At 47.8% G+C, this 65,896-nt stretch overlaps 4 protein-coding genes and 2 pseudogenes across 19 annotated transcripts in view; 5 read left to right on the top strand and 1 right to left on the bottom strand.

Annotated features, from left to right (window-relative positions):
• Positions 1 to 5,384: 5,384 nt before the first annotated feature.
• On the top strand, positions 5,385 to 21,573 carry LOC144119619 (uncharacterized). The gene is made up of 5 exons (XM_077652193.1): positions 5,385 to 5,621; positions 12,328 to 12,601; positions 13,997 to 14,392; positions 19,705 to 19,998; positions 21,117 to 21,573. Exons 2-5 carry the CDS (start codon positions 12,336 to 12,338, stop codon positions 21,556 to 21,558), a joined length of 1,398 nt encoding a protein of 465 aa, XP_077508319.1. The 5' UTR covers positions 5,385 to 5,621; positions 12,328 to 12,335; the 3' UTR covers positions 21,559 to 21,573.
• Positions 21,574 to 28,693: 7,120 nt separating this feature from the next.
• Positions 28,694 to 38,349, top strand: LOC144119618 (uncharacterized). Its single transcript, XM_077652192.1, has 4 exons — positions 28,694 to 28,968; positions 30,797 to 31,205; positions 36,488 to 36,750; positions 37,888 to 38,349. Exons 1-4 carry the CDS (start codon positions 28,703 to 28,705, stop codon positions 38,300 to 38,302), a joined length of 1,353 nt encoding a protein of 450 aa, XP_077508318.1. The 5' UTR covers positions 28,694 to 28,702; the 3' UTR covers positions 38,303 to 38,349.
• On the top strand, positions 37,155 to 37,275 carry LOC144122239 (U2 spliceosomal RNA; annotated as a pseudogene).
• Positions 38,350 to 42,361: 4,012 nt separating the features above from the next.
• Positions 42,362 to 48,985, top strand: LOC144120997 (glutathione S-transferase Mu 1-like). Of its 3 annotated transcripts, none has more exons than XM_077653882.1 (3): positions 42,362 to 42,514; positions 44,048 to 44,310; positions 48,536 to 48,985. In XM_077653882.1, the coding sequence occupies exons 2-3, from the start codon at positions 44,048 to 44,050 to the stop codon at positions 48,948 to 48,950; spliced, it is 678 nt and encodes a 225-aa protein (XP_077510008.1). In that variant the 5' UTR covers positions 42,362 to 42,514; the 3' UTR covers positions 48,951 to 48,985. The 3 variants fall into 3 exon arrangements, with proteins under 3 accessions (XP_077510008.1, XP_077510009.1, XP_077510010.1); XM_077653883.1 differs by lacking the exon at positions 42,362 to 42,514 and adding an exon at positions 43,481 to 43,626; XM_077653884.1 differs by lacking the exon at positions 42,362 to 42,514 and adding an exon at positions 43,770 to 43,909.
• Positions 48,986 to 49,131: 146 nt separating this feature from the next.
• Positions 49,132 to 52,799, top strand: LOC144120996 (glutathione S-transferase Mu 1-like; annotated as a pseudogene).
• A 5,680-nt stretch (positions 52,800 to 58,479) lies between these two features.
• LOC144120994 (uncharacterized) overlaps positions 58,480 to 65,896 on the bottom strand; it is a 12,740-nt gene continuing 5,323 nt past the window's right edge. The window contains exons 5-15 of one of the 14 annotated variants that reach the window (XM_077653866.1): positions 63,462 to 63,507; positions 63,264 to 63,302; positions 63,057 to 63,092; positions 62,842 to 62,886; positions 62,553 to 62,597; positions 61,975 to 62,019; positions 61,688 to 61,730; positions 61,087 to 61,131; positions 60,798 to 60,842; positions 59,434 to 59,468; positions 58,480 to 58,572 (exon numbers count right to left, since the gene is read on the bottom strand). In XM_077653866.1, the coding sequence (XP_077509992.1) occupies positions 58,485 to 58,572; positions 59,434 to 59,468; positions 60,798 to 60,842; positions 61,087 to 61,131; positions 61,688 to 61,730; positions 61,975 to 62,019; positions 62,553 to 62,597; positions 62,842 to 62,879 (384 nt within the window). In that variant the 5' untranslated portion in view covers positions 62,880 to 62,886; positions 63,057 to 63,092; positions 63,264 to 63,302; positions 63,462 to 63,507 and the 3' untranslated portion in view covers positions 58,480 to 58,484. The other 13 variants (XM_077653869.1, XM_077653867.1, XM_077653868.1 and 10 more) reach the window with 13 other exon arrangements.

Raw genomic sequence — 65,896 nt, 5'->3', positions numbered from 1 at the left:
CGCCCCTCATTTTTGGGCGCATGCGCAGAGGTACCAGTGTACATATAGCGGGGCGTTTGCCAGTGTGGTATAGCCATGGAGAAGGAGAACGAAATTGCTGCTCAGCAGCTCAGCGCAGCGTATATCACGCTACGTATATCCTGGCACAGACGAGCTAAGCCACTGCTATTTTTTTTTTAGTGCGAAAGCATTACTAGCCCCGTTACGAGAAAGGCCGTGGTGTGTGCGTGTTCTCGCAGATGGTACAGAACACCCCAGCGACGCCAAGAAAAAATAAACTGATGCCATCAAGCGGCCGTATGACGCACACAACAAGCCGAGCACCACCACTTCATATAGCCTTGTACATGTCTGTCTACTGCTGCCAGGAAGAAAGTGCACAGGCCTGCTCACTGGCTCAAGCCGAGCCACAATCGCTACCACGGGCAGATAGAAGAAGAGTTGTAAGATGGGATAGAAAGACAGGATAGTAAAGACGCGCTAAAGACAAGGCCGATCCCGGAGGTAGTGCAATACTGGGCCAACCGGCCTCTTGACATGTCGTTCGTCTGTATATAGTCCCCACTGGCCGACTTCCATGTGGCGCCAGTTTCCCCGACATTCGTAACAAAACTGTGACGTAACCGTTTGTATTTTAGCGTTCCGCGTGGTGTCATACGATTTATTGTTGCATATAACTTCCATGTGTTGGTCAAGTTGGAGGCCAGCTTGCGATAGGGGTTCTAACCGACTACATATGCCCCTTCAATTGTATGCCTTCCCAGACTTTCGTATCAAAATTTTGAGGCAACCATTCGTGGTGCAACGTTCCGTGTAATGTCATACGGTCGTGTGTGTTGGTGGTGTCATATATCGCGCAACCGGAAACAGTGCAGCGCACTGCAGCGCGCCATTTCGTCCCTGGATTTCATTGTGTGTGTGCTCGTGCAATGAACAGTGAACCACTAACCCTTTCGCATTCCCACACATAAATGTATCTCTCGATTTTTTTTTTTGTTGTAGACACGTGACTACCGCTTTCAGTGCGAGTGATGTAACTGAACAGTATCCCACCGGAAAAGCATACCGCAAAGATTACATGAGCTCCACACTTCTTCTCGCATTCGTACGCGAGAGCGGACTGCTTGTATACAGTGGCCTTAAATTACGCCGTTCAATGAAGCATTACCGCCCAGGATTGAAAACGCCGCCGATTAAACCCGCCACACTGATCTCCACTGACCCTCTGGAACTTGAGCACGCTGACGGCGCCAGAACCCCCTCCCTTGTTGACTGAAGGCATGGAATCTTCGTCGACAAAGCGAAGCGCCGGCTCCGGCATTCCGGCGCGATCTTTTTCGAGAACGATACGCAACACGTACAGCGGTCACGCATGCCGGCCCCCTAAACGGTGCCTGGTATCACGCTCCAAAGACGGCGAAAACACCGTATTCCCGCCGCCGCCACAGCATGCACGCGCATCGAACGCGTGAGGTGGCTGGGGAAACAAAGAAACAAATATAATGGGGCTGTGTATAGCATAGGCGGTAGCACTAACGAGAGAAAAGAGAGAGAGAGAGAGAGAGAGAGAGAGAGAGAGAGAGAGAGAGAGAGAGAGAGAGAGAGGTGAAGCGGCGCAAGGTCGCGGCACGTGCGCACCGTTGAGCAGCGTCGGCGGCTCGGTGGCGTCGGCTGGCTCGAGACCGGAAGAGCCTTGCGCCATTCCGGGGGCACGCATTGTCGTGCTCCTCTATACACACACAGGTGTGTGCCGCATCCCCCCGGCGTTTAGGGCTCCCGCCGTTAATAACGGCCGAAGCTGGAAGGAGGGTATATCACTCGAAATGCCTTAAACTGCGCGAGAACCTTGGAGGAAGAAAACCTCTGCGGGGAGCGTCACGTGACAGTTTTGGAGCTTATACCCCTGTCACACGGCATTCCTCGGAGGCCTTTCCAGCAAAGGCACCTCTTTTCATCGAAGGAGCGAAATCTCAAAGGTGGTGGTGGTGGTAGTGGTTGTGAAAAGCCCTTATTTAATGAAAGAGGTGAGGCTCTTTAAAGAGCCCCGCAATAGGTGGAGTCCTTATTCCGGGACCCCATTGGTCGAAGCCGCCAGCTTAGCCCTCTTGACCAAAGCCTTTTGGGACTGAAGCTCAAAGGAGCAGCGACGCGGCTACACGGTGCACAGCCCAAAGGTGAAACAGTCGTTGAGGTTTAGCACCCGCTGTTATGCATGTGCTTGAGGCGGCTGAAGTAAGTGTTCTGAAATTAAAATGGGGTATTCTGTTCATTCGTTGAGCTCAGATATTTGTTTATTCTGACTGCTTCCTTAAAATAACTGCGACAGCTACTGTCATCAGCAGCAGCAGCAGGTTTTGTGTATTGCCTTGGCCACCAGGGGCACTCGCTGTTGCTGCTGCAACACTTTCTTTGCCTTGAAATCTGGGCATAAAATATAAACACCCGTACAAGAAGCAAAGCCAGACACACATTTCGTATTTTTAACGATGTTTTCAAACTGTTTACTGTATATTTTTCTTTTTTCATTGCTTTTACTTTTTGACGTTGGACAGCACTGCGATCGCAAGTTCTCGAAGGCCGCGTCTTTGGCCTCCAAAGGTCTCGGACAGGTGGCCTTCGCCTCCAAGGCGCTTAGCGGCAAAGGCGCAATATTTGCGCTTGTCCCGTTCGTCTCTGTCCCTTGTGGTTTTTGTCGCGCTACAAGCATCCCCTCGAGTAGCTGCACTCCTTACGACTTTGGATATAAGGACCTGATTCTGAAAATATAAGGACCTGATTCTCAAAGGCATTTGCGGTGCCCGTGTGACAGGGGTATTAGTCTTAAAAAATGAAAGGGAGAAACTCGGCTTCCTGTGACAGCCCGTGGCGCGTTTTATTAGCCAGGGCCGGTTCTCAGCCGTTACGCGGGGCCTACTTTAGGGTGCCCGGAGGGAGAAAGAGGACAGGGAACGGCTTCGAGATGGCTTGGCTTGCGGAGGCCAGCAGCTTGACGTAACGCTACCACCCGTTCTTTCTTTTTTTCACCATGGCGGGAACCTCGGTACCAGCCGTCGAAATTTCACCATCCATGAACTGAAATGCACGGTAAGGTGTGCAGTCAAGCTTGCGTAATGCGGATTTGCGGGGGAAAAAATGTTTCTGCGTTGCCTTGTTAGTCAGTCAGCTGGTATTCTTCCAGTGGATGTAGCACGCATGTTCCCTCGTGTTTCACATTGATCTCTCTTGTCTGACCGCACAGAAGTGGATTTTTTCCACCTTCCCCGCATCCCGAAAACTTTTGTACATGACTGTACCCCATTTTGCCTAAAGTAACCGAGCAACAGGCTTTTCCTTTTCAACCGTATAACTGAACCTCTATGGGACCCCTAAAGACCGAAGGGTGTCAGAACGTGAGGACATGGGTTCACCTTACTTTGCGCAGCATCAGAGCTTAGGGGCTGCCATATAAGTTCTTTGCTATGCGGCTAAGAAACAAACCAGCGATTGCCCGGTTACTTTTGGTGGAGACGGTACGTTCAAGCTGTTCCAGCCGATTGACACGCCATCCAAGACACTATATAGTGTCGGCAAGCCCTTGCCGAGCGCCAGCTTCAGACTGACTCCTTCCGCACCACTTCCTTCCCCAGTGTCCGCACTGTGACGAAGGCCCTACCTTTTTTTACATCATCTGACAGTGCCAGATAGTGTACCTGTCCTCCCTGACTCCTTCGTCCCGTCCCATGTACCCCTACCTCCCACGGGGGGAACCGTTGGCTGATTGTCACGGCCGCCGGCCAGCAACGACCGGTGGAACGTGCCGAGACACAGACGCTAATCATGGCACGGTCTGGTACTCCAGGCCTTCATCAGATACAGCAGACACCTAATCAATTTTCTCAGTCCTGAGAAGAAGACTGAGGTCTGCATTCGATTTGATGGGCTCCTCGGAGTCCTTGTCCGGACTAGGACTTTCGCTGAGGACACCCAGTTTTTGAAATAAATTATACCATGTGTTTGGCGCATGATAGCCTAAGTTGCTTATGCGCCATAAAACCCAATACAATACAGTACAATATTCACTTACCGACCAGTATAGTGCCTGGCGTTTTTCGCAATCGCTATTCAGCAGAGTCGGGGAAAAAGTGTAATGGGCGCCGAGTTCCGCTACTATTTTTTTAGAAGAAAATGGTGTTGCTACGTCGGTTACGCAAAAGCGATGGTGTCGTGAAATGATTGCAGAGTCTTGCCGGCTTGGGGCAAATACTCCTTCCGATGCTCTACCCACAAATTTCCTTCCTCGGCGCGAAGGAGAAGCAGCGATTCCTGGACCTTCTTGTAAATGTCCTTGAGGTTCAGTGGCTGAAGTGTCCTTCGGATTGCCACGGGATGACAGGCTGCAAATATATAACTTGGATGATCGACCGTGTTTTGGAGGGAAAGTGCACTTGAAATAACTATACTTGTGATCGAAGAGTAACGAAAGACGCAATGAGCTTTCCAGAGGCAGAGATCGTCATGTCTCATGGATGCAAAGCCCCCAAGACACAGTTCGTAGCATGTCACTTCCGGGTAAGAACTCATCACGTAATACGAAGCAGTTGCACAGGGCGCCCTCGAGCTTTGCCCACCTTCCGTGCTACGCCTCCACCTGTTACTAAGGGTGAGTCATTCCGTCGCTAGTGGTAGGGACGACTACCGCCTTCTTCCTGCGTCAGCTTTGAACTAGGAGCTGTCCGATTTACTCGAGATTTTTCGCAGCCTCAACTTTCCCCGTAAGGAGCATTTGGACTCCTACTCACTACAGTGCCAGAAATCACTTCATACCGTTCCATCCTCGTGATGTCACTGAGCGAAGCCATAAGCATTCACATCATTTAATGAACAATGAACAAGTTTGAATACATCTATGTGACTCCGGAAGTTTGTTACAGTCGCAGTATTTTTGGAATGTACGATGCGGAATACTACTTTGCAGGGGCTGTTGGGTTTTAAGTACTACGACGTTTTAGCATTGCGCTACTGTTGAGCCGGCATCGTCAATCATGGCTCCTGCGTATGCGCTCGCTGCTACGCGCTCTTGCTGTTGGGGCCTGGGGCTTGCAATAACTGGCTGTCATCGCTTTTTCCCGCCAGAAAACGCGCGTGCACACACACACACAGACACACACACACACACACACACACACACACACACACACACACACACACACACACACACACACACACACACACACACACACACACACACACACACACACACACACACACACACACACACACACACACACACACACACACACACACCCTACAGTGAGGAAAACGCGGTACAACTCGTAGAGTTTCCCCTTCGCTGCTCTCTCCCGCTTCCCCGAGCCTTTTCCTCCTTCCCGGCTCGGCTCAATAGAGCGGCCCTCTGCCCATTGTACGGACGCGCATCCGCCCAGGGCCTCCACTCGTCGCCGTCGTTGCTGTCGACGACGCACCATCCTCCTCGCCTCCCGTCTCCTTGCCGTGAATCACGCATCCCTGACAGTACGCAGACGAGACAGGCAGCGCCCGAGCAGACAGCCGCGACATTTGGGAGGTCGCTTGATTGGTTGGCTCCGAGGCGGCATCAGCGAGCGAATCGCCGACTTCTGCCAGTAAGTGATCGTCTGCCACAGTTGGATGCACTCTTAGTATGCAACAAGGAAAACATACGCTTAATAAGCTTTGGAACGGTGCTGGCTTTTTAACATGTAGCCGATGTGCTTTCTAGCTCTGATTTCTATGCCGGAGCCTCGATGATTTAGGGTAACTTAAGCACATAGTTTCATGAGTGAAGTGTACGACGATTCAGAGTATCTTCAGCGTTCGGCCGACACTCGTCACTGCGTTCATCGGGGGCTTGCACCACTGTTGCTTTGTTTCTCACAGCCGTGCGCATCCTTTAACGCTATTGCACTCTGCCGTACTGAAAGAGTGGCTGAAGGTGAGGAACTCGAGAAAGGTGAAAAGATACACTGCGTCGATCTTTCGGTTCATTACCAGCACCCCACCATAGTTTAGGGTCGACAAAATACATGTATGGAAGTGGCTGTCGCATTCTTCGATTTCTTCAGGGGTTCTAGCGGTGGAAACGAGGACGTAGAATTCGTAGCCATGGGGCGGAGGTCCTCATTTCGGACGCGGGCGGCATAATCGGAGAGTGCACGCAGAAGGTATTACGTGCTTTCTTTCAAAATAAGGCGGAATAGTTCCCAGAGTTCTCTCCGTAACACGGGTTTCAAAAAGTTGCTCTCCATGGCAGCACCGCTTGCACTACGACACCACCCACTCCCATCCCTACCAGGGTCACATGAGCACAGAAGCGCGCACTCACTAGAGCGGTCATTCACCAGCCCACACGGTCCTCAGGTTTTTTGAAAGTATCGCTAATTCCTTGATAGTCCCATGAAAGCGTTCGCTGACAATCCTCATGACCTTGAGAGTATTCAGTGACAATCTCGTCGACAGACGTCATGACCTTGACAGTATTCCACGAAAATCATATTGCCTTTTCACAGTATTCCTTTACAGCCCTCATGGCCCTTGATAGTATTCTCTGACAGGCCTCATGACCTTGACACTACCCCATGACGACCGTATCGCCCTTGAGAGTCATCATGAGCCTCGACGGTATCCCTTGTGAACCCTCATTACCTTGACAACATTCCATGACAACCATATGGTCTCTGACAGCCCACACGGGCATCGACAGAATTCCTTGACAGACCTCAGCAGTACATTCTAACATCGGCCACGCATCAAAGCTGGAGTATTCTGTTTCGACATATGACGCCGTTTTTCCTGGAAAAGGTGTGCTCATACAGTTATAACTGCGGGAAAAAAAATCGGCATCGCTGATTATTATCCTCGCATTCTTCCAGTGCGGCGTATACCTCAAGCACGTGCCGTGTATCGAGAAGTGAGACGCACCGCAGTTGCGCCCGAAGCCGTTTCGCATTCAGGCGTGGAACATTGTGCGAGACGACGCCACGTAACCCGAGGCAACAGGGTTATATTCGATCTGCGCATCACGAGGTCTGTGCGGGCCCGTGCAGAGGAGCGTGCAAAGGTTCTTCCTCCTGCGAGTGCAGGCTAGCGTAACTCTACGTCGCAACGGCGGCCTGCACAGAAACTACGCAGTTGCTACGCGGCCATGAGTGCACCTGGCGTTCGACAAAGTCAAGCCAGTGTAAACAAAATCTAAAACGAAATCGATAAACATAACTCAGCTGACGGTGTTTGTAAACCCAGCTGTGCGTACGCGTGAATATATAAGAGTTTGTTGTCTGAAACGCTGGTGGCCGGACAGACCGAAAGGAAAAGAAAACACTTCCGGAGAACTGGGAAGTGGACAGATGTTCTGCCGCGACGCTGGCGCCATTTTTCAATAGCGGCCGACAAATTGAACACGATGAATGATGAATTGGATCATAAAGGCTCCATGAAGTGTGCTGCCGACTTGATCAGCTGCGCTTATAGACAGCAACTTGAGCACAGTGTTCACGATTCCAGTGCGGCAGAGCTAGAAGTGGGCTCTCTATTATTTGTGCGAGGACACTTACTGGACCAAAAGTACGTGCTTATAAATTGAATTGAGAAAAGTCAGTGACTAATATTTAGTTCTTTTCTCAAGGTTTCGAGAATTCGGAGCTATAACAATATGAATCCAGGAGAGGCATTGTTTATCAGCTAAACATTCTAAAATTAAAATTCTTGGCTCTCCTAGAAAAAAAAAATTAACAAAAGGTAATTTACAGATGAGCGTAATTTGTGCTCCCACATGCTGGGCCGCGGTGGCTCAGTGGTTATGGCGCTCGGCTGCTGACCCGGAAGACGCGGGTTCGATCCCGGCCACGGCGGTCGAATTTCGTTGGGGGCCAAATACTACAGGCCCGTGTGCTGTGCGATGCCAGTGCACGTTAAAGAACCCCAAGTGGCCGAAATTTCCTGAGCCCTTCACTACGGCGTCCCTCATAGCCTGGGTAGCTTTGGGACGTTAAACCCCCATAAACCATGAACCGCATGCTGGAAACATAACTCGTAGAAAGCTGTTACGCGCGTCACATTGGGCGCAAAAGTCGTACGAGCGAGTGCGATCGTGCCGAGAAATTGTTAAATCAATGAAAGGAATATTGTCGAAGAATGTAACAGGAAGTTCTGATCGTTATCGCAAACACTGACGAGTGAAGTCGCCGTTATAGCGAATCCTTGTGCCAATAAGCCTGTGTAAACAAGAAAGCGGCGCGCAGTCTTTACGCTGCGTCTATGTTGTTGTTGTTGTAGTAGTAGTAGTAGTAGTAGTAGTAGTAGTAGTAGTAGTAGTAGTAGTAGTAGTTGTTGTTGTTGTTGTTGTTGTAGTAGTAGTAGTAGTAGTAGTAGTAGTAGTAGTAGTAGTAGTAGTAGTTGTTGTTGTTGTTGTTGTTGTTGTTGTTGTTGTTGTTGTTATCCTCATATGCGTGCTCGCGCATGGTCTTTCTCACTTTTTCGTCCTTCTTTCACTGAGCCGAAAGTCAAACAGCTATCTTTGTTGCTCTTTATCACCGTCGCCACGCTTTCCCCCTTTCTTCTGTCGTCTTCTTTTTCTCTCATTCTATGAATGTTATTTTTCGTTTTCATCAAACGACTTTTGGTCCAACCGATCCAGTCAACCTGCACAGCAAACCGTCCGTCGCTGTGTTTACTTATATCTTTTTCTTGCGTCGTTTGGCCTGGCAACCAGTGCAACGCAGCTCAAGCCATCACTGCTAACTAACTGCCTTTAGTCCATGGGTCTCTGAACTCGACTTCTTGCTTCCGCAGCTCTCAGACGCGGTCACTGTTCACCCGATGCAACTCTTATCTGCTTCAGGTGCTAATAAGCTAAGCCCGTGCGACTGCCGGGGACCGACTGTATGCATAAACGCAGTACGGAGTGGCATAAGCGGCTCCTTCTACAAGCGCTCTTGTGAGCGGGGTCGGTGCTCCTGTTTATCTCGCTCCGTGCTTCCGGTACTCGAAAGGACCACCCACAATATTTACCGGCCCACTTGGCGCCTCTGCACTGCACACAACTACGACAACGGATAATACATCCGCTGTGGAGGTGATCTCGGTTGATAATGAACGCCTCTTTCACACCATGGACTAGCTAATGGTGTTTGCACGCGTGTTCTGAGAACACTTGTCCCGCACACTTCTACTTAATAAAGGAGTATAAAAGTCATATTTTTTCCCGCGTGTTTTCGTCTTTCAAATGACGCGTTAGACGTTAGGATACGTGTATCATCCCGTGGTATTCGCAGATATGACCGCTAAATAATGTACAATTGAAATTTTTCTTGATGTTGTTTCGGTTTCGTTTTCATCAGCTGAACGATGATGTGACGTGTAGTTGGTGTTTAGGTCACGTGAGGCTTGAAAAAAGAAAAAAAAACGAAACATGACTGCTGACATGTCGTTCATTTTAATTTCAGCTTCTGAAGCAGGCTGGCTTAAGTGTTGTTGTGAATTAAAGCTACGTAGCGGCGACTGTATTTTAGGTTTATTCGGGGCTCACGTGACCTAAACACCAACTACACGTCACAGCCATCGTTCGGTTGATGAAACAGAAAAAAAAGCATCAAGAAAATGCAATTATGCATTATTTTATGCTTGTAGTCGAATGCCACGTGGTGAATCATATACTTTAATGACCAACGCATCATTTGAAAGAAGAAAACACACAATTAAAATTACCGTCTATGGTAGTTTATAGCTGATAATTAATTATGAGTTTAAGCAAGCCTTCCCGAAATCCTTTTTCGGATATCGCAAACCATAGACCCGGGTGGAGGGGGATACTTGTGATCGGATCTAATGTGACAATTATAGCTCTTTTTCTGAATTGCTATAGTGGAAACACGGTGGCCAGCGCCGTGCCTGCGCCCAATGGGCATTGAATCTCCCTTGGACGTCCTGAGGACGTTCAGGATGTCTGCAGGACGTCCAAGGGACGTTTAGTGCCTATAGGGCAGTTTCAGAACACAAACCTTCGCTTCAAGAGAGTGGCGTTTGACATGGCTGAAAGTGGTGCCGTCCCAAAGGGTGCCCCCCTGCGCTCCTCTGATGACAACTAGTGATATCTTTAAAGGAGAAAAAGAGCCTTGCATTCCGAGTCATCCATCCTCGCTAAACTACCGTTTAGAAGCGTAAATAATCGTAAACTTAAGATGGCGTTACATAATGAATTTTTTCCTTTTTTTTTTGTTCCGGTGCGTAATACACGGCAAGACTTCTAATATGGTCGTTTTTGAAACCAGCATCGTTCTTGAGTAATGTGTTTCCTTTATTTCAAAACAAAAAGAAAACTAGAAAAGGCAACATATTTAGGCAAACGTGTCCTTAAACTCGTTTAAAGTTACAATTTCGCGAAAATCTTCCAAACCACTTCACAAAGGACGCATTCGCGTTGTAAAGGCTAAAAAATATTGCAGGCAACAGACGGCACGCGGAAAATGAAATTGAGTATTCGACCGCGTGCTCATCGTTTAGAGTCGAATAGTAGCAAGAACAGCGAATAAATAAAGCACAGAAGATGTGTACGTGCGGCGGCGGTTGGGTTGTACAACCCCGGTACAGCGAAGCAACGTCTCCCAAGCTGGTTTCCCCGTAAATAGCGCGAAAGAATTTGCTTGAGGATATGACTCGCTTGTATTGGGTCACAGTCAAGCAAACGCTATAGCTGCTTTACCACTACGTAAGTTATGTCGTCGTACATGTCTGTAACGAAAAGAAAAAGGCTCAGAAAGCTTAATATCTTGATACAGAAAACGTATTTCTGTACGTCACATGCGCTTCACAATGCATGCCGCTGGCAGACACGTCCTCTGCCGCCAACTTGATAAGGCCGAGCATTTGTTTGCCTCTTGTACGATCCCGAATTGATGAGGGAATTGCAGACCTCCGGTAAACCCCTCAGTACGCGCAAGGCATCCAACGACTTTTGACAGACGCTGCCATGCAGCGAGAGGCATTCCCCTGCAAGCCGCAGGCGTGACGTCGTAGGCGCAGAAGTGACGCAGAAAGACTATCGTTTAGGAGTCCTTGAGGGGCATCACCACACGCTGCTCAAGCTCTGTGTCTCGCATTCATGCACTTATGTCTCAGCTAGTCTACGATATATGTGTGCTTTATATTCATGTTTTCCTGAAACTAGCGTGGAGAAACGTGCTACCGTTTTGAAAAACTGCCATTGGAATCAGCACAGTTGTACACTTTGGGTGGTAGGAGAATAGCACACCTTTTTATGTCGTTGTATTTGAGGTCGGTGCCTATATATTCACCTGCACTCTTTTTCATTCGCTTCTTTCCAGCTCCTTCATACTTTTCCCGATATCAGTGCGCATTAAAGGACTTCAGGCGGTAGAAATTTTTCCGAAGACCTTCACTACGGAGCCTCTTTCTCTCTTCTTTCGCTCCCTTATTCATCGCATATCGCTCCCTTCTTTCCCTATCTTTTCAACCCTTCCCTCACGGCACTGTAGAGGTGTCCGCCGAGAAGTGAGACAGTTACTGCGTCTTTACTTTTGTCAAAGCCAAATTTCACGGCGAAGTTCAGGAGTGCTTCAAGAATGAGAGAGTTGTCGTGCCCGAGTACGAGGGTTCGAACCCGACCGCAGCGGCCGCGTTTCGACGGAGGCAAAACGCAAATGGGCTCGTGTGCTGCGCGATGTCAGTACACGTTAAATATCTCCAGGTGGTCGAAATTATTCGGAAGCCTTGCACTACGGCGCCTCTTTCTTCTGTCACTGCCACCTTCCTCCCTTCCGTTACGATGCGGTTGAGGGGTCCACCTACCCGCCGCGGTGGCTCAGTGGTTAAGGCGCTCGGCTACTGATCCGGAGTTCCCGAGTTCGAACCCGACCGCGGCGGCTGCGTTTTTATGGAGGCAAAACGCTAAGGCGCCCGTGTGCTGTGCGATGTCAGTGCACGTTAAAGATCCCCAGGTGGTAGAAATTATTCCTGAGCCCTCCACTACGACACCTCGTGCTGCCTTTCTTCTTTCACTCCCTCCTTTATTCCTTCCCTTACGGCGCGGTTCAGGTGTCCAACGATATATGAGACAGATACTGCGCCATTTCCTTTCCCCAAAAACCAATTATTATTATTATTATTATTATTGAGGGGTCCGCCGATATGTGAGACAGATACTGCGCCGTTTCCTTTCCTAGAAAAAAAAACTTTTTTTTGCTCATTTTTTCTCAACCTAACTTTATCTTTGAGGGAGGAGGGCGAGATGATGCGGTAGTTTCAGTGTGGCTCAAGAGTTCTGGCTTTAATTAAACCCTCTCCTCACCGTCGCAGCATCCAGGATGACACCTGTTGTCGGCTACTGGGACCTGCGCGGCTTGGGCCAGCCCATCCGCAACCTGCTGATCTACAAGGGAGTCGATTTCGAGGACAAGCGGTACAAGTTCGGCCCGGCCCCGGACTTTAGCCGCGAGGAGTGGTTAAAGGAGAAGTTCACGCTGGGGATAATGTTCCCCAACCTGCCGTACTACATCGACGAAGACGTCAAGCTGAGCCAGAGCTTGGCCATCATGCGCTACCTGGCTCACAAGCACGACCTCGGCGCAAGGTGAGGGGCGTGGAGCGAGGAACGAAACAGAGGCGTAGCGAGAGCGCGAAGTTCCGCAGTTATGTTTCTCCACATAACACACTTCCTCAAGGTGAAGCTCACTTACAAGGTTATGTGTAGGTTTCGATGACGAAGTTCTGCAATTAAGCTCCTCTGCGTTTCACAGTCTACAACCTAGTTCATGGCGAAGCACGTTTACTGCATTATGTGTCAACTCGGTGACGAAATTTCGCAATTAAGCTTCTTCGCATAACACTGTGTTCAACTCATATCACGGGGAAGTTCGCTTACAAGGTTATCGTAGGTTTCTGCGACGAAGTTTCGCAATTTTCTCCGCATAACACTGTGTTCAACCTATAGTTCGCGTAGAAGCTACGGTTATGTGTATAGGTTTCCGTGGCCTAGGAAAGTTCATTCGCACTAAATCTGAAATGTTAAATCCCAGACAATCCTTGAATGGGTTTTGTTAAAGACGCTCAGCTACCGCAAGTATACGAGAAATTTGCGAAACTGTCATTTATTGGAAAAAAAACTAGTATTTACAAATCAAGCACTCTCGAGGCTCGCGAAATGTCTATAGCAGGCTGCTTGAAAAAGAAAGTCTCTAGTGCTCAACTGAAATCATATTGCCGCTAAAATGTGCGTTTAAAGCGGGCTTCTATATAAAGGAAAATTCACTTACTTTATCGGCAACATAATGTGGGGAAGCAATAAGCAAATGTTGGAACGTTGCTTATTCCTTGTGAGCGCAATAGTCAATCGAAATCAGTAACTACATGCTAGCAGAGCAGGTAATATCGATCAAACTGTGCCCCGTATGCCGCGCCTATTTGCTGCACGGTAGCATTGTAATGCACTAAAAGCAGTCTTAAGAATCGCATTAAGAAGGGCCACTGCATGTAAGGGCTGTTAAAGGGGGCCCAAAGTACCTGCGACTTTGAATATCGACAGCGTCCTATCCTAAAGGACCGGTCGAACTACAACCCCATTAAAGTGAAGTTAACGCTACGGACAATCGTCTTGTTGCAAGCAATATATTTATTAACGCACGACCGCCAGAAATACCTCGACAACGTACCGGGATGATGGATACTTTGATTAGATGTGCATAATTTTCTGTTTTGGTGCAGTGATTCCGGTTATATATCAGTGCTTGCTTCTTAATTAGAAGGCACAATGTTATGGACAGACCAAGCCGAGGAACCAGAGAGAAAGCAAAGAAAACGTCCTTAGGTTAAATAGTCTGTCCTTCACCCGGTGGGCTTATAGATATTGCTTCCCAGCCATCCCCCATACGCGTTTAGTCTCACACGCGCTTAAACTTGAAATCAGAGACGCTTATCACTCGCCGACTATGAAGCAACTCCCTCGATAAAAAGTGAACACCTCACGCAGGGACGAGGAGGAAACGATAAAGCTGGACGTCATGGAGCAGCAGGCCAGGGACCTGGCCTGGTGGCTCATCATGACCTGCTACTCGTCCAACTTCGACGAACAACGACTCATCTACGAGAAGGCCATGGAAGACCAGCTGCGCATCTGGGACGATCACCTGCAGGGCAAGGTGTGGGTCTTCGGGGACCGCCTGACCTACGTCGACTTCCTGCTGTACGAGGCGCTCGACTGGAACTACGAGTTCAAGGGCGAAGCCTTCGAGCCGTTCCCAGTGCTGCTGGCCTACATGAAGCGCTTCGAGGAGCTGCCCAACCTGAAGGAGTACTTCGCCTCGGACAAGTACAGCAAGTGGCCCATGATGGGACCGCAGGTTCGGTGGGGACACGTGCACGAGTAGGGCGCCATCCTTGGTCCGGAAGTCTGGCACGCCTGGCTTGCAGTCTTGAATCCGCCTGCGCCATTTGTGTTAAGAAGGCGTGCTCTATAGAGACGAAGGCCCCTTACGCTGCATGTTCAGCGATAAGAGCGATAATGCATTTCAAAACGTGTCACGCTAGGTGTATGTGAGCTTGTCAACGTATGAAATGCGTCCTCAACGAGTCTGACGTCGCTTAATACATTTGATTGCACTTCATGCGCTGAGAACATATCATAGGGATGTCCGTTGGCAGACAATGCATGTGGGCGCGAAATTCGAATGCTTCCGTCTGGTCACTTCTGCCTGCCCGCGAAGCGATTTCAATTATAGTCTAGATTATATCGGCACGCCTTCAGTATGCTTCTTCATGTCCTGTAGTCTGCATACTGATGCTATGTATACCGCTTGTTCTTGGTAATAAAAGTATTGTTCTTGAGCCCTGCCCTGTGTATCATTTGTCCTAGAATGTGGCGCTAGTCGGCGATGAATGGATTTTATTGTACAGAGTGTTCCAACAAACCCCTCAGGCAAGTTTCAAAACTTGGCTTTCTGAGGTATTATAGTAGCATTGGCATCACGGTTAAGGCACCTAGTTTCCCGCGATTCCGCAATTCCTGGGAAAAACTCGGATTTGAACGCGTTTCGCTGAATTTCGTGTTGGCAGGCAAATTTCTCGTATAATTGTTGTAACAGACATCAGTAGGAACGACCGAATGCCAAGGGAAAACGACTAATTTTCCTTATTTGCACAAATATAGCGCTAGGGGGAGTTTGAGACACCGTGAAAACTTTAAGAGAAAAAAAAAGCTAGAACCGGTTTAACTAAGTTACACCGAATGGTCGGGCGATAGCTGTTCTTGCTAGTCTATCACGTGAATATTGTTAAAAGACATGCTTGGGATTCCGTTTAAATGCCAAGGCCTGCGAAAGGTCAAACCAAGGTCAAACTAAAGGAATAGACTAAGGTCAAATTAGGCTGGACATGGCTTGGTTCAAATCGAAGAACGCCGAATTTTGGGGAGTGGGTTCCCTATCGGAAATCCTACCGAGATCCATAGCGGAAACGTAGTGGATGGTTAGTGGCTATAGAGGAAGGAGAGTGGATTCTTGGTGGCTATAGAGGAAGCAGAGTGGATTCTTGGTGGCTATAGATGAATCAGAGTGGATTCTTGGTGGCTATAGTGGCAAAATAGTGGTACGGTCATCGATGCTGGCGCTATATTGACCACCATGATGCTGGTATCGGCGGCCATGGCGGTTTCCAGCAGACGCTAGGGGTCAACATAATGGATTTCGTCCGTGATGCTGGCTTCGTGGCAACGTGGTGGCAGCAACTGCTGGAGAAACTTCATTCATTGCGGATGTTGGCATAATACTGGGAGTGTAGACTGTTAGCTGTGAGCGATGATGTCATATGTTCGTCGATCATGCGAGGCAACCTGCGTGGTTGGCAGAGGGCTGACGCACCTGGATGTCGAAGCGCGAAACGCGATTAGCCAAATTTTGGGAATGACCCGGGTACAATTAGGAGATTAGTATCGTGATGTCCATAGTCAAATGAGTCTAGACATCGATTTTGGTCTAAATCGAAGAAGGTCAAATTTCAGGGCTAGGCTAAATTTGGGACTGGACCGGGTCAAATTTGGAGACTATCATAGCATCCAGCGCATTCAAACTAACCTGAACATTGATTTTGGCCTAAATCGATCCAGGTCAAATTTCGGAGGTGAGGTGGGCCAACTTTGAGGGGTGGGATAGGCAACATTTCGGAAACGACCCGGGTGTAATTTGAAGGGCATTTGAAGGTCATACGAACACATGGACTGAAACTCGAGTTTTTATCTCCCGACTTATGGCTGGCGGTTTATCATTGCTAAGCACGAAATATTGTGCGCAAGCCCAGTTTCTTGCAGGTGGGCGCGATTGAGGTGTACACTGACCCAGGGAGCCAGTTATGCGGCGCGCATTACCAGTGTTGGCGGACAACAGGAGGCCAATGATCTGCATTAAGTTGTAAGCTGGTTGGTTAATTTCTGATAATTGACTTTTCAACTATCACAGCTAGGCAACTGGCGACATTAGAGATTTGTAGCCGGTCATTAATAATAGCCATATGACTTCCTCGAATTTTTAAAACGCGATTATCCTCGGCACTGTGGCTCGGCGAAATTTGGCTACGTCGTGTCAAAATATATGTATGCTCTTTAGAAAACCATGCAACGAAAGCAACCCTTTCTCTCCACGTAACTAGTCAAAAAAGCCAAATTTTGTCGAGCCACAGCGTCAAGGATGATCGTGTTTTCAAAATCCTAAAAACTCATATGGATTTTACTAACGACTGGCTACAAATCTCTAATTGCAACTATACGCTTAACTCTAATCTTTCTTTCTTTCTATCTATCCTTCTTTCTTTCTTTCCTTCTTTCCTTCCTTCTTTCTTTATTCTGTACACGCATGCGCGCGCCGCAGCCTTTATATTCACCATGCCTTGGTGCAATAAATCAGTTGCGAGTGCAGCGAATGCCCATGTCTGGGTGAGTTTCCTCCTTTCGTCTTTGTGGTTATCACGCTGCAGTTATGTCCCAAGAAAGCAAACAAACTGACCAAAAGCTCGTTTTTGTTCTTGTAACTGACTACTGCCCTGTATAGATTAGTTGAATTAATGTTAAGTGCGCAGAAATGATGTCCAAGTCGGTGAACCTCATATTCGCGCTGCGCATTGACTAGCTGCTTGGGCTACGTAAAAGTAACTGAGTGCTGAAGTGACCCACGAATGTCTTAGCGTGATACTGCGCGAAAAAACAACAAAAACAACAAAAAGCAAAAAATTAATCAAATTTACGCAGACACAGAAACGCCTATTCAATACCAAGTAATTAAATTTGCGAAACAGCTTTCAAGTTTTGAACTGTAGCAGAAAGACTTCAAATCAACCTAAATTACCTGCTCGAGGTATCGCGCCTTAACCTCTTTGAGAATAGTGCGATGTCACTCACTGTATAATACGGGCAGTATAGATTCATGAGGGTCTTTGTCCTGGGTTTCAGGTGCAACACGCAAAGCGGACAGCTTTCGCGTCCATGATCAAGCCGGTTAGAATGTCATTCAGGTGAGTCTAGAACATGCTGGCCGAAAAGAAGGCACTCTCGACAGCAGGCCACGTGAGATCACGTGGGGTTGAAAGCGGGAACTGCATGTCGTGGGGTACCGCAGTACTTAGTTGAGACATGTACTACGCAAGCGATGACGCGAGCTACGTAGAAGGCCGACGATGCCGTAAGACCCGGAGAAATTCCCTCCGCCAAGATTAGGAGCGCGGGAGGAGCTCTTCGGAGATATGTAAGGGCAGCTCCCGGTCACGTATACAGCACGCCTCCACAGTCTTTGCCGCTGCTATCTCTACCGAAATATCTGTGACCTGCGCACCATGTCTGCCCTGTTGAATGACAGACGCGAATTTGGAGCACTGCTCTTATCATTCAACCACGCCTCTTGGCGGACACAGGTGTTTCAGAACAGGTCGTAAAATATTATGCGTTCTAGGGGCGACGGGCGTATCTTCGGGGTCAGCGACGGGTCGTCACCGGCCGAAGCCTGATACTGCAGCTGAGTTCTGACGCTGTTGGCCGGATTTGCTCCATGAACTTTCGTTGAAGACTGCTGACGAAACGTTCGTACGAAACTTTGTTTTTATTTATTATTGTGAGGGTAATTTTACTGTGGAATAGAACAAAAAAAAATACCAGTAGCTTCGTGTAATGCTGTAAGATAGGCGAGTTGGTGATCATCACGTTAAACTTGGCGCACGGGACCAGCTGTTGTCTTGTGTGCTTCTTTTATGCACTTGTCTTCTGCTCATGTGCCAAGTTTAACATACTTAGTAGCACTGCGGAAGTGCAGAAAGTCTTTTCTGTCTACATTTAATTCACTGCTGCACTAAAAACAAACTACACGAAAACAAACATGGCTGAAGGGAGAATCAGTTTTTTCCTCCTCTCTGTGCAGTCAAGCGAGACAAAATGCAGAAATAAATTGTGTTAATCTAACCATGACCACTGCTTGCCAGTCTCGGAATGCGTCTGTTTCTGTCGTGTCTGTTAGTCCATACCTCTGCATTCGCTTTCGTGCAGTTTGAACTTAATTATATAACCAATTTCGTTCTTCTTCTACGCTTTTAAGCTCCCACTTATTAGAGAAGACAATTCTTTCTGGGGTATAGTTCGTTAATTTACTCACGAGACCTCCTGTCCTCCAAGTCTGAACTCCTATCGAAGCGACTGACCAGCATCCTAGGATAGAAACAGGAATATCAAAAGATAGTTTTAGCTCCATGCTTTATTTCCAGTTTATAGTGCGATTAATTAAATATCAAGGACCATGGCCGAACGCGCCTCTCTGGCCTGTCTCCTTTCACTCTATGTAACCGCACCCCGTTTATTGCGACGGTCAGAACAGACGGCGTATGCCTCAGCTTTTTCGGAATGTCGATACACAAGTATAATATCAGTTTGTAGAAGCTCAAGCACGAATTACGATCCACACTTGAGACCATCAGGGATGGAATAATTAGAATAATTCGCAGAGGTTGCCAAACATAGCACAAATTTTGTATACTTCGTGATAATGCCACCCTTAATAGGCGGCGTGCACTGCTCACAACCTTTTGTTCCACACAGAGACAAAAGGGACGAAGTGCGTGCGAAGCTCGATTAGTTACATGCTCTGTGTTCGTGGTGTGTTTTGGTTAATTAACTGCATAAATGAGTAAACAAAAGAATAGTTTTGTCAAACCCGGTAATCTTTATCTTCCCTTCCCCCCTCCAGGTGCACGATATACCCTTGTTTTAATTGAGCCGCCGCGGTGGCTCAGTGGTTACGGCACTGGGTTGCTGACCCGAAAGACGCGGGTTCGATCCCGGCCGTGGCGGTCGAATTTCGATGGAGGCGAAATCCTAGAGGCCCGTGTACTGTGCGATATCGGTGCAGGTTAAAGAACCCCAAGTGGTCGAAATTTCCGGAGACCTTCACTACGGCGTCCCTCATAGCCAGAGTCGCTTTGGGATGTTAAACCCACATAAACCAAACCTTGTTTTAATTGTATCTTTTCTAATTACTGTTCACAATAGTATTCTGATTGAACAGGCTAGCCAGAGTTCAGTGCATATAAATTTTGACGTCACAGGCACTGTATCTATACGGTACCACAAGGTTCCGGAGCATACCGGTACGCCGGTTTGTAACTACTATTAATTCTTAATCATTTAACGTTCTTTTGTTCGTGGCATCGCAGTCTTTGTCTCTCTGTTCATCGGGAAACGATGACACCCCTTCTCGCCTACTGGGACATACGGTCGCTGGCTCAACCCTCCCGCAATCTACTCGTCTACAAGGGCGTGCAGTTCGAGGACAAGCGCTACAAGCACGGTCCGCCGCCAGGGTACGGCCGAGAAACGTGGCTGAGCGAGAAGTTCGCCCTAGGCTTTCCGTTCCCCAACATCCCGTACTACGTGGACGACGAGGTTAAGATCACCCAGAGCGTGGCCATCCTTCGATACCTCGGAAGGAAACACGACTTGGCCGGCAGGTGAAAGCAGCGTGCCTGTCTACGATACTCATTCATGTGTTTTAGCACTGAACAGTACAAATCGCCAAGTACAGGAAGTCGTGCGCATTTCCACGTTACAAAAGCTGCTTTATGATGCCCGAAAGATTCCTTTTTCTCTGGCCACTTTGTCGAACGTCGCTGTGCATTAACCACTCAAAACTTGCTGAATCTTTTCACTTACTCTCTAGTGAAGGACCCTTGTTTTCCCAGCACAGCTGCAGCTTTTAGCATACTGTAAGAAATCTCGAGAGGCCGGGATTCTATGTGCCCATCGAGTAAAGTGGAATCATATCTGGTTCGTTGTTAGCAGCGACTGAATAATAATAATAATAATTGTTTTTAATAATAATAATTGGTTTTGGGGGGGAAAGGAAATGGCGCAGTATCTGTCTCATATATCATTGCACACCTGAACCGCGCCGTAAGGTAAGGGGTAAAGCAGGGAGTGAAAGAAGAAAGGAAGAAAGAAATGCCGTAGTGGAGGGCTGCGGAATAATTTCGGCCGCCTGGGGATCTTTAACGTGCACTGACATCGCACAGCACACGGGCGCCTTTGCGTTTTTGCTCCATAAAAACGCAGCCGCCGCGGTCGGGTTCGACTGAAACCAGAAAATACAGTTTCAGAGGGAAATGAGAAGTAAACAGGACGACAAACCTTTTTTTTAAGCGATGTTTATTGCCTCAGGGCATAAAAGGGTATGTAATGATGGATGACGAGCATGCTTAGATGAATGAAAAAGGGTTCGATGATCTAATATGGAGTCAAGTAGTAAACGATGATGTGGTCTCTGCGTCCAAGCGGTATATGAATTCGGATTGTTTCACTATTTTCGGCAGAGTCCTCTAACATCTAACAACTAGTACAACCTGCAGCCCTCCTGTAATTTATTGCTATAATGTGGTTGTGGTAACAAGGGTGTATGGACACTGTTCGGCACTCTTATGAGCACAGCTCAGCTTGGCGTTCATAGAGGGTGCCTCAGCTCATAGAATTACAAGTTATTAAGATATAGGCATATAGCTCACGAGCAGCGTGAGAGTATATTTAAACGTGGCTCCGACAGTGCTCAATAATGGCGTCCATCGCATACTTTCAGGAACGACGAGGAGACCATGGAACTGGACCTTCTAGAGCAGCAAGCACGCGACCTGAACCTCGTCATCCCTTACGAGTCAACGAATGTGCCGACCTCCAAGGGTGGGCTCGACTGGTACGTGCACAACATGGACCTCATGCTCGAGCCTTGGGCCAAGCACTTGGCCGACCGGAAGTGGGCACTCGGGGACAGACTGACGTACGTGGACTTCCTGCTCTACGAGGGACTCGACTGGCATCGGGAGTTCAAGCCAGACGCCGTGCAACGCTACCCGGAGATTGTCGGGTACCTGGAGAGATTCGAGCAGCTGCCCAACCTGAAGGAGTTCTTCGCGTCGGACAAGTACAGGAAGTGGCCCATCCTGGGACCAATGAGGCCATGGGGAAACAGAAGTGGAACGAGTTACGAGCAGACGGTCGCTAATTCTGGCGGGAAAGACTGATCTAACTCTCTCTGCACTCTGTCCAAACACGTACTCTTCGGTTTCCGATATAAGTTTTGGTGACGAGTTTTACACTGAACAAGTGAGCTGCGAAAAAAAGGTTCCACTTTTTCGTGGATGTGCCAGTCGTTGCTGAAGCGTTTGTGCGTGAAAATGTATTGAGTCAAATAAAATGTCCACAGGTTTCCTCGAGCTTTTTTTAAGCTTTTTTTTTAAGCTACGGGGGAGGCATGCTCCTCGAATGGCGCGTCAAAGGCAGCACACTCGACCTGCTAGCTGTCTTAACTTCCAGAAATGCTGTCATAGTCAGTGGTCGCATTTTTTGTTACAATAATGGAACCTGAGCAGACTAGTTCCAGTTGAAGCATAAAATGATATTTGTATCATGAGACAACCTTCGCGCTTGCTGTGAGGGCAGTAACTTAACCAGGGTTTTACTTAGCCCACTAGAGAAGTGTGGATCATTAATGGAGACCTTGTGGCTGTGCTGACACTACTTGCCTCCATATAAGTCTGATGCCGGCCATGAGTGACGAGATGTCATCGCTAGGCAGGTACCGCTGTTATCACTGCACATGCCGACGTGACCACATAGGTACGTGCCTAAATCCAAATAAAAATAAAACGGCGCAGAAAAGAGTGAAAATCGTTGCTTTTGGAAAATGAACGGCCTCAGGACTTTTCGCTGACACTTTTTGAGAGCTGTGCGATTACCAGTGCAAAATACGTGTCGTCAAAACCGTGATCATATTGTTTTTAGCCACCAAAGTATTCTCAGCTGCGGATCTGGCAGGATTTTCGGCCGCTTTAGGGTGTCATTGCGCATCCTATTGGGTCCTGTCAGAATCGCATCTTCTGGCCGGTGGGATGATGTCACGCAACCCTCGGCAGCGGAGGCCGAAGTGGATTGTGGCTGGCTGTACGTTGCCGCCTGCATTGGGGCCAAAAGTAGGCTGCAGCCGGGTCCAGCTGACCGACCGGCAGCTGTATGTTCCATAAATAAATAAACGGGCAGCACTTGGCTGATCCCACTACATTTTTGCGGACCCGCCTCCGTGCGGCCCAGGTGTGCCCTGGTCGGCGGTGCCTATAATGGCAGAGACCAGGTGAGCACGGAATGGTAGACTCCATGGCTTTGTCCGATTAGGCTGAGTATGCCTCATCAGCTGGCATGCGCGCATACGCTGCTACGATACAGCGCTACCACGTGTTGTGGGGAGTACTGGTGCAGTCTGTACCCGTGGAATCCTCGCTACATGGAAGTATTCCACTGTTATAGCGGCGGCCTACTGCCGTTCAAGATACGTGGTTACTGCGCTGTAGAGTCGGGTCTACGCGTGCATACTACTACGCTGAGTGTCAGGCAAGTCACCGAACGAAAACTTTCTCTTCCGTCCGGGAGAGGTCTTGCCACTTAATCATTCTTAACACACACTCACTATTTTCTTTCCTTTCTCTTTTCTTCCCAACTCCCCTTATGCTCAGAGGCAATAAACAACGCTACCAAAAAAAAAAAAAAGACCAGTGGCAGCCACTCATAGACAGCCCCAATAATGCGAAAAAATGAAAATAAAATGACCCGGTCATTATATGAGGTGACGCGACAAATCTGCGTCAGCAGTATTGGTTGTAGATTTCGCTGCTACAATGACCAACTTCCCGCTGCGCATTTGAATTACCTTTCGCCGCCACTTTTTCATTCCAATGCTGCGCGGGCTTCTCGTGTGTGGAGGCGTCTGCAAGGGGGTGCATAGGCCTTTCTGGAGTGTTGAGGTTAGCCGTTGGCGATGGGTGCAGCCTCTGTAGGGTGAGCATCGGTTGTTTGGTGGTTGGCGGCGTGTGGATGCTGAAGGTGAGTGGAGGAATAAGGTGGGTGGATAGTGGGTTAAACCTTCTGTAGGGTGAAGTTGGGTGGTTGGTAGTGAGTAATTTCTTCTGGAAGATGAAGGTGAGTTGTTTGGTGGAGGGTGCAGGAATCTGGAGGGTGGAGGGTAAAGGTGGGCCGGTAGTGGCCGGAGGCCTTCTCGATGGTGGTGGCATCACACAACACCAATCGGACAGATTTTGAGAAAGTTATAATAGTAACGCTAACGCATTAAAATCATAAATAATAAAAACTGACCTACGTAAGCGCTACACAGCATCTCTTCGACAACAGCAGACCTCAGTATAAGTGGTGAGCCTACATTTACAAACCTGGGTTGCTATGGCAAAAGCAGGCATTGTTGAAATGCTGGCGAGAGGGGAGGCCGTTCACGATGGTACAAAAGAAAAAAGAATATAAAAAACATAATCGGAAGGGCGCCCATGAATCCGTGTCATGTTTCTTCACTCTGTTTTGTCTTTGCCGTATAGACGTTTTGAAGTGTGCGTCGCATAGCTCACGTAAATTCTAGTACTTATTATACAGAAAGTATGATGCCCATGCATGGCACACCTCTGCATTGCATTACAGTCTCTACCAATTTATTTGACTGCGCGGTGGGGCAGTGCCCAAGGTTTGGATCATTCCACAGTTTCCGGATTGAGACGTGTTAACAAGATATCGCTGTCAGACGCACTGATGAAATGCAACATAAGCAACAGTTCTCCTTTTTGAGCAGCATGTCCAACGTGTCACTTTTACCACGGTGAAGCGGATAAATCCTAATCGAAACTTCAAATCATACATTTTCTAAGCCTCAATAAGATGGAAAGCGATGCCAGGTTTTGTAAAGCAAGTACGGAACTCATCTGAAAATTTTCAAATGTCACCGTATTAATAATGAAAGCAGAAACTATTGCTTTTCCATTCCGACCCTGTTTTTTAGAGCCTTTGTTATATTGGTGCTTTATATGCCCTATGTGGACCTTAAAGTTCACATATATTCAGCAATGTTTCACAAAAAATGAACAGCGCTCCAAATTAGAGCGCGTACCATCTAAAACCGCATTATCCGTGCGCACTATACAAAAAGAAAAAAAAATGACGTCGGTCCTTGTCTGGAATACACATTGGGCAAATTTTGGGCATGTACATTGTTTTACTTCAGGCCAACGCTCGCCACTCATATCAGCCCGCGTTGTGACCGCTGTCCTCTAGACGCGCGTCAGCCCCCTGAGATTACGGGTGCGATTTTAGGTCAAGCCCGCTTCTTTTCACTTATGTTTCCGTCCGGAGATAGGCACAGGGTAACGTGTCATAAAGCCTCGCAGGTGCACTGATCCACGGCAGGCACTTTTACGAGCGAGGCTGGACACTCACGCAGGCGTCTGGGAGTGCGCGGTCTGGGTGCAGTGCACTCGCATTTCCTCGCACAGACTGTCCTTGAGGGCTTCCGCTGAAGTTGGTGGGTAAGTGAAACTGTCTTATTACGAAACAAAGAAAATTTTCCCGCCCTCTATCGGGCACATGGCCTCGCGCGCTTTATCTACGCTACTAATATGCATGAATACAAATTCCAGCTGAAGTACTGGCGCTCAATGTGGCTTAATTTTACAGATAGTAGCACCTTTTGACACATGACATTCGAAGTGATATTCTCTGCGCTGGTCCTAGTGTCGTGTCCTTCATATTATTTTCTCTACTTCACGCTCTAAGGCGTACAGAAATGGGAACGGAGGTAAGCAGGGATTAGGAGGGTCATCATCATCGTCATCATCAGCCTGACTACACCCACTACAGGGCAAAGGCCTCTCCCATTCCTCTCCAATTAACCCTGTCCTTTGCCAGCTGCGCACACCCTATGCCTGCGAACTTCCTAATCTCATCCGCCCGCCAAACCTTCTGCCGCCCCCTGCTGCGCTTGCCTTCTCTTGGAATCCACTTCGTTACACTTAAGGACCAGCGCTTATCTTGCCTTCGCATTACATGCCCTGCCCAAGCCCATTTCTTCCTCTTGATTTCGACTAGAATGTCATTAACCCGCGTTTGTTCCCTCACCCACTCTGCCCACTTCCGGTCTCTTAACGTTACGCCTGTCATTTTTCTTTCCATGGCTCGTTGTGTTGTCCTTAACTTAAGCTGAACCCTTTTCGTTAGCCTCCACGTTTCTGCCCCGTTCTGCAGTTCCTAATTTTCTAAAAAACAAAACTCTGTAGTTACTTAACTTTTGGTCCTCAAGTCTTCTGCGGAGTCGCAGTGATGTAACAAGCCGGTAAAAACTCACTTGACTAACACTACTCCCCATTCAAGAAGTACCAATTCACTTTCGAGAAAGTGTCTGTGGTGTTGCCTGTTTAATTATACCTTAGCTCTTTTATAGTATATCACAATAAAAGAATTCACAGAAAAAAAAATTCACCAGGCATTTATTTTGGGGCTGTACGAGTTTCAGCAACAGCTGGGATGGCGCAAAAAGCCGATGCCAGTCGGTGCGTTTAGTAACTCTGGGTAAAGGGGTGAGAAGTCCGTGGTATTTATGCCTCTCCACTTGCATTAACACCCCTGATAAGCTCTGACTTTCGCTGACAGCTTTTTGCTAAGTTTTGAAACAGCCCAGTGCGGTATGGGGGTAAGGGTGAGGGTAAGCATGCGTCACGCACGGTATACCGCAGATGTATACTAGCGAAGACGCGTATACCGGTTTTACATACGGGAGCTGCGCAAACGCAGTAGTTTTAGCCGGCGACGCATTTGCACAGCGCATGCGCAGCTCCCGTACGTGAAACCGGTATACGACTTCGCTAGTATACGTCTGCGGTATACGCTAAATCTCTTTAATCTTTATAATTAATCTTTATAAGGCAGCCGGCGCGACAGGCGCAGCGAGGGAATGGGGCGAGAACGCGGACGGCGATGACGACGACATCATCATCATCATCATCATCATCAGCCTTACTACACCCACTGCAGGGCAAAGGCCTCTCCCATGTCTCTCCAATTAATCCTATCCTTTGCCAGCTGCATCCACCCTTTGCCTGCAAACTTCTTAATCTCATCCGCCCACCTAACCTTCTGCCGCCCCCTGCTACGCTTACTTTCTCTTGGAACCCACTCCGTTACCCTTAAAGACCAGCGGTTATCCTGCCTTCGCATTACATGCCATGCCCAAGCCCATTTCTTTCTCTTGATTTCGACTAGGATATCATTAACCCGTGTTTGTTCCCTCACCCACTCTGCCCGTTTCCGATCTCTTAACGTTACACCTATCATTTTTCTTTCCATGGCTCGCTGCGTTGTCCTTAACCTAAGCTGAACTCTTTTCGTTAGCCTCCACGTTTCTGCCCCGTAGGTGAGTACCGGTAAGATTATGCTGTTGTACACTTTCCTCTTGAGGGAAATTGGTAAACTGCCACTCATGATCTGCGAGAATTTGCCATATGCGCTCCACCCCATTCTTATCCTTCTAGTTATCTCCCTCTCATGGTCCGGATCAGCTGTCACTACCTGCCCTAAGTAGACGTATTCCGGGACAATTTCTAGGCTCTCCCTGCCAACTGTGAACTGTTGTTCCCTTGCTAGGCTGTTGAACATTACTTTGGTTTTCTGCATGTTAATTTTTAGACCCATCGATCTGCTCTGCCTGTCTAACTCGTTGATCATGATTTGCAGTTCACCTCCTGAGTGACTCAGCAAGGCAATGTCATCAGCAAATCGCAGATTATTTAGGTATTCTCCATTTATTCTTATTCCCAACTGTTCCCAATTCAGGCCTCGAAAAACCTCCAGCAAACATGCGGTGAACAGCATTGGCGAGATCGTGTCTCTTTGCCTGACACCCTTCCTTATTGGAATTTTATTGCTGACTTTATGGAGGACTATAGTAGCTGTGCAGTTGCTATATATATCTTCCAGTATTTTGACATAAGGCTCTTCTACCCCCTGATTACGCAATGCCTGTATGACTGCTGAGGTTTCCACTGAGTCGAATGCTTTCTCGTAATCAATGAAAGCGATATAGAGAGGTTGGTTATATTCTGCGCATTTCTCTATCACCTGATTGATAGTGTGAATATGATCTAATGTGGAATATCCTTTACGAAAGCCTGCCTGATCATTTGGTTGATTAAAGTCTAACGTTGCCCTGACTCTATTAGCTGTCGCTGTAAACCTGCCAACCATGCTGGAGGCTAGCAGCAATTTCCGCATTTTTTTATTTATAGAAGCCAATCGGCTTCCCTGTGCTGGGTATAGTGACTGCATGGCATCGTCGCTAAGCGCTATGCTTTGCGAGTTCAGCCAATGCCTGCTATGCATAAAGGTCATAGATGGCAGGAGGTAGGCAGATAAGTCGAATGACGTCACCGCAGGTGTGGTGCGGTATAGGAACTCGCGAAGATAATTTTCAGGTTTTTTTTAATAAACAAATTCGGAGTTCGCTTAATTGCTGACACTGCTTGGCCCAGGGCTGAGTATGAAAGGTCGAGCCGCGGCGCATTATGCTGGTTCCCCGCCCGCACGTCTTTCAGTTCTACAGCTGGACTCCCACCCATGAAGAAGAGTTCAACTGATGAACATGGCTGGACGTTTTACAGCCTTTTGTTTCCTAACGTGAGAGCTGGGACCAAAATTCACGAAAAACCTGGAACTAAGAGCAGCAGACGCTGTTAACATCGTTTCTTTAAATGGCAATACACGTTTCAGGCATGTACTCAGCCCAACACGATGAATTGAACGTGCACGGTGCAGAAACAAAGCGATGATCATTGCTGTAATCCAGGACACGAGGTACAGTTATGAAGGATCTCGACCGTCCATTAGGTCACACACATTCACGCATAAGTTGCTCGAAAGCCGCCGCGGTGGCTGAGTGGTTATGGCGCTCGGCTGCCGGCCCGAATGACGCGGGTTCGATCCCGGCCGCGGCGGTCGAATTTCGATGGAGGCGAAATTCTAGAGGCCCGTGTACTGTGCGATGTCAGTGCACGTTAAAGAACCCCAGGTGGTCGAAATTTCCGACGCCCTCCACTACGGCGTCTCTCGTAGCCTAAGTTGCTTTGGGACGTTAAACCCCTATAAACCAAACCAAACCATAAGTTGCTCGAGCAATTTTACTTAGCGTGTTAGCGTACGGATACGCGGCAGAAGACAGACCTTTAAACCGCCCCTTATTCACTACTTTAAGCTTCACTCGGCTCAATGCGTTTGGCTTGGACGAACATTAGTGATATTCAGTTTGTGACTCTGCGATGCCCTTTCACTCCTTAGCTCCAGCAAGACAGCATGGCGCCCGTTCTCGGCTACTGGGACATACGAGGGTTGGCGCAGCCCATCCGCAACCTGCTCGTCTACAAGGGAGTGCAGTTCGAGGACAAGCGCTACACGTTCGGCCCAGCCCCCGAATACGACCGGAACAAGTGGCTCAAGGAGAAGTTCACGTTGGGACTCCGGTTTCCCAACCTGCCGTACTACATCGATGGCAGCGTCAGGCTCACCCAGAGCTTGGCCATACTCCGTTATCTCGCTAGGAAATATGATCTGGGCGCCTTGTAAGTACCGAGCTTTTCTACTACACGTGCGCTTGAGTGAAAAAACGGCCGTGGCTTAGCTTGGTTAAGCCTGGTGATTGCGAAGCTTCTCGTTCTTCTTCCGTCTCCGTGGCTCGCTGATGCTTCCTCTTTGCATTCTGCCGAGCTGCCTTGTTCGTAGGCACCATCGTAACATCTGTATGACTGCCTTGGCGAGAGGAGCGGAGCTGTTTTATACAGCTGGTGTGACGTCACTCTGACCGCAGCGCCCCTGGTGAGAGGAGCGGGAGTTAGGCCGCCGTTGGTGGCTACCGCCTCGCCTCGCGACGGCGTGAGATGGGGCCCCGTTTTTAAACAGCTGGTGTGACGTCACACCGACCGTAGCGCCCCTGGTGAGAGGAGCGGGAGTTAGGCCGCCATTGGTGGCTACCGCCTCGCTTCGCGACGGCGTGAGATGGGGCCCCGTTTTTACACAGCTGGTGTGACGTCACTCTAGGTCACGTGGTGTGACGTCACGCAGCGAGGTCACGCTAAAGGTCAATGGTGCCTACCCCCGCCTCGCCACGGAACGGGCTGAAGTGTGACCTAAAGTAGTATTGCTTCGCAATAAAAACATATACATTCATTGTTACCCATGTTGTGGCATGATCTGTACTAATCTCTGTTATACCTGTCGGCAGCACTCAAAAGTTGTGATCTGTTAATAAAACACAAAAATTGAAAAAAAAACGGTGCCAATTTCATCGGTGCTCACGGGAACTGCAGCGCTCAACAATGAATAACTTCTTGTAGAGAGGGCAAAACACTTGTCTAGAACAACCGAACTGTGTGTTCCGCCGCTCCCAAAGCCGCTGCGACGAGGGAGGCAAAAAAATATTATGAAATTTTATGAGTTTAACTGCGTATTCTCACATCCAGGCCATTTTTAACCAAATGTTATCGCTAGATATTGCGTGTTCAGCCCGAAACACGACCAGAACATGTTCCAGACAAGCGTTTTGCCCTCTGTACGTCATTCTGACCATGTTGGCTTAAGTATGATAGTTTTACTGGCGGCTTATGGCGTTCGATAGCACGACCAACACAAGACGAAGGCTATTCTGTGAAAGCCAATCAGAAACTCGCCATCATGAGCTTCCTAACGACGTCATCTATTAACAAGTGCGCATGAAGTGCAAAGGTCTTATTGATGGGACTTTTCTTGGACGGAGTCTAGGTGCTCATAAGAAAGACATGGAGCGATATAGAGACCCCAAGCCGCAGTTTTTGGCTGCCTCTGAAAATTGCACTTGGGAGTCTATACATATATAGCTCTACCCTTGTTTCTATAGCTATATGGGCACAATGCTCTTTTGAATGTGGACAATGAAAAAAATCGACTCGACTAGTTAGAAACTGGGGTGCAGAGCGACGTGAAAGCAGTGAAAAAAAAGAAGGGGAAGGGGATTGTTCCAGAAAACGTCACCTCATCTCTAAAAGTTTTTCTCCATAGGCACGAAACCAACAACAGCGTGAAAAGAAAAGTAGAAAAATACAGCATAAAGACGCGTCCACAGGGTCTTCAATTCGTTTCTTGTGTTCTTCTGTTTGAAACGAGTGCGACCTAACCAGCATCGATACGTTTCTACAAAAAAAAGGTGAAAACGGCAACGTCAGAGGTCGGTTGGTTGAGTGTTGCATCCCCTCTTTTTGTTCAGCTGTCAATCAAGACAAAGCTAAGGGATTTGGAGAGAGCTACTTTTGGTTGGCTATTCGGTACAATGGGAGAAAATAATTCTATAGGCACATGCCCACGCTTGTAACTCACTCATCGCCGACGTCTGTAACTGTGTATGTTCACTGTGCGTAGGAACGACAAAGAGGTCACGGAACTGGACGTGCTAGAGCAGCAGGCGCGAGACCTGAACATCATTCTCGCCTACGGGGCTGTCCCTCAACCCCGCTACCGAGAGCGACTCAAGTCGTACTCGGAAAACGTGAAGGACATGCTGGAACCTTGGACCAAGCTCCTGGCCAACCGGAAGTGGGCTTTGGGAGACAGGCTGACGTACGTCGACTTCCTGCTCTACGAAGGACTCGACTGGCACCGAGAGTTCAAGCCGGAGGCCATGGAGCGATACCCTCAGCTCGTCGACTACATGGATAGATTCGAGGCCCTTCCGAACCTGAAGGAGTACTTCGCGTCGGACAAGTACAGCAAGTGGCCCATGACGGGACCGAACAGGCCCTGGGGGTACAAGAAAGAAAGGGGCGACAATATACAAGATTGAGTCTGAGTACAAGCGTGATTTTGAAGTGGAGTAAAGTGTGGAATTGTTTTCTTTCCCTTTCTAACCTCTATCTACGCTTTCATTTGAGGCATACAGGCACCTCTTTCTTCCTTTGTTTTTCACTCCCTCCTTTATCCCTTCCCTTACGGCGCGGTTCAGGTGTCCAACGATATATGAGACAGATACTGCGCCATTTCCTTTCCCCAAAAACCAATTATTATTACAAGAGCTTACAGGTCCGCTCTCGGACTGTCGCTTAGCACCTCGACGGAGAAATTCCTTAAACTGGTCATAAACAACAAAGTGCAATAACACGTCAATGCCCACCTTCTCGCGCAGAAAATAAGACTCATTCACGCCCAAACCGGCAGGAACACGCTGATTATACCGGGTATGGCGGATACTTGCAGAGAAATCAGAAGCGTGCAGAGCATACCCTATTAAATCCGGGGGATCATCGAGGTGAACCGGGTTCCGAAAAGCATGCATCCAGAACTACACATGCAGAAAATAAAGGCAAGACCGGGAGCATACGAGGAAAGTTTCGCTGGGCAAAAAATACGTATTATACGTTGACGCAACCACATACAGAGAACAATACGGCGTGGTGGCCAGCGTGGTTGATCACCAGCTTAAGGAAATCAACTGCGTATTGATCAAGAGCAACATCCTCGGTGCTGAAGAAACGGCATTCGCACTCGCCATCACCCACCAGGGCGAGGAGCCCATTACAGAAATAATTAAGGACTCACAAAAGGCGTGCAGAAGGTACAGCAGCGGACGCATATGCATTGCGGCCACCCGCGTACTCAAGGCGAGAAAAATCACCTTCCCGAGATGCGTAATCACGTGGACACCAGGCCGTGAGAGTGTCAAAGGGAACCAACGTGCCGACCCCAACATCCGAGCATACGCCAAACAGGAGGCATGCAATGACGGTGAACTGGACGCAGTCACTAGACAATATGGAGCCCTCAGGAGGACCTACGCCCCTCCCCACGAAGACCTTACTAGAGAGCAGTCAGTTGCCTGGCGACAACTGCAGTCTACATACCCCAATCGGAGTTTACCACCAAGATATGTACGACAACATATGGGAATATATTCCCGCTATGCGGGGAACACCCAACGCATTACCACATTACATGGGCTTGTCAGAAAACAGAGGTAGTGCCAATAAACAATACACCTACACCTGAGCAGTGGGAGGCTGCGCTGTCTTGCTCGAAGCCTGAAGAACAACAGCTCAAGCTGATCCACAGGGCTCGCAAGAGGCCAATGGCCAATGGCCTGGACTCAGGGCCTCACTATCGCCGGGGGAATTCTTCTGCGGCAATGAAGTTTTTCACTCACTCACTCACTCGCTACGCTAGCGCGTGGGCTTATGACAGGTGGAGATTGCTGAAGGTGGTGGTGTGAGGCCTTACGGAAGGTGGGTGCAAGTCGGTGGATGGTGGGTGAAGGCTCATAGGGAGGAGTTGTATTTTCAACGGTTGGTGCCCGGTGGTGCACCGGCTGGAAGGTGCTCCGGAGGAGGCACCCACCGGTAAAACATTGTGTCGACGAATTGAATTCATTCACACCAATAACAATTTGAACTGTTTCTTACACTGCAGCTATGGTTCAAATCTCCCTCCGGTCCGTGTGACTTGTTCCACAACCGTGAGATGGCGCTTCCTTGCGCCTTTTAGATTTTAAGCGGGTAGAACCAAGCGAAGGTTATCTGATTGGTGGCTAAAATCAAGACAAGAGTAAAACTTCATAAGTTATGGCTAGGTGGCTTGTGCCACCGCCCGATTTAAAGGGTTCAGCCGCATCCATCAATCCATCCATCCATCCATCCATCCATCCATCCATCCATCCATCCATCCATCCATCCATCCATCCATCCATCCATCCATCCATCCATCCATCCATCCATCCATCCATCCATCCGTCCATCCATCCATTCTTCTTTTGTGTGTTCAGGTGCCCGCGTGCTTTGCTTTTGGAAGCAGACGAAAGTTGATGATGACGACGATATCCGAAGCAGAGCGTGAGAGGTTGGCAGTTTAACACGCGGAGTTTAACAAGCTGCGGCACTCGAAAAGACCTCTACATAGATATTTGTGAGTCAATATTCCCTCCACCATTGTACATGACCCTGTGCGGTGCAAGACCAGGGCAAGATATTCTATAAAAATGGTTAAGAAAATTAAGATTTCTCGTGCGACAAAAACCATTCTTTATAGCTTACAAAGCGACACTTTTCCCGTAAATATATGGCTGCAGGACAAGGGGTTATATGTGTCGTGGAGAGTGCATTGCTTTCTGTGTAATAAGAATGAAACGATTGAGCCTCCATAAAAACGCAGCCGCAGCGGTCGGGTTCGTTGCTTCGCATACACATTCAATCTAAGATAAGGTACAATGCGAAAAGGTGAACGTACATAGCTGCCGCTCTAAAGACTCGCAAGAAAGGGGGGTGAGTGAGGACGGAGAAGAGCTATAGGGAGGGAGGCTGCAAACAGGTGATAAGATTTCAAGTCTGACCTCTAGGACACTGCAGAGCAATGCGACAGGCGCAATATAAAGCGGCTCTCGCGAAGTGAGTTTGGCTGTTAGAATTTTACTCCAAAGACGCAGGACAAGCTTCAAGGTAAGCAGACATCTGGCATACAGTATAAATTTCGGTGTTCTTTATAGGGTAAAAAAAAACGTGTCTAGTGTGCCTGTATTCTGAAGGCGCATCGCCATAACAACCTGGTTCTTCATTTGTTCTTTCCTAATGAGTGCTCGAGTGCAAAATCTCCGCATGTTGAAGCTGAATAATTCCCCTATTTTTCTGTTCGCAAGCTGAAAGAAACCAATGCCCACTACGTTCATTTTCGAAACCCTATAGTCGCTGCCATTCGTCGCTACAAGACGAAATCATTAAATATTTTTTTTTCTGGACCGTTCTCTTAGAATCAATTTCGACCCTAAGTGACGTCAACGTGATCATTGTCAAGGTAATTTATTTGTTCATTTTTAGTGCTATAGGGTGTTTATTCATTGATTTATTGAACTCCCAGGACCGACGGCATCAAAGAGGGGAGCGGGCTTGAAGTACGGCGGTAACGTTCGGAAAGGTGATTTTCGATGGCAGTATCGAAATGGTGATTGGTCAGGTCAAATTCCCCTCCGACTGAGATCTGTTCAGACCGGTACTATATGTAAGCAGCGGCCAGTCCTCATTTCCCCGCCGGGCTGCTCCACCCCTCCACGCTCGTCTGTTCTCGACCTCACACCGAGCCACCTCAACTGACAACCATTGTCCACGTCACGCCTCCCACTCAAGCACGCTATTCTTACTATTCACCGCTAAGATACCATTTCCTCTAATTCCTTCTCAATACACGCTACTATCTGAATCTTTCTTAACAGTGCCTCTATCAGTTTCAGTACCCGGTACCCTCCACTGCGGCTCCTCTTTCTCACTTCCCTCTTTCACTGCCTCCTTCCTTTCCTTCAGTAAGTTCAATCCCGGCCAGCCATGGGCTAGCGGCCATCTAGTACGTGTCTCCTGCAACCTGCTCTCGACGCAATAAATGTTTTACAATCCAATCAATCCCGGCTCCGGCGGCAGCGTTCCGATGGAGGCGACAAAACAGAGGCCCGTGTACTGTGCGATGTCTGTGCACGCTAAAAACCCTGGTGGTCGTAATTTATCCGCAGCCCTCCAGTACGGCACTTCTTTCTTCATTCTTTCATTTCGTACCGCCGAGAGCACACTGAGGTGAACCGAAACGAACCTTGGCGAAACTTTTCGTCTGCCCCCTGGTGCCTACGTTCTGCGCTGCCGCTGGAGCAGCGCATACGTCAACAACAGTTCTCTTCCCCTGGCGGGCGAAGCCAGCGCGAGCCGCGAAGGACCCTACGCTCTGTCCTTCCTTCGGCGTGGCGCAGAAACCGCTGTAAACAGTGAGGGCGGCGGAAATTAGTGGCCTTGGACATTACACTCTGCCGCCCTAGAGACCTTGTGGACGGATGATTGCACGTGGCCGAGAAGAGACGCCGGTAGCGCAAAGCATTCCAGGCTTACGTCTGCTCTCAACGACGAGAAAGAGTTCATCTTTTGATCAGCAGGTGCTCCTTGTTTTTATGCATCCCGATGATGACGATGATATGGCCAATCCCCTTTGTAGCGGGGGATCAATCAGCCCAAGAAAAAATATAAAGATGATAAAGTAGAAAGTAGAAAAAAGCTCTATGCCAAATGCTCTGCATTGACCAAGCAATGATCTCGATAGCGATTGAAAGCCAGCAAATGTGAGAAACTAAAATCTAACGTACTCCCAGCCGCCTTAGAGTCATTAAACAGCTTTAGCATTGAGTAGTGTCCGTTTTAATTTTCACGCTCAAAGCTGTTAAGACACAGTGGCATACGCCTGGTCGACGATAATGTGAGGGGACTATGACTGGTGGTTCAGACAAGAGATTCAAAAAAAAAATTGCGGCGCTACCTAGAGGCAAAGGTTTAAAGCACTTCATCGGCGATGCGTAGGAAGCGCTGCTTTTCATCGAAGAGCGCACGCGAGAGTGCGTGGATTATAATAAAATGTGACGGACATTTATTTAAAAAAACAATACGCCCATTATTTTATCGAAATGTGGTCACGTGGTGGTGTACGCCGATAATGGCACGGCTGCACCTCAAGATGTTCCATAATCTTAATTTGTGCCATTTTCAATCCCGAATTAAAATCACAAGTGTTCGTTTGTTCGATGGTGCAATGCTCGATTCCTAAAATACGAGACAAAGTCTTTTCATTTCCGCCATAATATCATTACACGTTTGGTTCATTTGGCGGTCACATTAATGCGATTTTATGTGTTCTTCAAATGCTCACTCCATTATTATATTGCTCATGTTTGTAGGGATGCGCGCCCATCTCGACATCTCGAAAGATGTATATAGAGGTGTTAGGCATGGTGAAGTGTAGCGACCACACATCGTGATGCATAAAACCAGCCTATAGATGTGGAAAGAATAAAGTCGTGAGGGAGAAGAAAGCAGACGACGTGGCAGCCAAGGAAATGTGCAACAGCTCAATATCACTCCATATAAGACATTCCGCTTTATATAAAAATAAAGAGAACGAGCATATAATGTAGATGTGATGAATGAAAAACCTTGCCTGTCCGGATTACAGTGGCCGAAATATAACTTTATTGCGGTTCGCCTCTGTTTAATCTGCAAGGACCGTATATACTGTACTAAGCATTGCTGCTTTCTTCGGCCGACACAGATGGCACCCGTGCTCGGCTACTGGAACGTGAGGTCCCTGGGACAGCCCATCCGCAACCTGCTCATCTACAAGGGAGTCGAGTTCGAGGACAAGCAGTACAGCATTGGACCGATGCCCGACGTTTGGGGAGAGTGGTTAAAGGAGAAGTTCACACTGGGGCTCAAGTATCCCAACCTGCCGTACTACATCGACGGTGACGTCAAGATTACCCAGAGCTTGGCCATCCTCAGGTACCTGGGAAGGAAGCATGACCTGGCCGCTAGGTGCGTATATCTATAGACGACAAAGGCAAGGCCAACACTACTCACAGCAGCTACGGAGAGCTCACCACGTTTTGGAAGTTAGGATGCCGTAAATACTCGCTTTCCTTTCCCACAAGACACTCACAAGACAACAGGCAACAATCTGTATTTTTTAGCCTCTCGTCCTCATTTTTTTTTCTGCACTACCATTCTCCGCTTAACTTGTGTCACCTAACTCGCCCAAACCTTTACACTTCTTAACCTGGAGACGGCTACAAACTCCTCCATATACAGTGAGATCTGTCAAACGCAATGCATCCCCGAAGGCACACGGTGTGGTGCGGTGAGATAGCCACCCTCTACCACTCCACATGGTCGTCCTCTTTAGAGACCAAAATACATGGCGAATGTCCGGACCCCGTAGAATATCTGTTAAGGGTCCAATTGGACTTATTTCTGGAAATGTGGCGGAGGGTTTGAAGGTTTCTTCACTTCCGCCACCGTTTGGCCCGGTATTGCACTGCCTCCGGGATCGGCCTTGTCTTTAGCGCGTCTTTACTATCCTCTCTTTCTATCTCATCTTTCAACTCTCCTACTATCTGCACGTGGTAGCAATTGTGGCTCGGCTTGAGCCAGTGAGCAGGCCTGTGCACTTTCCTTTTCTTTCTTCCTGGCAACAAGAGACAGACAGAGCCCAAAATTAGACACCCGCCGGTCGAGCGGGGGGGGGGGGGGGGAAGGGGGGGCTCTGTTCAGCTCCGGCTCCCAAGATCATCTAGTGCTAGTTGAGCGGACTCTAAAAGCAGCAAGTGCAATGAAGAAGACGACAGTGCGCCAACGCCAATGACGATGAAGAGGTTCGGCCTTCATCTTCGTCGATGGTGGCGCACTGTTGTCTTCATTGCACAAGAGCCAATTGGATCATGGTCTTAAAAACACCGGCCACACCCCAAGACGCCAAACCCGAACCCTAGTCCCCTGCCATTTTGGAGAATAAAGTTTCATGCTAATACTTGTACTACGCGACTCCGTGTCTTCCTTACGCTATTATATACGTTTCCCAGCCCCATTATAGAAGATATTGCCGGATTTCCACTCCCTATCCATTGAGCGCTAGTAAGTGCGACTACAATCCTTTTTTGTTCTCCCTTGAACCAGGAATGAGGAAGAGACCATTGAACTGGACATGCTCGAGCAGCGCGTGCGGGACTTGTACCACATGCTACCATACTCTGGCGCACCCGTCGCGAAGTTGAAGTACAGCCTAGAATTGTACGCCGAAAGTCTGGACGAATTTCTCGGTCCCTGGGACGAGTTCTTGGCCAACCGGAAGTGGGTCATGGGTGACAGGGTGACGTACGTCGATTTCCTGCTCTACGAGGCACTAGACTGGCACCACGAGTTCAAGCCGGAAGCCGTCCAGAGGTGGCCAAACATCGTCCAGTACCTGGAGAGATTCGAAGAGTTGCCCAACATCAAGGAGTACTTTGCCTCGGACAAGTACTACAAGTGGCCCATCCTGGGCCCTTACAGGCCGTGGGGTTACAGAAAGCCGTCCGAGGGAGATGCGTAGGAGCATTCGTAAAAATAAAGCGGTATGACCGAGTTTCTATTTCCGAACCCTGAGGTTGTCGATCCTTCAAACGCGCTTTCATCTATGACCGACGAAAAAAAGACCAGAGGCTGAGGCAAGCCATCAGTGCAAAGTGTTCCTGAATATCTTGCTCTGCAATCCGCCATACTTGCGGGGTTTAACGACCCATCACTTCTCATGGCCTACGAGAGACGTTATGGAGGGCTCAAGATTAATTTCTACCGCTTGGGGTCCTTTATCGGAAGCACGCGGTGTTTTACAATTCTCCTCCATAGAAATATGGCCGCTGAGGCCCGCACTCAATCCCTCGACCTTGGACTATAAGCAGTCGAGCAACAGCCACTAGCCAACGCCGGCGGGGCTCTTCAAGACGCTGCGAATTTCAATAGCAGGTGTACGCCCACCGCCCCGGTAAGCATAATAGTGTTACGTGTGCGGAGGTCCTTGTTAGGCCTGTGAGCCTTCGTTGAGGTACAGGCTGCGAACTCCGAATTCCCGTTAGCTCACAGCACATGCGTCGGCAGTATACCGCGGCTAGGCGAATCAGGACACAAGGGATAAAAGGACGCTTTTCCCGGGGCCATATGCTCCCAAAAGCAACTTTATCTTTCAAGATGATAGGTCAGCACTTTTTTTACAGTCCCACAAAGATATTGCAGCGAATTTTTCTTCAAATCTGCCGCCATGGCGCTTTATCGCTTTGTCTGCGACGCCAGATGCGACTAGATTTATCTCGATTAATCGCATCCAGGCAGAGCTGATTCTACGTTATTCCAGAATGTTCTAGTAACTTTGCACGCTTTATCTAGAAAGTTCGCTATCAGCTTTAAATTGAGCACGGCCGACAGCGGCGGGCATTCTGTTTTTATGCAGCCGCCGAGTGATTCAGTCATTGTGGGCGCAAGTCAGCCCCTTATAATGTTTCGTTTAGACGCCATCTTCGCTGTCGTTCTGCTCCTCGGATTGCAGTCACCACTTGGTGACAATATCAAAAGCCAGAAGAGGCAGGCATACTCAGGCGCGTGATTTTCATAGCCGTGGTGCACAACTAAAAAAATTAAAAACGCAAAAATCGTTCTAGATGACCACATTTGATTTGGCATGAACTGGCGAAAACAACAAAAATAAAAATTACACAAGAAAAAAGGACGATAGCCTGGTCAAAGCCGTATCCACGAGTGATGGCAATCAATAACTATAAATATGACAAATTCTGAAAACGCGTTGAAGAGATTATAAAACTTTAAAGGAGTAATAAAGCCATGAAAGTTAAACAAGAAAAGATAAAGAAATCTTCACTATGGCATCACTAGACGTCAAAACTAAAATTTAGTGAAGATGAAAATACTGAGTAAGGACGAGAACCAAACCACGAGAGGCACAATTACGACGGCATAAACCAAATGGCGCGCAAAAAGCACTGAAAGTAATCAAAACGCTACAAGAACTACTCAGCAATAAAAGAAGAAACTGGAAACAGGGAGCAGATGCAATAGCGAAAATTTTGATCACGCCGTTGGTGCACATTCGTGAAATGGCAAGGTTAAGAAGGGCGGGCATGAAAATTGTGGGTACTCGCCCGTGCTCCGGCCCCTTCGGTTTGTTTCACCGCAATGTCACTTCCTCCCTAGTTGGGAAGCTTGCGCCTGTGTCGCAGCAATTCTAGCTCCAGAAATGACGTAATTGCTGTCGACGCCGGGAAGAGAGCTCTCATGCTCTTCGGTCGGGGGTTACTCGACGCGCGCGGACGTTCCGGCGCGGGATCCACTCTCCGCCAACGGGGCTAAGCCTCGCGCGGACTTTTCGCCTGGACCCGTAGGTTCTCCCCTGTCCTAGCGTGGGCGAACATTCACTCGTATAGCCTCGCCGGCGTGTCGGATGACTTCGATTCCTTAGCGTATTTTATTGTCAGCCGGCATTATTGTTGTTGTAGCAATAAACGTCTATTAGGTGACTCCTACCCCTTCTTTCCCGCTCCTGTCCGCGAGGCGGGCACTAAACATTTGCTTTTGACCTGCCCCTCTTTACGTGCTATCCGGCTGAAACAATTGCTCCAGTGCGGACCGCCCCAGGCCGGCCGTCCATAAGATGTAGAAGATTGAATTTTTGGACCGCACCACTGGATGTTACTGGACTTCGAGGGTCCAGTGCGCACCTATATTTGTAAATAAGACGTTATGCCAGCAGGCACACTGTCGCAATAAAAAAAAAGTGTCGTTCCTTTGTTCCCGCAGAGTTCGACCCACCGTTGTCGGCTTGCACTCGGTAGTGCTCGCGACCACGGAGTATGGCCGGTGGTTTGAACTGTCAGCTGCATATAAGAGGGGAAAGCGTGTCAGCCCTTGATTAGAACTCCATAAAATGAAAATATCAATATCTTTTTGCGGCATTCTGAAATAGGCAACTTTTAGGTCGTTAATTGCGGCTGTCTGGTTTAGTACACTATAGTTAACCGATTTTCCCGCAGCATTTCGTAGTGTTTTTAGAAGCTAACATCGACGCACTTGGCATGCGCTGTGTGAGCCCATGTACCATAAACCCATCAGGAAGAGCGAAGAAAGTGGCGTTGGAGCTGGAAGTAAAGGGTGTGGGTGTAGATGCACAAGAGGAAAAGGAACGAAGTGAGAGGAAAATGAAAGATGAGAGGGAGGATTGAAAAAGAGGCAAAATAAATTTATGAAACTATGCTAAGCAAGAAATTCAAATTATAAAACATCACACTGAAAGACGGGAAGCTCGTCGAAACCTTGAAATTGGTTAATGCTGCGAGTTGGGCGTGTTGGCACATATTTTCCAGAAAAGCAGCGCTAAAAAGACGTGGACAAAGACGAGATGACAAGGACGGGCGCTGAACTTACAATAGATTTTATTGTGAAAGAATTCACTCTTATAAACATTGTGTACAGCCGTGGCTATCGTTCACGCATGCGCAGATAAGTCAGCTCTTTTTGGGAAAGGGCGATAGAGGCGGTGCTGACACAGCCCTCTCGTCTTTGTCCCCGTCTTTTCATGCGCTGCTTTTCTGGTAAACCTTGAAAGCCTATAGACGTACGATGACTGGTCTGGCTTGGGGAAAGAAATAACATTTCTGTTTCAATGAGAATAACATCGCCAATTATCTGGCATATCTTTTTAGTTCAATGCCCTTTAAATTGTTTTTTTTTCGAAGTGTACGTACCGCGAGTAAAACAATGGTTGCTGATCCCCCCCCCCCCCCCCCAAAAAAAATGAAAACCATTCGCAGTGCTGCAGCTTCGCTTCGGGACTGACGGCACCATAAATCTCCTGCAGCGTGTTTTCATACCTCTACAATGTGCCCGGTAGACTTCTCGCGGAGATTCCTTTGTCTAGCGGCGAGGCAGCTGACAATTACACTTCGCGCAAACGAAGAGACAGAAGGCTGCTATTGTGTTATATTTAGCCTCTGATACAGCGACTGCTTCACCCCCACACTGATATGCGGCATCGCCTTGTTTTCTTGCGGCGAATCTTTCTAGGGAAACAATAGCCCATGCACAGTCACCGCAATTATTAACGGAGTGAACAGCAGTAAGCATCTATAACTCATTAGCCGAGAGCACACCCAAGGCAGCAGCACATACAACCGATATCAGCGCGCGCGCAAACACACACATGAACATACGCACAGACACAAGCACGCGTGGTAACCAAATAGAAAGGCAAAGACGGAGCTGCAATATTCTATTCTGGACTTACTACATAAGCAATCGTTTTCATATCACATGTGACCGCACGTTCCACGCGATTCATTGACATGTAACGTCTATGAATTCAAGCATCGTTTATTGGTGTCCCTTCTGGCCTTCAAAAGAAAGAAAAGAGACTGCTTCTACACAAATGCAAGGAAAAGTCCCCTGGCGTAAAAAGCTAGATATGCTCCGCAGGTACCGAGTGTCAGCGAGGCAGAAACGAAGCACTTGTTTTGCACGCACTTTGAATCTAAGATAAGATTCAAGCCTAAGGGGTGAACGTACATGACCGTCGGCCCAATGGGCAAGACTCGTAAGGGGTGGGTGGAAAAGGGAAAGAGCATAGAGGTGATAAGATTTCACATCTGTCCCTTTCAAACACGGTAGAAGCATTAGACAGATGCAGCGTAAAGCTGCTCTCGGGAGGTGACTTCGGCTGTTCGGCAGAATTTTACTCCAAAGTCGCAGGACAAGCTTCAAGGTAAGCAGACATCTGGCATACGGTATCCATTTCGGTTTTACCTGGTATTTAAAACTTCTGGCAAACGCGCACTAACAGACTGCCCGAACTACTGGAATTTAACTGTACAAGGGGAGATCGAGGGTGTTTTGTAACTGTCACGACATACTCCAGTGTTCTTTATGGGAACGAAACAAACGTGTTGTGTGCCTGTATTTCCAAGGCGCACCGCCAGAACAATCTGCTTTTTTAATTTGCTCTTTCCTGATGAGCGTTCGCGTGCAAGCAGTATATAATCTACTCATGTGCAGGCGCTGAATAGTTCTCACTAAATGTTTTTCGCGAAGTGAACCAAATGAACGGCCGCTACCCTTATTTTCGAAGCCATCATCCTTGCCGTTCGTCAATTCAAGGCGATATAGTTTTTTCGTCTCGGTGGTCTCCCTAGAGTTCATTTCGATCCTGAGCTACGTTATCGTCATCCTCATCATTATGTTAATTTGTGAGTACTTCACACGCCCCGTTATGTGGTATTTAACTCTCAGGACCGAAGACATCAATTGAAGGAGTGGACGTGAAATACGGGGATAACAGGTGAAACATGCTCGCTCATGGTCGTCATCGGTCAGGCTACGCCCACTGCTAGACAAACACCTCCCCAACTGATCTCTACTCAGCCCTTCCGCATATGTGAACAGTTACTTCCCTGTCTAAGCAAGTAAGCAAGTTCTAAAATCTCATTTTCGAGCCTATCTGCTGCTCCCAACCATGTTCCTCTGTTCTTGTCATAACGCCCTATTATCTCAACTGACAACCGGTCATCCGTTCTCCTCGTCACGTGTCCCGCTCAAGTTCCCCCTCCCCTTAATCTCCTTTAAGATACCGTTACCTCCAATCGTTCTCAATGCACGCTGCTTTCTCTCTCTCTCTTAACGCTATTTCTATCAGTTTCCTTTCATCTGTAACCCTTCCACTGCAACGCCTCTTTCTCTCTTCCTTCTTTGGCTCCCTCCAATCACGGTGTAGTTGAGGTTTCCAGCGAGAAGTGAGACAGTTACTGGGATTTTCCTGTCCTCAAAGAATACCCTTTAGCGCGAAAGCCCCACTTCGCTAGCAGAACTGAAAAACCCGAGGTATGTGTGCAGCCTCAAGATTTGACGGAGCACCAGCTGCGGAGGCCTTGCGCAGCTGCTCAGTCAACGCTCACCCCCCCTCGTTGCGCGGGGCTGCCGATAGCAGCCGACAATAAGAACTTGCATCATGCGGTTGCCTACGAGGCGGTGTTGCCTCAAGTGCTTTCGCACGTCCTACTCGGTTGAACTACGTTAAAACCGTACTGTTTTTCCCTTACCTCGCTACGCTGTCCTCAATCCAATTCGAACCTTTTTGTTCAGCCTACACGTTTTGGCCTTATAGGTGAGCGCTGGCAAGAGTCAAATGCATTCACTTTTGCCCTGGAATTGGAGTAGTCAGGCTGATGATGATGATGGTGCTGTTCAATTTGTAGTGACCCTTCTGTATACTCAACATTGCTGCTTTCTCCGGCCGACGCAGATGGCGCCCGTGCTCGGCTACTGGAACGTGAGGTCCCTGGGACAGCCCATCCGTAACCTGCTCATCTACAAGGGAGTCGAGTTCGAGGATAAGCAGTACAAGCTAGGACCGATGCCCGACGTTTGGGGAGAGTGGTTAAAGGAGAAATTCACACTTGGGCTCAAGTATCCCAACCTGCCGTACTACATCGACGGTGACGTCAAGATTACCCAGAGCTTGGCCATCCTCAGGTACCTGGGAAGGAAGCATGACCTGGCCGCGAGGTGCGTATATCAATATATATTTACGGTTATGTTACGTCGCACTGCGGCCATTTGTGCTGCTTGGCGTGTTAAATGTTTTGTATATGATCAGCGGATAATAATGTATGTATGCGTTATGCATCTCGACGATGCGTCCAGGTTCGCAATGACATTGTAGTCAATTGTCTTCATGAGCCCTCTCCATCCGCCCACACCGCGCGGATAAAATATGGGCAAATCGACTCGGAGGAACTTTTGCCATTGAGAAGGATCATAACGCAAGCCCCTCAGGGGCGCAGTCGGGACCGCACTCCCTTACGCCTTAAACCATTCGGCTATTGGCCGGTGTTGATGTGGGCAAGTAGTGTTTTCAAAAGCTCCCATTCTCTACAAACTAAGGCGAACATAAACAGCAAGTAACCTGAAGCGGCACATGAGGCTGAACATTAGGGAGGGAAAAAGGCTCTGTAAGGAAGAATGGAGGTTTTAGACGATGTGTGAGAAGCGTTAGGGAAGGCTTTTGAGAGAAAGAAAGAGAGAGGGGCAGAAAAAAAAGTCATGAAGACCCAGTTATCAGAAGCATTGCGATATTTTGACATGTAAGGTAAGAGGACAGGTCGAGGCGGAAGGGTAGGGCGAAAGAAACGATTAACCACCGCTTAATCGTTTTTTTCACCCTACCCTTCCGCCCGGACCGGTCCTTTACTCAATGACAATTTTTTTCCCTCTTCTTTGTTCAACTTTATCTCTATCTGTGCCCTACTTCTCTTGCAATCACTTCTCAGCAAAACTTTTGTCTCCGTATCCCTACCCCTTTGCTTTCATGCTTTCTCTTAGCTCTTTTTCCTTTATTATAATTTTTCCCCGTATTTCATTCCGCCATGCCGACTAATCGCTTGTCTGAGTTTTTCAGTCAAATCAGCCAGTCTACAAACCCACCTGTCGCAGCTGGACGCACAGCCTTTCAAGCCCTCCCCCTTTGCTTCCATGCTTTCTCTGTTCGCTCTTTTTCCTTTATTATAATTTTTTCCCGTATTTCATTCCGCCATGCCGACTAATCCCTTGTCTGAGTTTTTCAGGTCAAATAAGCCAGTCAATAAACCCACCTGCCGCAGCTGGACGCACAGCCTTTCAGCCCTCCCCTTTGCTTCCATGCTTTCTCTGTTCGCTCTTTTTCCTTTATTATAATTTTTTCCCGTATTTCATTCCGCCATGCCGACTAATCCCTTGTCTGAGTTTTTCAGGTCAAATAAGCCAGTCAATAAACCCACCTGCCGCAGCTGGACGCACAGCCTTTCAGCCCTCCCCCTTTGCTTCCATGCTTTCTCTGTTCGCTCTTTTTCCTTTATTATAATTTTTTCCCGTATTTCATTCCGCCATGCCGACTAATCCCTTGTCTGAGTTTTTCAGGTCAAATAAGCCAGTCAATAAACCCACCTGCCGCAGCTGGACGCACAGCCTTTCAGCCCTCCCCCTTTGCTTTCATGCTTTCTCTGTTCGCTCTTTTTCCTTTATTATAATTTTTTCCCGTATTTCATTCCGCCATGCCGACAAATCCCTTGTCTGAGTTTTTCAGGTCAAATAAGCCAGTCAATAAACCCACCTGCCGCAGCTGGACGCACAGCCTTTCAGCCCTCCCCCTTTGCTTTCATGCTTTCTCTGTTCGCTCTTTTTCCTTTATTATAATTTTTTCCCGTATTTCATTCCGCCATGCCGACTAATCCCTTGTCTGAGTTTTTCAGGTCAAATAAGCCAGTCAATAAACCCACCTGCCGCAGCTGGACGCACAGCCTTTCAGCCCTCCCCCTTTGCTTTCATGCTTTCTCTGTTCGCTCTTTTTCCTTTATTATAATTTTTTCCCGTATTTCATTCCGCCATGCCGACAAATCCCTTGTCTGAGTTTTTCAGGTCAAATAAGCCAGTCAATAAACCCACCTGCCGCAGCTGGACGCACAGCCTTTCAGCCCTCCCCCTTTGCTTTCATGCTTTCTCTGTTCGCTCTTTTTCCTTTATTATAATTTTTTCCCGTATTTCATTCCGCCATGCCGACTAATCCCTTGTCTGAGTTTTTCAGGTCAAATAAGCCAGTCAATAAACCCACCTGCCGCAGCTGGACGCACAGCCTTTCAGCCCTCCCCCTTTGCTTCCATGCTTTCTCTGTTCGCTCTTTTTCCTTTATTATAATTTTTCCCCGTATTTCATTCCGCCATGCCGACTAATCCCTTGTCTGAGTTTTTCAGGTCAAATAAGCCAGTCAATAAACCCACCTGCCGCAGCTGGACGCACAGCCTTTCAGCCCTCCCCCTTTGCTTTCATGCTTTCTCTGTTCGCTCTTTTTCCTTTATTATAATTTTTTCCCGTATTTCATTCCGCCATGCCGACTAATCCCTTGTCTGAGTTTTTCAGGTCAAATAAGCCAGTCAATAAACCCACCTGCCGCAGCTGGACGCACAGCCTTTCAGCCCTCCCCCTTTGCTTCCATGCTTTCTCTGTTCGCTCTTTTTCCTTTATTATAATTTTTTCCCGTATTTCATTCCGCCATGCCGACTAATCCCTTGTCTGAGTTTTTCAGGTCAAATAAGCCAGTCAATAAACCCACCTGCCGCAGCTGGACGCACAGCCTTTCAGCCCTCCCCCTTTGCTTCCATGCTTTCTCTGTTCGCTCTTTTTCCTTTATTATAATTTTTTCCCGTATTTCATTCCGCCATGCCGACTAATCCCTTGTCTGAGTTTTTCAGGTCAAATAAGCCAGTCAATAAACCCACCTGCCGCAGCTGGACGCACAGCCTTTCAGCCCTCCCCCTTTGCTTTCATGCTTTCTCTGTTCGCTCTTTTTCCTTTATTATAATTTTTTCCCGTATTTCATTCCGCCATGCCGACAAATCCCTTGTCTGAGTTTTTCAGGTCAAATCAACCAGTCTACAAGCCTACCTGTCGCAGCTGGACGCACAGCCTTTCAAGCCCATGCTCCACGCTCCACACCCTCGGATTCCTTTCTGCTGAGCTGGCCTTTTTCTTTTCACAGCTTTGCAGGTCAACCGGTTAATCAACTTTAGCAGCCATCATGCCTGGACAAGATTCACCCTCCCCATCCTGACACCATTCAAACTTCACTTTCCTCCCCCTCGCGGGACCTTCCTCCTCGGAAGGATGACCCTATTTAAACCCCGCCAATGATGGACGCTTTGCCCAGGCGAAGACAAGTCCTCTTGTCGAAACGTTGGCAAGCACCCTGAGGCTTTCCCCTCCCTTGTTCACTTTGTGATTATCAAGAACCATCTGACCAACCTCTCTTTACTATGGACTACAAAATGCATGTTAACTTCGTACAAAACTATTGGGTTGCCAATACTTGAATACGCTTCACTTATCTGGTTGCCTCACTGTGCCTGTGATACTGACAAACTAGAATTTATTCAAAATAAAGCAGCAAGATTTATTTTCATCGTTACGACCGCAACTTTCCACCTTTGTCACATGGTAACGAAATATCGCTCCAGCCATTAAAGTATAGACGTGGATGTGAGACCGCGTTGTCAAGTTGCACAGGATCGTTCACCAACTGTCAATCATTGTAGCCCCTATCACATTCATCGCGCATTCATCGCTTAGAACACGATACACTGGCCCCTTAAACATTTTGCCTTTTCGTGCTTTATAGACTGTTTTAAGTTTTCTTTTTTCCCGTGTCCACCGAAATCTGGAACAAACCTAACAGTTCGTTGCGAAGTTTGCTTACTGAAGAGTTTGCAAGTGCATTGCCTTTTTGTATTAAAACCTAATACCCTGTTCCTCTTTGTATTACCATTTGTAACCACTCCTGCAATATCTCTTACCAGAGACAACAGTATCTGTAGATAACTGAGAATGCATGTAGCACGACAGAGGCATCTGTTGTCTATCTGTTGTCTTCTGTCGTCTCCGTCGGCCTGCATACATACATTCCCAAATAGCAATCCAGCTAGTTGTCGGGCTTGAGGCTGTATTTTCCATCGTGCCGTCCCTCGCACGATCGTATATCTTCTGATGTTCTCTTTCTTCCGTGTTACCGACATTATTCCTTTTGCTCCTTGCCCAGAGCAGAGTGACAGCACCGAATTTCCTTTGTCTGGACTCTGCCTTCCTTACGCTATTATCTTTTCCCCAACGCCATAATTGGATTCCTGTATTTCCACCCGCTTTACATTGACTTCCAGTAAGTGTGAATACAAAGACTTGACTGTTAATTTTTTCTCCCTTGAACCAGGAACGAGGAAGAGACCATTGAACTGGACATGCTCGAGCAACGAGTGCAGGACTTGTACCTCATGCTGCCCTACTCTGGCGCCCCGGTCGCGAAGCTGAACTACAGCCTAGAATTGTACGCCGAAAAGCTGGACGAATTTCTCGGTCCCTGGGATGACTTCTTGGCCAATCGGAAGTGGGCCTTGGGTGACAGGATCACGTACGTCGACTTCCTGCTCTACGAGGCACTAGACTGGCACCGCGAGTTCAAGCCAGAAGCCGTCCAGCGGTGGCCAAACATCGTCCAGTACCTGGAGAGATTCGAAGAGCTGCCCAACATCAAGGAGTACTTTGCCTCGGACAAGTACAACAAGTGGCCAATCATGTGGGGTTTAAGGCCGTGGGGTTACAGAAAGCCATCCGAGGGAGATGCATAACAGCATTTCTAAAAATAAAGCAGTCCAGCTAAAAAGCATGCACATTTCGCTTTAAAAAAACTAATGTAATAGAAACAACGGCAGAGAAACTGAACTGAGACGGATATCCTCAGACAAAAACGCTGGACTTCTTGCAGAAAGATTTAGCAAGGATGAAACGAAGGCCGTGTTCACACACGGGTCTTCCCCTCTGAGATAAGGCCCAAACCTCAGCGCTGGGCTTACACAACCGTCACGAGAAGGCTTTGCGATTCAATAGAGACGTAGGAGGGAGGCTGGAAGGGTAAGTGGCATGTACAGATAAGAGCGTGTATGCGTCTACGTTCCCTGAATAATAGCGGAACGATAAGACTGATGCAATGAGAGCTCGCATTCGCGAGGGTATTTCTGTCGCTCAGTGGCAGCTCAGATCAAAGACGCAGAACGTCCTAATAGGCAAGCAGACTTGTCGCATCCACGCTATCCATCTCTGTTCTGTCTGGCTTTTAAATCGTACGTCCCTATAAACACACCTGCAGGCTGAAACTGCACCTTCTAAACAGTAGGTGAACTCGTGGCTGCGTACACCCGCTATGCGCGACATAATATACAAAATTCATACGCATACATTGTACAAGTGAATGGAAGGAACTATTATCACACCTGTATTCACAAGATGCGCCGTTACAGTTTTTTCCTGATTTAATTTCCCCTGCAAATATGAATAAGCTCCGCATATGCGGAAGCGCTTACACTGTTTCGAAATTCTTGTCTGCGAGCTGAATGATGTACACGCCCCTCATATTCCCCTTGAAAGCCACCTCGCTAGTTTAATTCAACCGTGTAAGCTGAAAAAGCTTTCAATGTTTTGCTTGTTCATGAGGTCACCTTTTAGTCCACTGCGGTCCGATCTGAATTAAATTGGCCTAAACTAGTTTAAAGAAGCTAATTTTATTTGAACGATGAAAAGGCAGTTGGTAAAAAGCGTTGGCTCGCGCTTGGTGGGTGTCAAAGACCCAATTTTTTTTTTCAGAGCATTTCACCGCAAATAAGAAGGGTACCAGTCCAGGAGAAACCTTTTACCTTTTTATGACCTGTGGGTACGTGGTGGCACTGGGAGTCGAACCTCGTACCTCCCGCACACGAGGCGGTCCTAAAGCCACTTTAAAGGCCACCGCTGTGTCCTAAACTTAGCGTGATTCCACGCTGCTTATCCTGTAGCTCTTCTGTAATCTACACCTTTACCTTCTTTAGCCAGCACAGATGGCACCCGTGCTTGGATACTGTAACACCAGATCCCTGAGGCAGCCCATCCGCAATCTGCTTGTCTACGTCTACAAGGGAGTCGAGTTCGAGGGCAAGAGGTACGAGGTTGGACCGGTGCCTAACATTTGGGAAGAGTGGCGCAAAAAGGAGCACAAGCTGGGGCTTAGGTATCCCAACCTACTGTACTATATCGACGGCGACATCAAGATTACCCATGCAGAGCTTGGCCATCCTCAGGTACCTGGGAAGGAAGCACGACCTCGCTGCGAGGTGCGTACATTGTAGACCTTTACAGCTATACTAAAACACACCACAGTCATATATGGTCGTGGTCGCCTCGAAGGTTCTGTTTATATATGGTGAATGTTTCAGTAATTTGATTTTTTTGTAGGAGTAGTACTGCTGACCGCACTTCCCGCAGGTCAAGTAGTTGCCGATGTCGCTGTCAGTACATGCTTGTCGCGTGACCACTACAAACCAGCCACTGGACCACAGGTAGGTCATAATCTGCAAACTTCTCACTGTTCATCGGCCACCTCAGCAAAACGAGTTAGGTCAGCAATGCGCTTGTTGAGGGCAGCATAGCAGTAACTCTTCTAAAGGCTAAACTATCAGAGACCAGGGTAATAAAAGAATACTGTACTCGTGTTCAACTCCAGGTTTCAGGGGTAAATGCGCTTCATTACAAGCCGTCTGACTAACGGCGTCTACTTGTTGTCATTATGTCGTAATTAACCGCCTTGCATCAGCTATTGCGGCATCGCAGGTGGCTGGCAGGCGCAAAGCGGTTGACCTCGTCGTCATAGAATTGGTCGATGGCATTAGCCACCGCCTGTTTGTTTTTGAAATAACACGCAGCAAACTTACTCATTCTCCTCAACAAATGTGCTAAGCACCAGCCCGAATCGGGATAATGTTTGTACCAATCGAATGTATCTATAGAATTAGCCGCTGGTCCTGCCTACATATCTCAGCCAACTAGTTAGACACGTAGGTAACGCCGTGACCATTTCATTTTTTTTTTGCTTTACGAACATCAAAACCTGCACAGAGACTATAGGCAGCTGTAAACGGCGCAAAACAAAGTACTATAGAGGATTGTTGAAGTAGCACTAAACAGGATTTTGAGTTCGCCTTTTTATCGCGAAAACGTGATCTCACGCTCCAAACGTTCTCGGAAACTTCGAATTATTATGTTGTGTGGCCGATTTCCTTATTACATCGGATTAAACGTCCCGGCTCCCGCCTTTTTTTTAACTCACTGCGGAGAGTAGAAGGGATCAACCAACATGGCTGCCATGGCGACGAGCATGCGTGGAGTGCCTTTCAGCCAACCGCATGGCGACTTGCCGCTCTGCCGTTGGAAGAGTAATATGCAAAGTGATCCTCGAAAATGTGTCGGTTGCTGGTTGGACTATGTTCAGCCGGAGCAGACAGTCGGGCTCATCACCCCTGCGGCAGGAGACGAGGAGCAAACACAGTCCGCTTGCTTCGGGCTTGCTGGATGCACGATATCTTCACTGAAGCACAAGTATGTATGGGATTTATCAAACCATCACTCCCGTCGTGTCCGAAAAGAGTAATAAAAATTACTTTCGGTGTGTTCATCGATTACAGTATTTTCGTTGACCATCGCAGAGTGATGAGGTTGAGTAGCGCGAAAGCAAGCAGTCCACGCGTATTTTGATATTGACAGGGGTCGCGCTGTCCAGCTGGGACGCAGCGAACCAGCTTAGATGGTCCAGCACTCTCGTCGGAAAGCAGAAGCCTAAGGCGCCCTGGGCTAAGAGTGCCCACGAAGAGAAGTCCGAGGATTTTCAAATTCTTCAGCTAATATTTTGTTTTAGAAATTCAGTCACCAAATCAATCAATCGCTGGATCGCACCCGCTCTCCTCTTCCTCCTGCTCTTCCTAACTGACCACATTTTTCCTCTGCCTCGAGCCCTTACAGCAGAGTAGCCAGACAGGGTGTCCTATGACTAACTTTCCTGTATCATGATTTTCTCTTTCTTCCGGCATCGTACAATCACTGCGCGTATCTCCTCTATGTCATTAGTAAGTTCGCCCTTGTCAACAAGTTTAATTACACCGACTTTATTGCCTCAATTGTCTTTAACCGCCTCCTAGGAATGAGGAAGAGACCATCTAACTGGACATGCCCGAGCAGCAGGTGCGGGACTTGTACCACATGCTACCATACTCGGGCGCCCCCGCCGCAAAATTGAACTACAGCCTAGAATCATACTCCGAAAAGCTGGAAGAATTTATCGGTCCCTGGGACGACTTACTGACCAACCGGAAGTGGGTCATGGGCGACAGGATCACGTACGTCAACTTCCTGCTCTGCGAGGCACTCGACTGGCAGCGCGAGTTCAAGCCTGAAGCCGTCAAGCAGTGGGCGAACATAGTCAAGTATCTAAAGAGATTCGAAGAGTTGCCCAACATCAAGGAGTACTTTGCCTCGGACAAGTACAGCAAGTGGCCCATCTTAGGCCCTCACAGGCCGTGGGGAAACAGAAAGCCGTCCGAGCCAGCTGCACAGAATCATTCCTGAAAATAAGGCAGCCTGCTGGCTCTCTGCTTTTTCCAAACCCCGAAGCTATCGTTCATAAAAAGCAGCTTTCATTCATGAATATAAAGCAGAAGTCAACCGGATGCGGCGCTTGCGCATTGTTGAACGTTGTACTCATGAAACGGTTGAAGTTTCCGCACCAATTCTAACGAAATTCGGAAATATGTGCGAAATCTGAACTACCGTCTTCCCCTGCCCGGCTTTCTTTGTAATAACCATGGAGAGTAGCGAGCAAAAGCAGCCGGGAGACAGTGACGCGAAGTGAAGGTGTGCATCTTATAATTTGCATCTAAAACTACTTAGAGAGCAGGCAATGTCAAAGGTTGAAAAAGAAGACGCGCCGCAGGTGATGACGTCGGCTTACCTAGGCTTTCTCTGTGCCACTGATATGTGTTTAGGATTCAGTGTAATTCACAAGCAGGTATAGTTCATTTTTCTGTCGGCAGCTGCAGCACTATACAAGGGTTCTTGAAGGCCTCTTCAAAACGTAAGGCAGTTGTATATGTTCCGAACATGCTGATAAAGCATATTGGACTGTGTGTGTGTGTGTGTGTGTGTGTGTGTGTGTGTGTGTGTGTGTGTGTGTGTGTGTGTGTGTGTGTGTGTGTGTGTGTGTGTGTGTGTGTGTGTGTGTGTGTGTGTGTGTGTGTGTGTGTGTGTGTGTGTGTGTGTGTGTGTGTGTGTGTGTGTGTGTGTGTGTGTGTGTGTGTGTGTGTGTGTGTGTGTGTGTGTGTGTGTGTGTGTGTGTGTGCGTGCGTGCGTGCGTGCGTGCGCGCGCGCGCCTGTGTTTATGTGTGTTCTCGTCTGTTTGTGTGTGTGTGTGTGTGTTTGTGTGTGTTTTACTGAACGAAAGGTATTTTTAAAATAAACCGTTTCTGGTGGCAGTTGCAGGAGCGCTTGGCTCCAGCGTGGCCACTGCGGCAAATAACCGGGGATTGGTTTTGTCACCGTATAATGACGCAAATTGCCCTTGCGTTCTCGTAAACTAATTCCGCGAGTTTCGACCACAGCAGAGACGTTTTGGATTTCATGTGCTGCAGGAAGCACCCAGTCGCCGTGCTTGGTCGAATGGATCTCTGAAACCGACAGACAGGCGCACTGTACTGCACCGCAGTGGAGTTACATAAACACGATTATACAGCTCATCGGCAACGAAGGCCGGCGTAGGCGTTGACCAGAAGCAGGGGTCCCAAAAATTGCAGGTGTCGCCTCGGTATCAAAGGAGAACGAAGGAGAAAGTGCTGCACTCCTTGAACTGCATGGTGCAGAAAGTGCAGCCAAATCGAAGACCCGATATATTGACGTGCAGTTACTTCGATCACCTGGTGAACACACCGCCATATCCTCGCACCTGCGAAGGGTTACTAGCAACACTGGGAGCTGTTTTAGAGCTTAAAGCTCTACTTCTCGCGTTATGCCTGTTTCACATGCAAGCGAACCGCTCGCGAATCCCGCCGCCGCGGCGCATACACCCTCTCTCAAGAGGCGGAGGAACCTCCAGCGGCTGGAGCGGCGAGGTTCGGGCAAGCTGGAAATTTTCGCTACGGCGACACGGCAGCACCGCATCTCAACTATATCTCAACCAATGACGGCCCGGTGTTGCCACGTGACCAGTAGAGGCATCGTGCAAGAAAGCATGCGCATAGACGAGTGTTAATGTTTGTATGCTTTTGTTTAATTATATAAGGTAGTGCTGAATGCTTAAAACGCAAGATTTATATTTATTTAAATCAACTATGAAAACAAATGACAAAATAATGTTTATATATTATGCTTTTTGTGTTTGCAGGCCACCAAAACCGCTTGCATGCGCATATCTTTTGCCAGCAACATTGGTTTTCGCTGCGGTGAGAAACGCGCAGCGGCGACGCATGTGAAAAGAAAATGCGCGAAACGCTTCGCAGCGCCGCTGTTCGCTCTATTCGCCAGATCGCTTGCATGTGAACCGCCCATTATGTGTCATAACGCAAATCGCAACCCAGTGGTTGCCATGGTAACCGAGGTAGTTACATAATGGAATAAAATAACAGCCGGCACCATCATGCCTGAGCAAAAACAATATGTCGATGCGGTATATACAGGGTGTCCCAGCTAACTTGGAAGAAGATTTTGAGAAAACCTAAGCGTTCTTCAGAACTGAAATCGCCTGGATGGATTACCTAAAGTACCATTTTTTGCTCGTCCTACTTGAATAATTAGTAGAGATAAACTAATTGAGTTTTTAAATATAGCTTGAAAAGTTCAGGCGTTAATAGCAATTTGTGGAGCACCACAAATGTTGTCCAACCCAGGCACTTCCAATGTGACCGTTCTAACTCGGGAAAATGTAAAGCCCGCGGAGTTTAAAGGGACAGTCAGGAGAACTTTATAAATTTTTTTTTGTTAGAAAAATCTGATAGTTCGGCATTTCATGGCTTTGTTGCTGCTTGTGCGGAAGTGAAAGATGAACTTATTTCAAAGAAATTTGGATTCGAAGTTGAAAAAGTTTTTCCCGCCCTCCGATTCAAACTGGGCGCACTCTTATGACGTCACGGCGTCCTCTTATGACGTCACAGGACAGTGACGTGAAACGTGACGTAAACGCAGACTGCGTGATTTGTGGCGGCTAGCGGTGCGGTCTAGCAGAAGCCGAAATAAAAGCTACCGCCACCGCACGTTGAAGGCATCTATCGGGCGTCGCTGCCGTCGCTTCGTTTACGTTTGCACCGGCGTCTTACGATGGATCCCGTTCCCGAACGCGCCAACGAAGTTCTCGCAAAAACTGCGACCTGCATTTCAGCGACCTCAGCCCCACAGAGCGTGCGACGCTTTTGAGGGAGCACGGTTAGGTTAGGCGCCAGCGGGTCGTTTCCCCCTTCCCCAGTGAGCAGCCATTGCTAATTACAAATCTTAACCCCAGTGCGGGGAGTCGCGAGGGGCGAGGACACGGTCGGCACGTCGCGCCCATCGGAGGCTGGCCGAGGCTTTGGGGCCAATGGATTGTGACTCCTTGAAAGGAGCTATTGCACGGTGCAGGAGGCGCCGTCGAGGAGGTTTCTCACGGTTGCAAAGGCCAGGTTTTTTTTTACCACAAAAAATGGATGGGTGCTCAAGGGCGCTCGCGTTTAAAGTTGGCGGCTTGAAAGTAAAACCGATGCACGACGCTTCAACGGGTTCCGCGCGTTTGCGGAGGTACAGGGTCCACTGGATCGGGTTCTCTCGCCCACTTGCATGTATACCTTCAGATGTGTACTGTGAATGGATTAAATTAGCCGAGAGCTCGAAGAGAACAGCTCCGCCCAACTGCCGAAGCTATTTAATGGAGCCGCAAACAAACGAGTTGGAGGAGAGTGGAGTCACGGCCTCTGGAGGTTCCAAATCTCTTTTAAAGCGAAAGCTTTACTGGCCGCGAACTTGTGATTTCGCCGTGGCGGTGCTCCGAGGAGGCACATGAAGTCACAACGCGCGCCTCGCCGCGGAGCCGAACCGGCCTGGCCGGCGGCGGCTGGCGCACTCGGCGCGAAATAGAGACGCGCCCCAAGTCTCCGCCAGTGCGGTCAGAGTGCGCCGAAGCCGCCGTACGCGTCGGCGGTCAAGCGCAGTTGGAGTATAGAGGGTCTCGCTTTGGTCGACGTGTATTCGGTGGCGGCATCTATGGGAGCCACTAAACCCTCCGCACACTCACTGAAAAAAAAAATCTGTTCGGATTCGAACCAGCGCCTTTTGGCGTTTAAGGTGGAGACGCTACCACTCCGCCACGACGGCTTTTTTCTTTATTGCCTCCTTAGACAGCAATTCAAACAATACAGACATGACTAAAATACACCAGTACAGGCAGGCCTGGCTAAAATTTTTTGAGTCTGAAAGTATAGAGGAGGCACTGGTCTGACCATATCGTCAAGAACAGCCATTTATTGCGGCGGCTCCGTTTGTGCGCGATACACCTCTGCAATGTACGTGACACTATCAATAAAATTTTCACGGGCAGAACGAACAACGATGTCTGCATGTCGCAAAGCCATCCTTGTCTTCCACAAACTGTGGAGGCCCAGGAGCATGAACATGTCATACGGTGTGTCATAATCAGTCTGTGCAGTTAAAAACCTGATTAATGAAGAGGAGCCGCCGTGGCGGAGTGGCAGCGTCTCCGCCTCAAACGCCGAAGGCCCTTGTTCAATTCCGCCACGACGGCTCAAGCATTGACTGTATGAATAAAGGCGCATCTAGTGAATGCGCTCTTCCGATGAATTCTCCGCGCTTTCGCATATCCTGGCCATCAGCAATTATTTTCTTAACTGCCTTGTATCTTGTCTCCCATCCCTACTAAATTATTTCCGTTAAGTAGTTCGAAGTTGACGGGAACGTTTCGCCGGGCGAGCGTACGAAGACACAAGTGCTCTTTATACTGCTAACTGCCTTGTACGATTACTGACCATCGTGCAATCAGTTTTTCATCGACCGTGGCGATCATCTGACCAGCTTTAACAGGCTCCTTCAAATGTTAACTAGCACTTGAAGCGGCACTTGCAGTTCCTCTGCTGTTCGGCGCTTGTAAATCGTGGCACGTCAAAAACAAAACCACGGGGCACGCAAAGCTCATAGACGCGAAGCACCATAAAAAACCGAAACTCTCCTGGCCGCCTGTGGCGCCACCAAGCACCGGTTTTCCTTGCTTCTACATTCAGGTTGTCTTTTATGTCTTCCTTGTGTGATATAAAAGTGCGCTATCTGTTTCAAAACAAAATTTCAGTGTCCGTTTAGGATAATATATCGTTTGAAACAGGTCAGCGCTAAAAAAGACAAACGCGGCGAGAGAACGACGACACAAGGGCGCTCATCCCTGTGTCGTCGTTCTCTCGCCGCGTTTGTCTTTTTTAGCGCTGACCTGTTTCAAACGAAATGCTTAACTAGCCCAGCACAAAGTTTTGCTAGGATAATATACCAAGTGACAGCGCGCCCTGTGCGCCCGAAAGCGCCGCTGTTACAGCGCTCTCATCCGTTCTTTGTGAAAAGCATCGCGCCTTTTCGTGGTGCACACGACAGAGCTTCGCCAGCTACGCGTTGTGCTTGGTTCCAAGAGAAGCGCCGCGCCAGGGGGTTCGGGCGGTAGTCGAAAGCCGGCTCCAGTTTCTGCGGAGATATCTCACGCTCGCAGAGCACTATGCGTCGCCAGCCGCTGCCGGCTACGCAACAGCCTAGCAAAGATAGCTTCTTTCTCGCCCAGCGCGGCAAGTTTTGTACAAATCACCGAGTTTGCTTTGATCGCGACGCACTTGAAGCCCTTAAATGGCGCACGCAGCATTTGTTAAACTGTGCGCATTTATCCGAATGCACGCTATCTCGTTGGCAGTGCCTGGGTTGGGCAATATTTGTGAAGATCCACAAAGATCGATTTGACGCCTGAACGTTTCAAACTATCATTAGACATTTTATCTCGACTAATCAAGTACATTAGGGTAATCTAACATCCACACAATTTCATTTGTGAAGAACGCTCAGGTTTTCTATCTCGGTCCAAGTTGGCTGGGACACCCAGCATCTGGGCCACCTAGTCCCGCAATTCGTGTAAAATTTGTTGGCCAACAGTTTGGCACAGGATGATATAAGATTCAGTTCCATGCAGTTTGAGCCTATCTCACGGCAGGGATCCAAACCGGCGACTTACGATGTCTCGACATCGCTGCCTCAGCGTCTGCTTTAATTTTTTTTTTAAAACAGGGTACTCAAAACCAATGGTTTTAGAGAACTTTATTCAATAAAAAAAAAGTGTCCCACAACTTGTGTAGTGAGCATGGCCTGGGAATGATACCGGCCAAATCCAGGTACCTGCGAAAGAAAATGGACGAACCTAAACATTATATGCAAAGTTTTAACATTAAGTGAAGCAGAGAATTGGCAAGCTGACAAGGCCACTCTATAGGAGGCTAGAATGTCTGCAACTATAATGCTGCCAGCCAAAAAGGTTGCTATGAGGGATGCCATAGTGAAGGGCTCCATATAAGTTGACTACTTGGCGTTCTTTACCATGCGCCGACGTTGCACAGTACATGGGCCTATAGAATTTCGCCTCCATAGAAATGCAACCAAGATCAAACCCGCATATTTCGAGCCAGCAGCTGAGCACCATAAACACTGAGCCACCACAGCGGCTAGTGAGAACTGAACAGTTTATAGAACAATTCGAATGTAAGCACCCTTTTCCATACAGCACACCCCTAAATAGAGCGAGCTTGATCAAAGCCAGTAGCACATCTGAAGAGCCTGACCGATCTTGCAAGTGTTCCACTAAAATGGCTACACAAATTCAAACAAGTCTTGCACGACAAATACGCACACCTGTCAAAGAATTCAAGTTGCAACCAATCTGCAAGTAACAGCTGCACCTACGGGACTGTATGACAATGCCAATACAACAAAAAGTGAGCGATATTGACCATGTACTACTGATGGCAAGAACAAGACCTAAAATGCAAGAGCACGTTAAACAGTGCACTAGAAATAAACGAAGTAACCACTGAAAATCAAAACCAATCCACTCAACTAGGACTGGGGCAGTATATATGGTCATCATAAAATAAAAACTAATCTGCACAAATGCAGCAAGTGCAAACATCTATAAAAAATAATGCAGAAACAACCAACTCATAAAATCTAGGGAAAGATCAAATAAAAATAAGGAATACCTACCAACAGCTGACTGCGATAAGTCGTACACGTGATACCTGGAAAAGCAACAGCATTGCATTACACAATGCACTGGAAATGAACTGAAGCAAAAAGAAGTCTAAAATAAAAGAGTCTAGCCCAGTTATAACGAAGCCACTTATAGCAAAATAAGCGATTATAACGAAGTGATTTCAATTTCCAATAAAATTTAGGCCCAATTTTAGCGAAGTAAATAACAGCGCATCAGCAGTTATATCAGCACATTTTTGCGTCCTTGAGGCAAATTTTTCCGCGAAAACAAGAGCAAAGCTCAGCTGACGACATCCTTTCATAGCATCGTCTGCTCTGCTGCGAAGCGAAAGGTTGCTTAACTGCATCGCCTGGCACACCGGTCTCGTGTTGCGCAGCCCTTGAACGGCGTCACGGCATAGAGCAAGCCGTGCAGGAGAGAAAAAAAATCTAAAGAAGTTTTTTTGATGACGTTCCGGAGAGCAGCAGTCTTGGCCAATCGCGGTTTTTGAATTTCTCTAGGGAAGTCGGCGCCACGGCCGGACTGGAGTCTGCAGGAGCTGTGGCAGCGCACGCTTCGTTTCATGTCGGTGCCGCAGTGTGCAAGGCACGGAGAAATCTCTGCAGCATTGTGCAAGTTGAAAGCGCGGCTCATTTCCATCGTTTTTGCGGATCGCTGTTTATTAAGACAAGAGTTATGCGACTTGATCTAGCTAGTGAACGCACAAATGAGCGCAGTGTCAGACAATTCGAGGTTGGGAGCACGGCGAATGCCATTGTGCGTTACATGCTCGCGCGTGACGCCATTGTCACTTGTTTTCTCCCGTATTGACACCATCAATCATGGTCTCCCGTCTTGTTCCGCTTCTTTTGATATTTCGTGACCGCTTCGCCTCAATGGACCACTTAGCTGTCCCCTTTCTCAGAACTGACTATGCTATGTCGACCCTCGCGAGAAAATGGGCTTCTGCCAAAGCAGCAGCGCCTGCCGGGAACGAAGCTGCCGCGATTGACGTCGCTGCAACAGCTGATGGTGCCGCCGCGACGGCCTGCTTGGAGCAGCTTTGGCACGGGATCACTTCTTTCAACGGCAATAAATCGGTATGACCATGCTTGTATTTTTCCCCTTAGTCCACATAAACGAAATAGCAGATATAGCGAAGTGATCTCCGATTCCCGTCAACTTTGTTATAACCGGGCTAGACTAATCAGAAAAACCGATTCCGCACACAACTACTAGGACTGGGGCGGCATATGGTCATCATAAAATAAAAACTATCTGCACAAATGCAGTAAGTGCACACATCCATTAAAAAGTAATGCAGTAGCAACCATAACATCTGGGGAAGGATCATATAAGAATAAGGAATACCTACCAGGAACCATTTACAGCTGACTGCGACAAGTCGTACACGTGATACCTAGAACAGCAACAGCATTGCATTACACAGTGTACTGGAAATGAACTGAAGCAAACAGAAATCTAAAATCAAACAATCAGAAAAACCGATTCCGCACACAACTACTAGGACTGGGGCGGTATATGGTCATCATAAAATAAAAACTATCTGCACAAATGCAGTAAGTGCACACATCCATTAAAAAGTAATGCAGTAGCAACCATAACATCTGGGGAAGGATCAAATAAGAATAAGGAATACCTACCAGGAACCATTTACAGCTGACTGCGACAAGTCGTACATGTGATACCTAGAACAGCAACAGCATTGCATTACACAGTGTACTGGAAATGAACTGACGCAAACAGAAATCTAAAATCAAATAATCGGAACAACCGATTCCGCACACAACTACTAGGACTGGGGCGGTATATGGTCATCATAAAATAAAAATTAATGTGCACAAACGTCACCCGCCGCGGTGGCACAGTGGTTAGGGCGTTTGGCTACTGATCCGGAGTTCCCGGTCTCGAACCCGACCGCAGCGGCTGCGTTTAGATGGAGGCGAAGCACTAAGGCACCCATGTGCTGTGCTATGTCAGTGCACGGGTATGACCCCCAGGTGGTCGAAATTATTCCAGAGCCCTCCATTACGGCACCTCCTTCCTTTCTTCTTTCACTCCCTCCTTTATCCCTTCCCTTACGGTGCTGTTCAGGTGTCCAACGATATATGAGACGTACTGCGCCATTTCCCCCCCCCCAAAAAAACTTATCTGCACGAATGCAGGAAGTGCATACATCCATTAAAAAAGAATGCAACAAAATAACATCTGGGAAAGGATCAAATAAAAATAAGGAATACCTACCAGGAGCCATTTACAGCTGATTGCGACAAGTCGTACACGATACCTAGAACAGCAACAGCATTGCATGACACAGTGTACTGGAAATGAACTGAAGCAAACAGAAATCTAAAATCAAACAATCAGAAAAACCGATTCCGCACACAACTACTAGGACTGGGGCGGCATATGGTCATCATAAAATAAAAACTATCTGCACAAATGCAGTAAGTGCACACATCCATTAAAAAGTAATGCAGTAGCAACCATAACATCTGGGGAAGGATCATATAAGAATAAGGAATACCTACCAGGAACCATTTACAGCTGACTGCGACAAGTCGTACATGTGATACCTAGAACAGCAACAGCATTGCATGACACAGTGTACTGGAAATGAACTGAAGCAAACAGAAATCTAAAATCAAACAATCAGAAAAACCGATTCCGCACACAACTACTAGGACTGGGGCGGCATATGGTCATCATAAAATAAAAACTATCTGCACAAATGCAGTAAGTGCACACATCCATTAAAAAGTAATGCAGTAGCAACCATAACATCTGGGGAAGGATCATATAAGAATAAGGAATACCTACCAGGAACCATTTACAGCTGACTGCGACAAGTCGTACATATGATACCTAGAACAGCAAAAGCATTGCATGACACAGTGTACTGGAAATGAACTGAAGCAAACAGAAATCTAAAATCAAACAATCAGAAAAACCGATTCCGCACACAACTACTAGGACTGGGGCGGCATATGGTCATCATAAAATAAAAACTATCTGCACAAATGCAGTAAGTGCACACATCCATTAAAAAGTAATGCAGTAGCAACCATAACATCTGGGGAAGGATCAAATAAGAATAAGGAATACCTACCAGGAACCATTTACAGCTGACTGCGACAAGTCATACATGTGATACCTAGAACAGCAACAGCATTGCATGACACAGTGTACTGGAAATGAACTGAAGCAAACAGAAATCTAAAATCAAACAATCAGAAAAACCGATTCCGCACACAACTACTAGGACTGGGGCGGCATATGGTCATCATAAAATAAAAACTATCTGCACAAATGCAGTAAGTGCACACATCCATTAAAAAGTAATGCAGTAGCAACCATAACATCTAGGGAAGGATCAAATAAGAATAAGGAATACCTACCAGGAACCATTTACAGCTGACTGCGACAAGTCGTACATGTGATACCTAGAACAGCAACAGCATTGCATTACACAGTGTACTGGAAATGAACTGACGCAAACAGAAATCTAAAATCAAATAATCAGAACAACCGATTCCGCACACAACTACTAGGACTGGGGCGGTATATATGGTCATCATGAAAAAAAGCATTACAGAAAAAAAATGCTACAAACCCTTGCTCTGTATCTGCATCAGGAACAGAAACCTCGCTGGGGAAAAAAAAAAAAAGAATTAACAGCAGCTCTAATTTTGGAAGTCTTCCACACGTTAAAATGACACATCAGAGAGGGCAAGTTAAAAATCTCACCATGGAAAAGGTATGAGATACTAATCATCATGCAATGCAAGTGATTTCAAAGTACATTAAAAAAAAAACTAACCTGTTGCAGTTGAATGGTCCCAGCCAAACTTAACTGCACCTGAAATACAGGATACTATATAAAACCTGCCACAAAAAGAAGACTTTTGCTGATAAAACTCAAATCAGGAAACAATGATAACTGAATCATCTCTTTCATACGAACGAGACAATAATTCATCACATGAAGGTAGCAACATTGATATGGAATATGACGCACCTGTGGCAAGATGGCAAGCTCATGAAACATGCAGTCACAGTCCCAACTGTAAAAAAAAAATGAAGTATAACCGCAAAGGTAATAACAAACAGTAGTTTGGATGCTCACTACCTTCAGTAAATTAGGAGTCCTCAAAAGGTTTCGGACATATGCTTGTCATTGTATCATCACAAGTCAAGAACACTGTCAACCACATTGGCCTCATTACTATTAGACTAAGGTGACAACAAATACTGAAGGCAATATGCAACGATTGTCCTGTAAATTCTCTAAACCTGGCTTTTCTGCAAAACCTTTTAACCAAGCCCTCGTCCACACTGCACTCTCCAAAATTAATAGGGATTCAGGCCCAACGCCCTTCCACCTCACTGGACAAGCACACAAGTGTAGGAAGACAAATCACACTGCTGCCCCCTCTGAAAGTCAAATTCTAGATGACCAAAAAGTGTGCGTTGAAGCAGCTATACACTGGCGCACAGCCACGCCGCGTCACTGCGGTACGCTGTTGCCGGACGCCATGACTGAGGTGCACATAGCAGACAAACTCCTGCTCCGCATGCATGTTTTCTTCGCGCATAACATTCAGATTGCAGTTTGGAATGCGCGCGCATCAGAGATTAGGCCGGTAGTCGCTGGGTGCGATAGCCACGCGTAACTACGTCGCAAACGGACGTCACTTCGATTGGGAAGCGCTTGTCAGCACTGCTCGAGCCGGCCGAGAAAACAGGCACCGCGACGTAAGTTGGTGCCGCCACCACGCGACAGCTTTTCTGTAGGCTGCCCAATCGAAGTGGCGTTCGACGTAATTACGTGTATCGCGCCCTATGACTACCAGCCTAATCTCCGATGCACACAGATTCCAAACGACAGTCTAAATGCGACACACGAAGAGAACATGCTTGCGGAGCAGGAGTTTGATACGTGCACCTAAATCATGGCGGCCCACGGCAGCACACTGCAGCGCCAGAGCATGCCACCTATACTGACATTTCAGAGCAGCTGCACTCCATTTCAATAAATGGCATGCCCATAAAGCAAATTCTGAAACAAATAATCAAGCTCCTAAGAAATTGACTCCTAGCCAAAATCCCAACAGCCTAGCCTGTCCTTTATGGGGCATCTTTCAATGTTGAAAACTCCACAAATTTTTACCTGGCAAATGCTTTTGATGTCTCAATCCTAAGGCTTGGCTTACACTGCTAAGTGTGTTTTCACTGCTTAAGTCTTCGACCCCACAGTCGGCATTCAGTGTCACGACAGCAAAACATGCCAGCAAAAATGGCAGGAGGTATTTTGAACGCCACTTCTGATATCTTGTGGATTAAAATAAAAGACAGGCCTAATGCAATAAATTGAAGCTCATATTTTTTCTGTGCAATGGCACACAGCCAAAGAAAGGAAGAAGGAAGAGAAGGACAAACGCAGCGCTGACTGACAACTGTTCGGCATGCGAGACTTAAGGAATAGGGAAGGTGCTAATTGCAAGGATTGCACACCGATGTTTTCGGGATTCTGAGCAGAAGCAAGTCAAAAATAACCCGTGAAACGATAGAGGCATACTATACTCAAAGAACAGGGTCAGAATCTGGCAGCGATACTTCGGTCATTTTGTATAATGCAGAAAATGCGTTCCTTTCTAAGTTTTTGCGATTAAGATGTGATGAGATTTTTTCTTCCTATTCTTTTTTTCCCCTTTCACGGTGTGCGCCTGCGCTGGTCTGACAGTATCTAAGCTGTGTGTGCGTCTGAAAAAACAGTCGTCAGTCAGCACTGTGTGCATCCTTCTCTTCTCCCTTTCTTTGGCCGTGTGCCGTTGCGCAGAAAAAAATATGAGCTTCAATCAAGAATACAAACTAGCCCAAGAACTAACTCTACTAATGCAAAAGCCCTGCTGTGTTCCCTAGCACTGCATTGCTACAGGCCTGTCCCACAGCAATACAAATCCAGCCTTACTGCTAATGTGGGAGCTTCCCTGAAGTCCTGAATGCCACCATGCGCCAGCTAATGCAACTAGTGCCGACAGTAATTTCTAATTATGGCATAGTTTGACCATTCATTTGGCTTACTGCACAGATATCAACTGCAACAAGCACTGCACCCAATCTCATAATTTACAGCACTATGGAAGCTGGGGACCTTCAGCCATTCAGGAGTGTGCGAGTCCGGCATATGCAGATATGGTTGGAACAGAGCAAACGGACGCTACGTACTGAACACAGAGTAACACTACGCACTTCTAAAACAGTGTACGCACACTTATGTACGTGAAACAAATGCATTTTGAGGGATGTTATACACCTGGAGACTCTACAATACAATCATTCTGTCAAAAAACCATCATTATCTGTAGACCTACGAGCACCAAAACTGTCACCAGAATTAAACATACATTGCTCATGGATTTTGCTATAAGAGGCAAGAGAAAATGAAAGCCA

Source organism: Amblyomma americanum, chromosome 2, assembly GCF_052857255.1.
Source record: "Amblyomma americanum isolate KBUSLIRL-KWMA chromosome 2, ASM5285725v1, whole genome shotgun sequence".
Lineage (NCBI taxonomy): Eukaryota > Metazoa > Arthropoda > Arachnida > Ixodida > Ixodidae > Amblyomma > Amblyomma americanum.
This window is presented reverse-complemented; position numbering and strand designations above follow the sequence as displayed.

Excerpts from the sequence above, each read along its gene's own strand:
- LOC144119619 (XM_077652193.1), top strand. The coding sequence starts at position 12,336 with ATGACACCTGTTGTCGGCTACTGGGACCTGCGCGGCTTGGGCCAGCCC. Across the intron at positions 14,393-19,704 it reads TGGGGACACGTGCACGAGTA|TCTTTGTCTCTCTGTTCATC; the intron begins GGGCGCCATCCT and ends GTGGCATCGCAG. Across the intron at positions 19,999-21,116 it reads AAACACGACTTGGCCGGCAG|GAACGACGAGGAGACCATGG; the intron begins GTGAAAGCAGCG and ends GCATACTTTCAG.
- LOC144119618 (XM_077652192.1), top strand. The coding sequence starts at position 28,703 with ATGGCGCCCGTTCTCGGCTACTGGGACATACGAGGGTTGGCGCAGCCC. Across the intron at positions 28,969-30,796 it reads AAATATGATCTGGGCGCCTT|GAACGACAAAGAGGTCACGG; the intron begins GTAAGTACCGAG and ends CACTGTGCGTAG. Across the intron at positions 31,206-36,487 it reads AGAAAGAAAGGGGCGACAAT|ATGGCACCCGTGCTCGGCTA; the intron begins ATACAAGATTGA and ends CGGCCGACACAG.
- LOC144120997 (XM_077653882.1), top strand. The coding sequence starts at position 44,048 with ATGGCGCCCGTGCTCGGCTACTGGAACGTGAGGTCCCTGGGACAGCCC. Across the intron at positions 44,311-48,535 it reads AAGCATGACCTGGCCGCGAG|GAACGAGGAAGAGACCATTG; the intron begins GTGCGTATATCA and ends CCCTTGAACCAG.